This window comes from Parambassis ranga, chromosome 2 (assembly GCF_900634625.1).
Source record: "Parambassis ranga chromosome 2, fParRan2.1, whole genome shotgun sequence".
Taxonomy (NCBI): Eukaryota; Metazoa; Chordata; class Actinopteri; family Ambassidae; genus Parambassis; species Parambassis ranga.
This window is the reverse complement of record NC_041023.1, coordinates 14,522,131-14,583,078: the sequence shown is the minus strand read 5'-3', so window position 1 is coordinate 14,583,078 and position 60,948 is coordinate 14,522,131. Positions and strand designations below refer to the sequence as shown.

The following is a 60,948-nucleotide window of genomic DNA, read 5'->3' as shown; positions in this document are numbered from 1 at the left end:
GCAGCTAGTCTATTTACACACTGGGAATGCATTATGAGAGATAATCAAGTGTACATTGACAATATAAACAGTATACATGGGATAAAAAAATCCTATGTAAAAATCATGCATTTTTAAGACTTTTACAGGTAGTAGCCAGTTAGCACAGCTTAGCATAAAGATTTAAGTGTGGTGGTAAAAACACAAAAAGGTCTCTTTTCCGAAATAATGATGATATTACTCAAGAAAATCCAGATTCTTTTGCAAGCGTTTCATGTAGAAACTATTTTGAACCTGCCTACCAGACGGGTAGCAATTTAGTGGTTGTCCTGAACATACCAAAACAGTCCTTTGTATTCAGGAATAGTGTATATTTTAATTATATACAATGCTGGTAGATTACAGAGTACAATGATATGGCCACAGTGGATGGTTAAAACATCTGGTCTTCACTTTCAGAGAACACTGTTACACTGCTGCAGTGACAGAGTCATGCCTGTAACATGTTGTGAATGAGCCACTGGAGGATTTCACATAAATACAACAAGTACACTGATTTTTCATATTATTGACAAATTGTGGAGCAAATCTTCGGTCCAAGTTTAAAGAATTCACTACATCCACCTAAGCATTTATTTTTGTGTAGTTGATTGTCCTGCTCACATGTGACAGTCTGAATTAAGCCCTACTTCATCCATAAAAAAATAATTGCAAAACTATAAATTATAACTAAATACATACAAAATACTGATTATGGCGAAAACTATAGAAACTTAATTTTAAGTAAACATGGGACAACAAATGCTGAACTTAACTTAGTACTACTGTAGTAACATTATTATTATTGCTTTGGTGTGCAGCGGCCACAGCCCACGGAGAAGAACTGTTCATGTGAAGAAAGCATGGTAAAGAGGCCAGACCTTGCCTCCCTTTTTCCTTTGAGGACTTGTAACTGATGCTAATTCATTGGAAGACAGTGTATTCTTCCTCTAAATTGTTGCCTCTCCACACTGTGCAGTGGTGGTCAGAAGCCCAAAATGTCCTCCCCAGACAGGCTTAGCCCACTTGGAGTGTTTCCATTGGTGCAGTCCCAGTCGGGTTCAGTGAGCCAGTCTTGGGGCGTCACCCCAATGTCCAGGACCTGGGGGTTAGTACGCGACACTGCAAGTCTAAAGAGAAGAAGAACGAAATAAAGAGATGAGGATTTGTTGCGAATTCCTTCTTCTTCAAATTACAGATATAGAATTACTTCTGATAATGCATAACAGTAAAACAGCTCAGCTTTTTGTTGGTTTAGGAAAATTGCAATACACAATGTGTGTTCATGTGGGTTTCACCACAAGGACCAGGGTCTAAATCAAATTCCAAGGAAGTCCTTTTAGCTCCAAAATATCCCTGATAAGGGGGAAGTGCTTTTTAAAGAAGTGCACCTTGGTGGGTGCTAAACATTTTTTAATAGTTGAGGGTTTGTTTTTTGGGGGGTGTAAACACAGCAAGGAGAAAAACATACAGTGTAATTTCTGATGCTTAAGGGTCCATAATAAATGACCCCTTGGAGGAGAAGTAATGATGATAGCTTAGACAGAATAGAGTAAAAAATAATGAGGTCTAGCATTGGACTATACTACCATCAGATGTATTAGCAAGAAAAGTTGTTTTAATTTAACTTCTTTTAAATCAATGCCTCATTATAATGCTCCCCTCATTGCAGCCAAGCCTCTCAGACCTCCTTATATAAGGTGTCTGTTTTAGATTGGCTGTAAACCAATCTGTATTCTTTTTTCCAGGAACAACACTGTATACACAGTCTTGCAGTAGGTCAGCAGGATTACTTCAATACATTTAGATCATTTGTCTCATGGGACAAATAGCGTGATCCATCAAGTGACCCACTGCTCCACTTTTATGCCAGTCACTCAAACACAGGACCAGCTCAACAAAGCCTGCTGTGTGAGTAGAGTTACATAACTGCTTTAGTCTATTCATTGCATACTGCAGAGAGAGTAATAGAAACAAATTATTTTATTATATATTTATTATTATTATTTTCATTTTAGTATTTTTTGAACATGAATGAATCCCTCTGTGAGGCAGTACAGGACAAATGAGGCTACTTCACACTACTCACTGTACACTGTGTTATTGGGTTTGGCAGTAATTGAATGGAATGGTCTGATGTTAGTTCAGTAATAAGGACTACCACACTAAGTTGACAACTTTACCTTGAAATGAACCATAGCTATCCAGAGCACAGCTGGAGACACAAACACACAGCAGATAATGTTTAACTATCACACTGATTGTGCAGAATCTCTTAGATTTCCTCTAGTTCTTTATAATCACAGGGTTTGCAGTCTGCAGTACACAGAAATCACCACTAAGAGACACTGTAAGACTAAACAGCAAGAGAATGGACTACAGGCAGATTTTGGTGAAGAGGCATTTTACAGCTAAGGGCACACTAGAACATGAATTAGGACTTTTATATTGATCATAAATGTCTGACCTGGAAAAAGCTTCATCCAAACCGTCTTCTATTTCCTGGAAGAAAATATATTAATATTAATGAATGGACATAATGAACCCTAAAGGGTCTGTATCTTAAAATGAAAATGAGACTTCAGCTAAAAGAAAACCTGATAACTTGTAAATGAAAAGAAGAGTGTACCAAGGCAGGGTTGTTATTGGTCTCAGAGGGCCTGTGGTTATCCAGCTGATCCTCTTCTACATTCCCATTGGTCTCCACTGTCACATTCACACTGTCCTCAAAGTCCAATAGGTTGTCTGTGGTAACATCTAGTAAAGGAACAAATCATTATTGCAGTGGTAATGTATTATTGTAACACACAATGGCATACAAACGGTTTGTACACTCAACCTAATGAGGGTTCATAAAACTGCATGTAGACATTGGTGGGACTGAGTATACAAATGCTCCTACCCGTGCCTTTCAGACTTCCAATGCTGTTGGATCTCTCTGAATGGGAACTGCTGCTGCTCTCTCCAGCAGAACCAGACTTAACTCTCTTCTCTTTCTCTACATAAGAGATAAAAACATTAAAAGTACAACACCACCAGGTCACAACCTATTTCCTGCAACACATCAAAATCCTTGGTGATTCAAGGCCGATTCAGCAAAAACACAAGCAGCGTCAGATGCCGATAACAATGAACTCCTCCACAGTCAGTGCCTGTGTGTCATTTCCAGGAGTTGAAGGGAGAGAAGTGTGGAATTGCTTACCTTCTTTGGCCACTTGCCAGAGCTCAAAAGCTACTGTGAAGGCCTGGGCTACTGTCAAAGCCACGGCCTGAGCCTGGAGAGGACAAGAGAAATACATTTAGTAAAAGACTGTAGCTTTATAATCTATTGTCTTCTTCATTTTTAATCTCATAACTCTCATAGCCTAACTCTTATAAATATTAACAATTTCCCTCAGGGGTTGCTAAAGTCCTCTATCTATTAATTTTGTTGAACTAAAAATACATAAAATACAATACATACAAATATAGTTCCCTAACCCTAACCCTAAAAATAACTATATAACATAAAATCATATAAATGATCTAATTTTTTAATTCAAGGTTAAAAATGCAACTGAATGATACCCAGTAACCTGCATTTTTCCTGTGGACAAACAATAAGTAACATATTAAATATTTTCCTGTAAGTTAGGCTAGTCAAAACAACATACCTTCTACCTTTTAGAGCCCAATAATTAACAAACAGCACAGCAACCACTACACTAACTTATAACAGGAGCAGTCAGAAGAAAGAAGAAGACAACACACGGGAAGAGCTATGATGTCTGTAAATCATATTAGACCAATTACACTGAGCTAAACTTAAATACAAAAGCACACTCACCACTTTCCTCTTAGAGCAGAGATAGGCGTGGCACTCCAAGGTCCCATTCAGGGTGTTTTGAGCAATATAAGCAAACACTTTTTCATGCAGTTTGTCCACTGTGCAGTAGGATATTCTGCAGGTTACACAAAGACACATGAGAGATTTACAGTTTGCCAAGTAGAACACAGATAAAAGATGGCAACCATGATAATGTGTCTGCACACACCTGTATATGGAGACATTTTCCAGGAATTTATTGGTTGAGCTGTCGGACAGGACGATTCCCTGAGGAGAAACCTTTAGAGCAACTTTCTGAGGCTTCTTTCCGCTGGCTTTGGCCTGTCACAGTGTGAAGCGAAGATTTCAGTGTCCCACATTATATCATTTTAGAACATCAAATTAGATATGGAACATTTTTATAGAAACAATTAGATAGTTTAAGTAACAAACATCTGTGTCATTGTAACAGGAGGTCTGACCGTGGCAACAATCCTCTTCACAGCAGCTGCTGAAAGCTCCTCTCCCTTGGGCTGGTCCACTAGTGTCATGCCCAGGTGACGAAGGTTAAAGGTCATGCCCTCCAAAATGGTCTCACGCGTGTCAGTCCAATTCTCTGGCAGCTCTGCAGAGGAAAAACAGGGACAAGTGGGTCAGTACGTTGCTCAACAGTAATCGCATCCAATATTTATATACTTTTCCCACGCCTGCTTCATGTTCCAAAATAACATTAGCTGTGAGAGTATTCACCGAATGTAAGAAAAACACATATCAGAGCAAATGTAAACAGCCTATGGTGCACTTAATGCTGAGCCATTTCATCTGCTTTTTCCCAGAAGTGAAGCAAAACAGGGTATCTAGGTCAGAGGTTCTGTGGATGTAAAATAAATATTTCATTTTCAAAACAAGTTATAAGACCTGACAATAAAAAGGCACAGAGTTAGAAGCAAGTGTACATGGACCCTAACACAGTATGATAAGAGGAAAGTGTGGTCTTCTTTTCTGAGTGTAACATAACTAATTTTCCAAAAGTAGGCCACAGATGTCTTTCCAAAAGTGAATTACTGTGTCAATTTTTTGTTGTTTTGCTGCAGACAAAAATACAAAAACATGCTGATATGTTTACTAAAAAAAAAAAATTCTTATCAGGTTTGTGTGGTGTTGGCTTGCCCTGACCCTGTGGAGGTGATTACAGAGATTTCCGCAGAAAATAAAGGAGGGGTCAGGTAAAGCAAGAGCAGAACAACATCATCATTACCTAGAAATTTAACCTCCCAATGTTTACCTCCTCTGGGATGTAGTGCATACCACATGCTCATGTAGGCACATGTTCACACATGGTAAATGAAGGGGAGACTAGTGCAAAGATTTTTAAAGGCTGATAGATGCATGTGACTGGTATACAAATGGTTTTGAAGTGCATTTGCTGTTCGAGATGAGACAAGAAGTGTGGGGATAGTTAATTTTTTGCTTGTTTAATTAAGGCTTGTAGATGTGCAAAGTGCCTGCTTTTAGTAACAGGTGGATACCATCTGATAAGATTAGCTGCCTGCTTTGGTGACCAATCCATCCAGTAGCTGTTTTCAGTTGTTAATTACAGTCAGGATTGGTCAGCAGTGGTGGTACAACCTACAGGGGCAAAGTGTAAAAGTCAAAAATATTTATCGACAATTTTTCATTCTTGATAACTATTTTTCTGCTTTCTCTGTGTGAAAGATAGGTACACTGAAAATGCCCAAAAAGCATCAATCATTTGTGGTGGGACCTGTGAAAAGCAAAAAAACATCTGTGATAAGAGAGGTGGAATCAGATTGTTTGAAAACAATTTGCTCAAAAAACAATGTCTGCCAAGCGGCTTTTACGATAGCTGCAAGTGGTAATTTGGCAAAACACTTACTGTGAAAAGCAATTCTTGTAATTTCCTGTCAGCATTTTAAAATGCAGACAAAAACAGACACACACAACAAGATTTAAATAATAATACAGGTGTTTGGAAAAGGGAGCTAACATTGTGTGATCCTTGATAATAACTGCAGATGTTTTATCCATAAAAATTCTCCACTAAAACCCTAAAGCCCTGCAAGTCCAACAGGTTTCTCTGCAGGCTTTTCTCACTCTGCAGTCCGGACAGCACTGAACAGTCAATATCAAATTTTCAATAAAGCTCCGGCATCAGATTTCAATTTTGCCTCTCCTGAGAAAATAACAACAGTACAAGTACCAGGCACTGCTCAGCCTGAGAATGTGCAGGCCTCCTGGTTCAAAGGTCAGCAAACAACTGCACGTGAAAGGAAACGGCTGTGTGCACATGTGAGCCGAGACCAAGTAAAAACAGCTTCCCCCGACAGAACATACGAAGCAAACTCACCATCTGTTAGTGTTAAGAGATTAATTACTGGGTGTCAAACATCATGAGTTTTCTAATGGTAGGTTAAGTGGAAGGCAGAGAAAGGGGGAAGAGTTCTCATTTCATGCATCAAAGTGTAAAAAAGGTCACTGTGACAACACTAGCACTGATCCAAAAAACATCCAACCAACAGGCAGTCCGTCTACTTCAAACACAGGATCACTGGGGAAACCACCAACTGTGGTCCTACAACTTAGGACCTTCCAGCACACTGTGCCAAATTATCTTTGTTTTTACACACCCTAACCTCTACTGCTTTCATTTTACTCTTCTCTCACTGATCAACATCTACAAAGAGTAACAAATTCATTCAAGCTGACTAAAGGGATTCTACTGAGGCAGAAAAATATAAACACATTCCTGATAAATGCTGGTTTTAAGTGTCTTCAGAGGCATCTCGCCCTGAGTTCACTCATGAGCCTGTGGATGTGCCAGATAAACAGAGCTGAATTAAAGAAGCAGTGCAACACGCAGTGATCTTATACAGCAGTAAGTAGCATGCCCTTATGCTGGGCCTATCAGTCAGTAAAGAGAAATTGTGTATTTGTCTGTCACTGCTGCCACATAGTAAAACACAAGTGTAATCTAAATGCCACTCATATTACTGTGATCTATATGATCACGGGGCCATGTAGTAAAAGTGTTAGGTGGAATATTACATCAAATTCAAATCAATACATGACAGGAGTGCAGGTCATTACCCTAAGAAAATTCATAGTTAGAAGCAATACAGCTAAAATCATACCTACTTCTCAAACGGGTTGTGGGTAAAGTCTCTAGATCTCTAGATAAACAAACTAGTCCCCATTGCACTGAGTGCTCAGTTTCAGCAGGATGAGAAAGTACCATCCAACCCGCTAACTAAGCTATCAAATGTACCAAGGAAGTAAGTGACTGTGAGATAAGTCATCAAAGTGCAGTGTGGAGGGTGTCTTCACAACGGAGCGTGACAGTGGAAACAGAAAAAGAAAATGCCTCATCCATGAGCAGACTCTGGCTTCTGAGGAGCTCACTGAAGAGCACGTCCCATGAAATAACAACTTGATTATGGGGTAGACGTAGTGCCATCTTGGCACTGATTTTCCAGACCAAGCAGCATTGTGCATTGGCATAGACATGCACTTCCATTTGAGGAGGCCCCTAGAAAAAAAAAAAGCTCTCCGCCACAGACAAGCCCCCTCTGGCTGGTCCTTGACACTGGCAGCATGCCGGTGTGGGTCAACTGCGGCGACCAAAGCAGGGCAATAACGGCAGAGAAGTGGATGAGGACTTTGCCATTTAAAAACAGGTGTGAATAAATATCTTCTCAATAGAAACTCCCTCACAATGTGCACAATTGAAAAGGTAAAGGGCTAAGCCTATGAAACCTCATTAATTGGATCATGTGTGACATGGCACAGGTCTCCTTGGTGCTCAGTACACCAGCCCAGCTGGTTTTCTGTCCAGTCAGTTCGCTGTGTTCACCTGACATCTCCTGAATACATGGTCTTGTGGGGCCAGAGTCAGACCTGGAAGTCTGGTATGGGTAATATGGGTCAGTGCTGGTGAGGAATGTGTGCCCTGCAGCCAGGAGAAGACCTGGTAAGCTATACTATAATACACTAATTTGGTAACAAGTGGGTCAGTAGCTGCATTTACAGAACACGTCAATTCCAGTAATATTCAGAATGAAAGCTTATTCAAGGTCAAAATGCCCCAATAAAGGCTTTAACTTGTACAATACCGTGCTTTTACCGGCACTGCGGCATTAAAGAAGCTGGAGCTGCTATGTGTTATTAAAATAATTCCATTTATTTAGTTCTCATATGCTATAAATACCTTCTATCGAGCTCTCAGGTAGATGGATTACAATCAGAAGAAAAATGCCAGCACTGACAGCTGTGCAGTACATTAACATCTGAGCCTCATCCATTTACACAGTAGTGTGCCGGAGTGCTATATCAGAGTGTGTCTCAAATTCCTAAAGGCACTGCTTATTTCCAGGTGATCCACTAAGGTTATGTACAATAATGGAGTCCATGTGATCCCAGCTGTATTTTCTAATTCTCTCATACATCTGACAATAGCCTTTCTGGAATTTAAAATAGACTAAGTTTGAATTTGAGCCAAACGGGGCCGTGCACTGACTGACCCACAGCATTCCTGGCTTGTCCTCTTGGTTACAAGCAGTGGAGCTTTCAGGCTTTCTAAGCCACTCGGTCATTTCCCCCCCACAACTTTACAGCCAGGATCAAGTGAGATTTAGCTTACAAAGTGGCTCTTGAGTCCCACAATGGGCACCAGAGCTGTCTTAAAAGAGTTCCATGTTAATGTTGCTGTGTGGGCCAGCTCCTGCCCCTGATAAAAGTGCCCTTGAGCAAGAAACAAAGAAAAAATAGAAATCACAGTGAGTTCTCGTACTGACCCTGACCTCTGCTCTTCCTCTGGCAGTGTGGGTGGGAAGAGGGGAGGTGTTGTGAGGAAAGGGATTAACTACAAATCCAAAATACTGATGCTGTGAGTAAAATAACACTGCAATAAAGGAAGTTACTGTACTGACCGCACCATAAAGCCTTGTAAAAAAAAAACAGTCCCTTTATAATCTTGCAATGGTTTCCTTGAACAGCCAGCTAATTGAAAATGTTTCAAGATAACAGTCGAGATAGTAAAGTGTTATTTTAGTTCTTCCAAAATATCTTCCAATAGTATTTATTTCCGGGAAATTCCTGAAACAAGAAAATCCACATAGCACACAGTTGCTAACCCTCGACAGGAAGAAATAGTGACATATTATCCCCAAATAGGAAAAACGATTGGTATCGTAGCTTCGTAGTTCACTTTTGTCAAACGAAGCGTGACGCTTTGAGTTAAAAAACATGTAAAATTAGTCAAACTGTTCATCCTGCTGTTTTTGTTTTGGAATAAAACGCCAAACTTTAGTGAGGTTAGTTTACAAATGTCACACTTCAAATTTTAGCAACAACACACGCCGACAAAACAAAAGTCAACTTCAGCACGGAGGTGTTAGAAACCAGTAGCAAAACGTGAAATAAAACATCTTTATTTTAATTTCTACGTTTTTTTTCTCTCTCAACTATTGTTTCTTACTTCTGTGTCTGCCGGCTGTCCACGACTGTTTCGCCATACTTGGGCTCCGGATAATAGCTCTCCCAGCCGACTTCAGGGCATCCATGTCGGTGTGTTAAAGTGCAGAGAGTCGGTGAAGTTTACTGGTTCTTCCAGAACTGGTGTTGACCAGACTGCTGATGGAGAAGATGGACTTGTGGTGCCTTCCAGTGCGGTCCGACATCCCGCTATTTACGAGCCCAGCTAAGACGCAATGTTACGTTTAGGTCACATGGGACAATTGACGCTTTCAGACAGCACACACCAAAATATTAGGACATACTCATTTTCACTTAGTGCCTGACTTTTAACCACATATTCTCTTGTTATTGTTGATAAGTGCAGAGATGTAGCGCTTAGGTGAAACTAAATATTTGATTATTTTTTGTATTTATTTTGATAACAAATACCATTTCTAGGTTGTTCGTCATATTTCCAAGCAGCACATGAAGGCAACAACAAATCATAGGGCAAGCACATTTTTTTAGGATTTTATCTGGCAGAGACAAGGTTTAGGGAATGTAAACAAAATGGTTTAAAGGTCTTAAAGGGAAAAACATAAATCAAAATATGTGTGAAAGGTCTCAGAAGCTTTTTTTTAACGATTCTGAACGGCAGTTACAGGGTCACCTCTTGTGGTTTTTTTTAAGTTGGTGGTCTTGTCAGTTCCAAGAAAGACAAACAGACAGAAGGTTCGGATCTATAAGCTAAAGAAAATTAATTAATTTAGGTGATGTATGCATGCATTACCAACTGACACAGTTCATGACATGTACACACTCAACAGTATGCGTTCCCACCAGCAAGACTTTCTTTAATAGTGATGACCAAAGTGAAAAGTGACAAAAGAGTTGAAACAAAGTACTTTTTAAACCCTTTCCTTCTTCTACACAAACTTGTAAAAGCAACTTTAAGAACTGAATTCACAACGTCAGAGCGATCCACAAATAATACATTTTTTTTCCCAGGTATGCGACATGACATCACAACATGATCAAATGGTTCAGGGGTAACCTTTTCCCAACACAACACATTCACAGAATCCTTCCTGATAGAAAATAGAGAAAACCAACTGAATATGATGGGAAATATCAAAGAAGTGCCACTCAATAAAAAGTCTGTAACAAATAAATAAATGTGAGAATAACACAATCAGTCCAACTGACCATCTGCTGCTTTGCTGAGATCAGCCTGGAAACTTGTAAACACAACACCATTCAAATATGTTCTAATGACAGAAAAATAACAGCACTCTTTTGCAAATTTTAGGCTAGCTACATCGATCAAAGTATGGATGAAAACTGAACATCAACACTTGGCACTTAAGAACTGAAATGAAATAAACAAAGAAAACATTCCTCAGTAAGTTAATGTACATCGTTGTAAACAAAATGCCAACTCCAGGGCATGATAACAGACAATCAGTTTGGTTGGTGTTTGGCATTACCAAGACTGTGTCACTATGAAATTACCTGTACCACATTATTTTTTCCCTTTAAGTCTATGATCAATTAGCTGCAAAAAGACTGGATGTGTCTGATGCGACACTTAATTGTTTTAGCCTTTGAATACTGACTTGAGCATGTAGGAACTTGTACAAATGAAAACCAGGCAGCTAAAGAGAGAAACGGCGGCTTTGAAGTTTTAAGATCCCAGGATTGTAAAGTATGTGGTTTCTGCATCTTAAAAAAGAGAAACTTCAAGGCACTGTAAAATCTGCAAATAATGGTAACAACCAGTTACCTCGACATCATTAAATCCAGTGAACAATATGGCCTAACGGGTTCTAATTTGGTCCAGAAGGGAGAGGAGAGGAGTCTGCAGCAAACAAGTGAATGTAACATTTTGGCAGTGCCAGGTCCAATTTAGCAGTAGTATTAGAGGACAAAACTACACCAGCTTCATCCACTTACTGATAATCCTGGAGAATCCACTATTGCAGCATTAGGAGACTAAATTGTGTTGGAATATCTGAGGAACACACAGCAAACGTTTATCTGCTCAATATCACTATTTTAAACACTATTTTAGAAGAAATGTATATTGTCTTAACAGAACTCAAACATTACAAAACAAACAATCACTGATTGAAGTAATGCTGATATCAAAAACATGAACAGTATTACATTCCTGTATCTTTCACAGAGATTTTTACTTTACAGGAGAGCTTCTAATTCACATTTGAACTGAAAACATGCCTTCTGTCTGATACATCATGAAAAGCCAATTGTGTTGTTGTAATCAACAGTCTGGGTGTCAGTTTACTAAAGAAGAAAATATGGCTGTGAGGGGGATCACACTGTACACCAAAAGAAGACCGACATGAAGCGATGCACGATGGCTCTTTAGCAGACATTTGGCCAAGCAAAATTGTGTTCCTTTCTCCCCCTTCAAACTGATCACGCCGTCTGATGGCTAAATCCCAAAACTGTGGAAAAAAAAATCTGTTGGACACAACCCCCTCAAAATAATAGTTCTCATAATAGAACCAAAAAACCCCAAAAAGTCCAGACCTAAATGCACATATGTATGGAGGGGGTGTGTGTGCACTGTGGGTGTGTTTGTGTGTGAGTGCAAAAACTGTCAAGGGCTAGTAAACTCAAAAACAACCCCAACCAGAACTGAGAGCAAGATAAGGTAAGAGAAGAAGAGTTCTGTCTGACAGGACGGGTGGCTGTCAGAGTCACTTTTTGAGTGGCTGGTAGACTGAGGCGTTGGGGTCCAGGGAGGAGGGACTATTGTCCATGAACTTGGAGGAGTAGTGTGGAGTGACGGGGCTGAGATTGCTGCCGTCTGACGAGTAGGTCAGGCTGGGCATCACTGCCATCACCTCTGCTATCTTCTGCTTCAGCTCCGCAATCTCCTGCTCCCTCTGGTGGATCTGGCCTGGATGAGAAGAGGGGAAGAAAGATGTTGATGTACAGTGGCATCCATACATAGCACACACAGAACTGCATTGCAAAACTAACAAACTCCATCAAAATAAATGAGCATCGTTTCAGAAATATCTTCAGTCCATTCTATCCTACTGAAAATACATGTTAGTCAATGTAAGCCTGATTACGCCACTTACTCAAATTGCTGCTAGCAAAGACAACATTGTCCTTAACACCTACACTACACCTACATCCACACTAAATAAAGTGAGATACTTCATTACATCAGTACAAAAATCCTAAATTGTAACAAAGTTGTTCTGATTTTTGAAGTGAATCATTACTCACAGGCCTAATGTGGTATTAGCTGACTGTTCCACAAAGGCCAAAGTGCCCAATAGCAATAATTAATATCTATTCATTTCCCTTAACAAAGAGCTAATAGTATTTTTCTAATGTTTTCTGGATTATTGTAGAAAATAAGCCAAAATACTGCATGACTGCCACAGTTCAAAGATGAGTAAAAACAACAATCACCAGTGAGGTTTGTACTTCATTGATTACTGGTGTAATCAATAATATTAATAACATCCATACATACAGGAAGTTCTCACTGTGAGAATCTGGTTCCTCATTGCAAGACATTAGTTTCACCTGTGCTGTTCCTGCTACCACAACTGAAACTGTCTGCTGGTAACATTGCAAGTAACTGATAGTCAGAACTTATGAGGATCATTTAAACATGATGGGTAAAAGCCAGAAACAGAAATCACTTGACATGATGACTAAACAGCCAAAACAAACTGTTCTATAATGCACTAAACAAGCTCTGAAATGGTAAACAGTGGTGTAGTTGGAGCTCTGTGGCAGTGGTGTATTGATTCTACTTCCAGCCACGTCTCAGCACCAGCTACAAATTTTTTTTGTGTTCACACAGAGGGGATCTCAACTTTAGTATTATTGTGACCTGTAGACAGCCACTTATCATTCTAATACTTTGCTAATCTGTCAGTTAAAATTTCATCGGTAAATCACTGAATCCCTTCGGCTACCACCTACCTTGTGCGATCTCTAGCTGCCTCTTGGCGTCCCCTAGTGCAGAGAAGAGGTCCAGCTTGATCCTGGTCTCAGCGCTGAGGCTATTCTCCAGGTGTTGGGTCTTCTCCTGCATGGCTGACAGCGCTGACATCAACACCTCTGTGTCCTTCTCATTCTCTTTATACTTACGTAGCTCCTAGAAAACAAAATGGGATAAAGATGGTTACGCCACATAAAAATATACATTTTGTGAGCATTTTATTGCTCACAAGACACTCACCTGACACTTGCCCTCCAAATCCCTAATCTGTTCTTCTTTAAGTTTCATGTCCATGCTGAGCTTCTTACACTCCGTCTCCAGCTCTCGGATACGACCACGAAGAGAATCAGTTGACTCCACTCTGTTGGGAAAAAAAATATTTCTAAGGATGGTGGGAAAAAACAGCTGACATGACCAAAGATCAGCAGAGGGAACAGAGACTGTTACCTAGTTGCAGCAGCTAATGCTACAGCTCTGGCGGCAGTGGCCTCCTCAATCTTCTTCCTCTTTCTCTCCTCAGCCAGCTGTTTCTCAACCAGTGCCCGAGCTTCTTGTTCAGCCTTCAGCCTCTTCTCCAGCTGAGAGATGGTCTGTTTATCCTTTTGTTTGGCCTGGACAGCACTGTGGAGTCTAAAGTACAGAGAAGGGTAAGGTCAACCTGGTTGGACCTGGACTGGGAATAGGATAGCATTTAGAGTGTTTGGTTTAATCATTTCAGCAAATCAGGTTCTGTGCTCTTCCTGTTTTTTGGTGTCTGAAGTAAGATAATTGGAGTTCACATTCACCCACTTGTTTTGTAGCACCTCGTTGTCTTGGCGCAGTTGGCCCAGCTCAGAGCGAAGGCTGCGGTCCTGGCTGCTCATAGAGGAAAGCTGACTCCGCAGCTCCGACTCCAACTGCCTGTTGGCCTGAAGATCTGCCTTCAGACGCTTTACATCCTGCTCCAACCTTTGAGTGCATAAAAACAGCACAACAACACAATTATAATCTCAGATTTGAATACAGAAGGTGACATTGCACCCATTTTAGAATATGTGTGGCGCAAAATCTCACATAAAGGTCTGCTGCAGCACTGTGAAACTGAAGCTGGATGCTTGTGAAATGATAAGATATATAAAAAGGAATGGATGTTCTAACACTTTGACAGGTCTCTTACCGCACTAGGGCATCTGGCTTGCCCAGTTGGTTGTTGGGGATGCAGTTCTCCACCGGATCCTTCTGTCCCTTCCCTGCCCCCTTCTGCTTCTTCTCATTCTTATTGGAGGATCCTGGGGGGACGCTGCCGTTTGCTGAACTGTGATTCCGTGGGGATGAGTTGTTTCCCCCACCTCCGCTGGCATTTTTGTAGTTCTTCCCCGTCCCTCCCATTTCCTCTTTAGAAGTAGTGTGTGTGTTGGTGTCGGCATGTGTGTTTTCTCCTGCCAAATCGTTATTCAGTCTCTTTGTCCCAACGTAATTCTCAATATATTCTGTCTCCTGTAGTTTGGAGTCCAGTGTGTGTATAATACTGTTGTTATTAATTCCAATTGTTTTTTGATTTTTGCCCTCACGCTCTTTTGCAGTACTGTCCTTCCCTTTTTCCCGGTATTCCAGTTCTGGTAATGGGGCAGAAGTGCTTTTCTTTCCAGGAGGTGCTCCGTTTTGGGAAACTATTGTGGATTCTACCTCTGAGATCCCTTTAGCCAAAGCAGCTGGGTAAAAGGAAGCAGATGTAGCATTAGGACACATACAGAGAAATTCTAGGACAGATTATACAAAGCTGACAGGAAACATATCTGGCTATTTGGCCATAAACAAAGACTGAATGGTGACCTTGACTGAGTGACAAAAAAAGGGTCAACATTCATAAACAGTGTCACGACAGCAGTGGGCTACACGAACATGTTCTTGCTTACAAGCTATCCAAAGAACTCATAATAGAGTGCTTTTAAACCTAACTTGTTGGTAGGTCTTAATCTACTGGAATATTCAGTTCAAGTTTCAGGTTGTTTCAGCAGGTGTAAAAGAAATCGATCGAGCTTGCATGCAGACTAAAAATCTGGGCCAAGCAAGCCGGAAAAGTGAATCTAGGTTGAAATGTGGTTTGAAAGCAGCATAGGGCAACCCCTCTAGCTGTGATTGCAGAAACACAATGTTGATTAATTCAGCTGTGTAAGCAGCTGGTTACACTGCGCATGTATGCATGTTAGCTTGTGAATATGGCAATACTTTGTCTGGTTAGTTAGACCCTTTTTTAGCAAGAAGATTAGCAAGCATACTGGCAGTAGATAAGAAATATACCAAATTGGTTGACAGTAGATACTCCTCGTATACCTTATTCTACCATCATTATTTCAGAGCATTTGTTTAAAATTGTGTGTCTCACCCTCTTCTGCTTCCCGCTCTTGTCTCTGCAGCATCTGTTGCTCTGGCGGTAAGGCCTGCTGTAGAAGCTGCATATAGAACTCATTCTCCTTTTGCACCTCTTTCTGCTTCCTCAGTCGCATCTTGTAGCTGACGTAGCTCTTGAAGCCGAAGCCTAGAGTCACCACTGGGTAGCCAATGCTGAGGAGTGAAGGTAGGACAGAGTGAACATTCAATGTGCTGTATGTGTACACCTCTTTAACACAGAAGAATAAATATGAATTTTACACCAGTGTGCTTACATGTGCATCATGGATATGGTTCACTTTTTGAGTGTCTGGGCTATTTTTGCACATTAATATCTTTTTGTGATTTCACAAAACCGGGATATGCTACCTGGAAACCAGAATTCCATATCCAGGTTACTGAAAAATCAATGCACAACTGTAAACAGATGAATCAGAAACCTTGCTGCTGCTCTTATCTTGTCTACAGGAGGTTGTTACCTTTCCATGTTGGGCCCATATCCTGCATATGATTGATATCAGTGCTCTTTAAAAGCACTGGACAGAAAAAAATAATACACAACAGTAAATGATGTTTACCAGTGAGCAGCAAAGGGGCGACACAGGTCTACATGAAAGTTCTTTAGGTCTTTAAAACGTATGGCAGCTTCAATGTACACAAACAGGATCCAGAGCGATACAGTGGGTAGACAGACTCCTCTCTCTGCATGAAAGGAAGAGGCAAGAAAAAGGAAATCACACTCTTGGGTCTAACACGAAAGAAAGTTGGCAGCAATAATTTTCTTGTCCACCAAGTCTTTGAGGTGAAAGTGTTGGTTTGGCAGCCAGAGGAGAGAAAAAATAGAATAATACTCAGCCTAACCTGTGTGCCAGACGTACTGGACCCATACGTATGTGCTGGCAGCGAAAAACAGCCACTGGACAGGGATGAAGAGGAGGCATATGATGTCTGATGTAAACGCCACACATACGAAGAAGACGGAGAACGCCTAAGTGCAGAAGAGAATGGATGGAGAATAACTCATCTTGAAATCTACAGTGTCAGTTAATGCCAATTTAAAGCTCTTACCAGCCCCTGATACCTGAAGGAGTCATAGACGCTTCGAATGAAAAGCCAGAAAGGCCACAGGTACTCAAACCTGAACTCCAGCACAAAGTCGGCCAGCAGAACTAGCACCCACACTACCAGGAACTTCAAGTACAGGAACGTACTGCGGAGACAAGATTGAGATATGGCAAGGGTGATTAAGAAGAGCCACTAAACAAGGATTAGAGTGGATTTACATGTTTTAATGACAACAGACTAATGTGTTTATAAGAACACGGTCAGGGTGACTGATGATAATGTTACCTCTAGATTTGAATGCAGATGCAAATAGATATTCCCAACAAAGAAATGTTTTCAAAGAAACTTTTAGGTGTGAACTGGAATATTCTTTTTAATTTTATATATTATTGTTTCAAAATCCATCCAATAATCAGTCACGTGTATGTCAAAGCCAATCAAATAGTGTAATGGTTAAAGATAAAGAAGAATAACTAGTTTTTTCTTTAGGAGTAAAATAAAAAGTCCTGTTAAGATTTGTATAAACTGTCTACACACCTTGGTTAATTGTCAGTAGTGTAATTAATTAAGGGGTCACTATTGTGCTATGTGTGCATGCATCTATACCCTATTCTACCTTCTCCTCGGAGAGACATCATCATTAGGCTATGGGGAATACTGGAGCATAGGAGCAGTGTCATGTCTGGACATGTTAGCTTCTTAAAGCACAGCTGGCTGCCTTTTCGGCTTGCCAATATTCAGTCTATAGGAAGCCTTTTCCTTCATGCAAACGTCTCAGGCCAAATTAAATGAGGCTTTGCTAGCTCTTGTTTTTAGACGTGCCCGCTTTGGTGGCAATTGTTTCATCGACGCGGTTTAACGTAGCTCTCTGCCAGACAAAGCACAGGTGAGAAGCCCCTCGACAGCGTCAACCCGGACTTCAAAACAAGCGCCTCTGACATTGTTACCATCATCTCCAGCTCCAACATGATTTTCTTCTTAAGTTCACGCTATCATTTTTTTTTACCGAAAAGAAGTCCGCGCTGCGTAATTAACACTCAGTGGTCACTGACACCATTCATTTAAATTTGAACAGTTGCGAATCGCGTATGAGATGCAATACAAGTAACGTTAACATGGGCCTATTATTGTCACAATAACAGGACATCTTCATTCAACTCCGTTAGTAGCACACAACCTGAACATGCATAAATATGAATATAGCAAAGGGAAGCAGCCGTGTCTTGACATATGCAGAGAGGCGCCATTGTTATACAATAACGTCCCTCCAGCCCCTTTTTCGTACCTGCTATATATACCCTCGGTGATTCGGTTCCGTTTTAAAGGCCGTCGGAGTTTGCTGCAGTCCGCATTGCGCCGCTTCATCCTCCCCCTGTTGATTCACTTGTGATATCGGTCTGGTAACTGTAGCTAGAAATGTCATTCGCTCATCCTAATATTCACACTTCTTCAATTATCCACAATTGTTGTTGTTTCATGCACATGAAACAAAGAAATAAATAAAAACAGTCCGCGGAAGACCCTCCCCTTTTCACGACACGCTGCGTTGCCTGGCAGACGTCTGACGTCATGCCGTTGTCCGAGACGTTCAAAAGATGGCTGCTCCCTGCGAGTGAAGACTTTTCTGTGAATTTTAAAGCTTTTATATTCATTTCTACACAGTAAGTGCGGTATTATTGCGTTACATTAATGCCTTTCGAATTTATCGACGTATGTTGTTATGTAAATGTTAACGAGGCGTACAATAAGTCTGTTAAACCTCACTTTACTTAGTAAAACCTGTCCATGCTTACTTAACCACGTTTGTTTTGGCAGTCTTTTTAGGAAGGTAAACTGATATTTGTTCTTGGGAACACATTGATTTCATGTACTTATGATGTTAACAATACGATCGTAAATTTTGGTAAGATGCAGTAGGCAGTAACATACGAGTACATTTGAGAAAGTTTTAAACGTGTAAAATACAGTAAGACCTGACGTTTTAAGTGTTGTAAACTGATAAATCGTTAGAAAATTAATTGAATTCTTGTTTTTTGATACAAATTAAAAGAACATTGCTGATGGTTTGCTAATGTGTGTTATATTTTTTTCCTGTTTAACAAGTTCTGTAAATGGTTTAAACATTTTTCAACAGATGATGAATATGGACAAGATGGAGAAGATTGTGCCATCTGCTGAGGAAGAAGACCAGAAGGAGGAGTCAGTAGATGAAGAGAAGGAAGAAGAACAAGAAGAAGAAAAAGAAGAAAAACATGATGACAAAGATGATGACAAAGATGACGACGTAGATGACGACGTAGATGACGACGTAGATGACGACAAAGATGACGACATAGATGACGACAAAGATGATGAAGAGGAGAGTAGAAAAGTTAAAGAAAAGAAAGAAACAGTTCCAGAGTCTTCAGATAAAAAGATTCCATTACCTCTTGAAGCTAAGAAGAAAAAGCAGTCTGATGTCCTGAATCTGAACAATGAGGTGGTACGAATGAGAAAGGAGGTGAAGAGGGTACGGGCTTTGGTCATCAGGAAATTGACACGTCAGATGGCTGCCCTGAAGAACAAGAAGGGAAAAGAGACAGAAATTGAGAGGAATCAGAGAAGAGCGGCCAGGCTGCTGGAGGAGATTTATGCCATGAAGACTCTTAAACCTGACATTGTAAGTTTCATTTATACATACATTCAATTTTTAAACTCCAAAGCATCTGTTAAAATGCATGATATTTTCCATCTACAGGTGACCAAGACGGCTTTGCAGAAAAATCTTAACTTCGAACAAGTGTGCAAAAACCCTAAGTCAACTATTTCTGACCGTGCAATTGCACGTATTGCCACCCACCCTCAGTTCAACAAGAAGATTGAGAGCATCAAAGCTGCTGTGAAAGCCTTCAAAGTGGAGAGAATGAAGGGTGGAAAGCAGCGAGGGAAGGAAAAAGTGCAAAATCAAGCTGAAAGGGAAACTCCACAGTCACCAGACAAAAAAAACAGTGAGAAAAAAGAGAAAGACAAAAAAGAGGAGGTAAAGGAAATCACCCAGGAAGAAAACGGTGTTGTTAAAAACACTGGAGAAGAAACTGTCACTGTATCTGAAAGGGAAATGGAAAATGCAACTCACTCAGCTGCTGAAACGCAAATAAAATCTAAGTTGGAAAGTGTAACACCAGAGTCAATAAAAAGTAGTGATATTAAGGACATTGTAAGAAATAAACCTCAAAATAAAGCAGCAGAAAAGAAAGCCAATCTGAAGCCTGCTGTGGCAGTGCTTCCCAAAAGAGCAGAAGAAGATGAGGAGAGTGATTTAGAATTATCAGACGAAGAAGTGAAGGAGTACTTTGATGACAGTACAGAGGAACGTTTCCATAAGCAGTCCTCCCAGTCAGAGGAGAGTGATGATGATGACTTCTTTGTGGGAAAAGTGAGCAAATTCAAGAAAAAGAAAAAGAAGGACATCGAGGAGAAGAAGGACAAGAACCAAGATGTAAAAAAGGACTCAATAGACGCTTTGAAAAAATCAGACAAGATTCAGAGTGAACTTGATGAGCTAGAGTCGAGGTTGAAGTCCAAAGCGACCTCGCTTCAGTCTGTTTTCTGTTCTTCCTTGGCTGGGACTAAGACTGGTGGGAGTGGCGGTGTCAGCAGAGGGCGAGGAGGAGATAGATTTAGAGTTCGAGGGAAAGGTGGCAGTGGTGTTAACAGAGATTTTAGTGAAAAGTTCAAAAGGCAGGAGAAATCAACAGAAAGAAATTTAGGGTCCAAGTACAGCAAGCCCTGTCCAGAAGGCAGACCCCTTCAGTCGGAGGAGAAGGGCTTTGCAACTGGCGGGAGAGGAAGGGGGCGAGGCCGCGGCGATTTTCTGAGGCAAAAGGATCATAAAGGCGGAGGATCCTTTTCACATTATGCACCACAACCGGCTCTGCATCCATCCTGGGAGGCCAGTAAGAAAAGGAAGGAACAGCAAGGACAAATCCAAGCTTTCCAGGGAAAGAAGATTAAGTTCGATGATGATGACTAAAATATTTGGTTTACACTGAATACGTTTTGATTGAGTGTCTTGTGTGCTTTTCACTTGGTTAAAGATTTGGTATGAAAGATTTCTGAAACTTGCTGGTGAAATATTGTGATTCCTTAGATATAAAATGAGTCCTGACATATAACTTCCCCTGTTTTATATGATTATGTATGATTTATCTATATGAATATACAGTTCATGAGCTGGATTTTGATATTATCTTTCTTCAGGTTTGTTATAACCAATGCATCCTTAGGATTTCACCAATGCTCATTATGGGTTAGTTACTTTCTGCATAAGTGACATGTTTTTGTTTGTTGCCTGACACTGTTGAAAGCGTTTTATAATACTAAATTTAAACATGGAAGGTCATGTGGTTTCTATAATTGCATTACAGGAAATGTAATTTAAATAAATTAATACACAACAACGTCATTTACTGTGCACAATGTGGGTTTTTCACAGACCTATATGTAAATTGTTAAGATATGTTTTTATTACACACGCCAAGGGTTTTAAATACTGCAATAAACATAATAATCTGCTCTTGAATTGATACCTCACTGGTAGATCTCAACATAATCCCTAATCTGCTCTGTAATATTGATGTTTTCTTAGCAATGGCAATTTGAGAATCTGTTAGCAATTATCATTATTTTGTAAATAATCTAATCAACAAAATAATTATAAATGTAGACACTTTTTAACACGTGAATTGGTCGTGTGTGAAGCCACGCAAGTATTTTATCTGAGCATCTTCTATTAGGCCTAGCTATAACAGCGAATGTATTATTATTATTATTGTTGTTGTTGTAATAAAAGTAGTAAAGTTAAGAGTATTACGAAATGCAGTCATATGTAGCATTGGCGCGCAGTAAGGATAAAACGGAAGCGGTACATTTATTTTCAGAATAAAAGGATGATTTCGGAAAAAAAAATTCTGCTGTATTGTGTTTAATGTACAGGCGAAGTAACATTTATGTATAAAACAAATACACACTGGTAGTAGTTATATTTTATGTTAGTGAGTCTTTGCTTTTAAAAGCGTGCTTTTATTTTGAAGGTCAGATGTGCCTCTTTAACGACATTATTTCCGTTAACTTTACATGTGTTTTGCCCAGAGCAGAGGCATTACACCACGCCTTTTCGCAGCATACTTTGGAATATTCTGGTCCATGTGTAGTTGTGTTTGTCGGCCCACTTTTTCAGTCGAAGTTCTGTGAGGCTCCATCGGTAAGGAAGTGATTGTAAAGTGTTGACTTTTGCCAGAAGCAAACTATTGCTCAGTCCTTGGATTAGCATGGAAGGGGGATGGGGGAGCGTTGCTCCCACTAGCTAAACACACCGGTGAGGGAAGCTAGCTCTTTGGTACTGACAACCCTCAAAAATGACGCAAAAACTTTCCTCAGAGCGGAAAATAATTTTATAATTAATTGCAAAGGCAAGTGGTGTGCCTGTGAGTGCATGCAGAGTGAGAAACAAATAAATACAGCGCAAGGCTAATTAATACTGTATCATTGGCCAAAATGGCTTTTCAGGTGGTAAAACAAAAGTGTTGAGGTGCATGATATTGCAGCGCCGTGCATTTATTATTTGTTAATGTTTTCTCTTAGGCAAAGAGAAGGCTGGAACTGGAAGCCATTGATCCACAGGACCTTCAGGATGGTGACAAGACCACACAATTAAGGAACACAATGGCCTCTCTGACCCCCACAGGAGGAATTTGTAAGACTTTGCAGTGTAATACTTTTATATAAAAGTGATGTATGTGACTTTAGAAGAACTTTCCACGGTTTTAAACCTTTAAATCTGTGCAGTATGGAATTTTCCGAGATTAAAGCCATAGATGTGTGCTTGTAGTTTTCTTGTATATGTGCACTCTCCAGCCCCATGTTTTACAAAGCTTTCATTCCACTCAGCGCTACATCACCTGATATAAGAGATTTTTTTAACATCAGTTGCATAATATAATTTGTATTTAATTTTCAGCTCCTGGTAAAATGTACATAGGACGCACTGACACTGCACTGGGCACCTTGACAACGAAGTTTGCACAGATGCTGAGGAATTCAGATGACGGGGTGTTGGACCTAAATGTAGTCACCCAGGAGCTTAAGGCTCCAAAGAGGCGTGTGTATGATGTCACCAATGTCCTGGAAGGGATCCATCTCATCAGAAAGAAATCCAAAAACCACATCCAGTGGATGTAAGTACAAGAGGAAGTACTGTATTGCAAATAATCAGCAACATTTCACAGCAGTGTATATTCTCTTTCTAAGAACTGCTTGTTTGATTTTTGTTTTTCACATTAACTGAGCTTATATGTAATATGCAATTATTGTCTTTGCCTGCACAGGGGTGGGCAATTTCAGCCCGAGAGAGAGCTAAAGGTTCTTGTTGAGGAGGAGAGGAAGCTTGACGAGCTGATCCGCAGTTGCATGCAGCAGGTATATCAGCTGTGTGAAGACAGTGTCAGTCAGAGATATCCTTTTATTGTCTGAGGATTTGTTTTTCAGTCTTGGGTAAAATAAGTTTGAAAAAAAAAATGAAAAATGTGAGTTAGGATGGATTATGGTGTATTCTGAGCTACAAGAGACATTGTGGATTTTCTTCCTTGACCTTGTGGATCACATACGCCTATTTGACATATGAGGACATCCATAGCATTCCCGCTTTTAAAGGACAGACTGTGATTGTGATCAAAGCCCCTGCGGAGACAAGGTTGGAGGTGCCGCATCCAGAAGAGGTACGCAGAATGCTTAAAGGAGTGTTTCTTCTGCTATATTTTTTAATACATACCATGTGAACCCAGAGCTGTCTGTTCAGAGCCTCCAGGTTTATCTACGGAGCACCCTGGGGCCCATTGATGTGTTCGTCTGTTCTGATGACTCCAGCCCAAAGGAAGACACCAGCAATTCAGTGGCCAGTAGTGTCAATACCAGCTGCAATATCTTGACCACCAGGGGGAATGACTCCATCCTTTTGCCTGCCTCGTCCATCTCCAAGGTGTTTTCCAAAGGTGAGCCTTGTACTTAAGGATCCTGTGTCCAGGTTGCTCATGCAGAAGGGTTGCATAAATAAGACGGTTCCTATGCCTAAGACCAGACATTTCTGCCCATAGAGAAAATGTACAAAATGCCGTCTTTAGTTCTGCTTTGACATTGTTGGATTTATTTTGCTTCTGGTTTTAAACAATTTCTTCCCCTTATCTCCTTATCCACACCCCATTATCCTTACAGACAATGTGAGCAATAGTCATGGACTCGGTAGTTCCAAACCACCGCCCCAGCTGACACAACACTCATCATCGATTACTTTAACCCCTGTTTCCCCAAACCCCACTACCTTTCAGTCTGCCTCTGATGACCAGACTTTTGTCTCACTTTCTCCACCTCTGGCCTTCTCTCTTGATGGGGAGGACTACCTCCTGAGCCTGGCTGAGAATGAGGGCATCACTGACCTCTTTTCCTCTGTTGATTTGGAATCGTTTTCCCCGTAATGCCGACATTTTTTTTTGGAAATGCTACAAGTTTGGAGTAAAAGAACATTTTCACACCAGGGATACAATATATAAAAAAAAGCCGAATCGAATGTGTTTTGTTCTATATTTGTGGAATTTACTAACTCAAAGGAATATGGAGGACATATCCAAGAGGAATCAAATTGGAGTGGTTTTGGAATTGCCGTGTAATTCCATTCCGGTCCAAGGAAAAATTCATTGTTTTTTTTTTTTTTTAACTGTTGGGTTTAGGCTTGTGTGTGTGTGTGCATGTGTTTGCCTCGGATGTGTGATCTCAGTGCCCCTCTCAAAGGTATGAGCCTTATGGTTTCACCACCACAGGACATAGCATTGACCCAGCAGTGTTTGTCTGATGTTCTGGAGAGATACATTTATCTGTTTTTGTTCTTTGATCAAGAAGGAGACTAGGGGCTCTGTGCAACTGTGTCAGATGATTTCATCTTTAGCATTAAAGAGAGTTAGAAACTTGTGAGAACGTGGTGATGGTGTTTGTGCACTACTGCATAATGAATGATGTTGGGTTTTTTTTGGTTGTAGTGTCAATTCTGTTTAACTGTGTTTGTACTTCCACTGACTTGTGCATAAATGTGTTCACACAGACCAGCATGGCAACATACAGTGAGTGCACTGTGAACCCGGCATAAGCAGGTTACTGCTTTTACAATTGTTATGGTGAACACAACACGTTTGGTTAACTATAGCAGGTAAAGTTGGATAGAAGCTATCTGTATGTTTACTATAATTCAGCAGTCTGTAATGGGTCTGCACACAGTGTGCTAGCTAGCAATATCTTGTGATCATGTCAATGATGCTATTTTCTTTTTCACCGGCTGCATAGCTTGCCACAAACAACTATGCCGTGTACCACATTAGCATACTAACTGAATTATCACATAGCATTATTTTCAGATTTAGCCATTCAGCAAGCATGCTCTCACCAAATCCTAAATCTGTGCCTTCTGTGAGCCTTATCACTTCACACTAACACACACATAAGCTGTGTATGCAAATTTGATTTCTGATAGCAATTCTAATACCTCAAAACCAGGTGTTGCCTGAGATTGACATGATATTAAGGACTAAAATTGCTGATCTGCAGTGAGTGAACTTTAGAATGACATAAAGAATCCTACTGAATAGGTGTCAGATTCACTGCTTACAGCTCAGTCTCTGTTGTTGGCTTGATATCTTTCTCAGGGTTCTGACTGCAATACATCCTTTTAATCCCCTCTTTACCATAACACTATAGCAATACTGTTACCAGTGATCTATTACCTTGACCGTGTTTGAGATGCCAGCTTTTACCTTGTAAGCTCAAGGAATAGCCCAGCCTCTCATCCCACTTGTCTTGAATGCATCTCTCTCCCTTTTCCCTTATGGTACCAACAAGTACATTTTATCAAATCATTCAGATTATGCCAAACACAAGTTGCTAAACTGCCATGTTTCCGGCTAGCAGCACACAAGCCCATTCTAGTAAGAGACACTGAAGAACTAACAAAACAAAGATGTTGAGTGGAAAGCTTTCTCTGCGATACTCTTATCTTCTTTATTACACAAGTGAATGTAGAGATAGGGGACAAAACTACGCATAGCTCTCAAGATCTGTGTGTGGTTGGTTGGTTGCAGAAATAGAAAGTAATGTTGCTGTAAAACGGTTGCATGAAATCCTTCATAAAAAAGTGGCAACTAAATGAAAATTGGACTTCTGTGTTGTTTTAGACTGTCCTCATTTGTAGGTTGTTGTAAATAATGGACCTGGGTTTTTTGAACACATACACCGTATACATTATACATACATACATACATACATATGTCAAACTGCACTCACCTCCAGTTCCATGAATAGTTCTGCTATCTGTTCCAGGTTCTTAGAATTGTCAGAGCTTCAAGGTGCAATTGCATTATGCTAAATTTCCATTATTCTCACATTACATTATTAATGTAGTGTGTGTCCATGCATTGGCCTTGGGATTGAATTACTGTTTGAGCAGTTTGCCATGCATCCCTCTTCATCTCTGACTGATAAAAGGCTTCTGTAAAGCTGGTCTTGAGTCACAAGGTCGCTTTTTTCTGTGTGAGGGAGAAGTTTTATCTGGTATAGTTTTGGAACCTTACTTTCCAAAGTAAAACTGTTGAATGTCCATAAACAATTCAGAGGAACCCAAGACAAAATATCAACTCAAGCAACTACTAGTATATATAACTTTTAAAGGTAGCTGTGAAGACAAAAGTATCAGAAAGTAAATGCATAATTACTATTTTGTGGTACTTAATTGCCTTGTTTAAGTAACATTGATCCAAATGTATTCACAGTTAACACAAGAAGTGCTTTGGGAATTATTGACATGAATAAACTAGCATCACTGACAAATAAAAATGTGAAATTGTACACATAATAATTCTAATAAAACAGTAAAATTATAATGGGAAAAGGGTTGATGAAAAACCAGATGTAATGAGTTAATTTATTATTCAGTGGAGAGTAATGGCTGTGAGGGCCAAATGGTTTTGTTTGATCTGTGAAAACAGTGGAGAGTGGAATGAAGAATGCTGAATGCTGACTGCTTCATAAGCTTATATGATTTCATCAGTAATTTTCCCAATTTCTTTTCAACACCTTAAAATGTTGTGGCACTCATTTGTATCTTATGTTGTGCAGATGCAGTGTTTAGACACTAGGAGGCAGTGAGATCCCACACAATCTAGGATTGCCAGCTCGTGTTTTCAGTGTCAGAAAGTGTTGCTCACTTCTTTCTGAGAACGGCTTTTATGAATCCATTGAGGCTAAAGCGTGTTGGACGTGAAAGCGGAAGGAAGAAAGTTTCAATTATGTTTATGAAAAGTTGATCGGTGGGGTTTTGCTTCAGCTACAAATATGACCTTTTGAGCAGGCAGGGGTGCAGGATAGACCCTAGCTGACATGATGGTGTGGCATTTTATTCTCTTATTAAAGGAAATCACACCACAAGTGTCCCACTCTGAAATGGGAAATGTTTAAATCTCAGCTTTGACCATTATTATCATTAATTCTACTGACTGGCTTATCACTTTCTGAGGCCATTTAATGGTTATTAAAAAAGCAATTTGTGACTGTCAAGTTATATTACCTGTTTTCATACACATCGATTGAAACAGTGTATTCACAAAAAATCAATGTAACACAGCGGTTCATCAATCTCAGATCATTTTTGAAATCATTCAAATATGTGAAATATGATTCAAATGTGTAGGAAAAAAGACTTTAAAGCTGAGATTTTTCTGTTATGTGTCCACTCACTCTTTCCAAACTTTCTCTGTTGTCTTTTCTTCATTGAATCGCACCTTCTCTGCCTCTGCTTCTCTTTGTCTGAGCCGTAGCATCTTAGAAAAACACATCATCGCCCTCAACATGATGATGTAATCCGTTGGGCGCCTGCAGGCTCCAAACCTGACCATAGATGGCAGTGTTGTGCCTCAGAATTTCTTCATGAACCCTGTCAACCCAGTTCCCCACAAACAGTGGCAGAGTTCATGGCGAGTCACTGGATCATTGCTGTTATTGATGCATGTGTGTTTCGCTTGTGTTTTTGTCCTCTCTTGCCACTAAGATTTGCGCATACTAAAAAAAAAACCAAAGTGAATATTGAATTGGGTCATATTGAATTGGGCCTGACATCACCATGCTGTTGTCTCAAGAGGGCTCAGTTAAAGATCAGTCGATATAGCTGTCAATCAACTGATCAACTGGTCAATGAAGTTTCATTTTTAGAGTGCTTTTTCTCGTCACCTACAAGCAAATGACTTACAGTGAAAGGTTCAGAAACCCTGAACAAGATGCGCACATGGCTGGGCTTAACGGGTGAGATAGGACTAAGTCACCACTTAAGACTCGGTCCTCCAAGGGGTTTAAAAGTGACTCTGAGCAAGGGCAATCCACTCTGACAGTGCAGGTTTATAGGCTTGTCCAGCTGTCCCTTTCCCCCAAAATACAGCACTTGTTCCAGCACTGCGTTCTTCAGCTAGGCTGTTGTTTTGACTGCTGCAATGCACTGAGGGAGTAAGAGGGAGAGAGAGAGGAGAGAGAGAGCAAGAGAGAGAGACAGAGAACAAAAATGAGAGAGGGTTAAAAAGGGAGCATGAAAGCAGGAGAGAGAGAGGGAGCAAGCTTACTACTCATCTCTCATTGGGTACTAAGAGCATGGCGTCTTTTTACGTAGCGCCATCCCAGCCAATCAACTAGCTTTACAATATTTTGGGTTTATGAATGAAATCAGTAGTGAGAAAGCAGGACAGGAGTAGTTTGATTCATCACCAGCAGCTCAGGGTGCGCAGAGTATACCAAAGAGATAGGTGTGCTTGTTTGCAGCGCATGGGCCTCTGGACTTATGCGGAGAGGTTGGTATATGATGGGGACTGTACATGCAAAAAGCACCTGCAGGCAAACCTATGCCTGTATTTATTATCACAGACAGAAGTAATTGCAGTCTAACAGTGGTTATTTCAGTGCAGATGACCTCATGTAATGTAATGTAAAGAATCTATATTTTTTTGGTCTGCAATAAAAAATGTGATGAAGTTGCGGAGAAATCTTCGAGCTGTGAGGAGATTCACACATTCCAGTGGGGGTAACTGTGGGTGTGGGTGTTTGTTTTTGTTTTTGAATATGCAAATGGTTGCAGCGACCTGGTGCTAGAGGCTTGCAGTCACTTTTACACTAATGTTCCTCACGGCTTAATTCGGACAAACTCATGACACTGAGAGCCACGGCACGCACTCGATATCTGCCAGACACGTGAAATTGGAACTTGTTCTGCATGAATCCTGTCCTTGTGTTGCCTGTGGCCCTGAGTGCAGGGACAACTGCTCTTTCATTGAAGCCTCCGTCTGCTAAAAGAATGCACAGACCCTCAGAAGACCTCACCTTCTTTCTCAGACATTTCTTTGGTGTAATCTTGTACTCCAGAACAAGTCACTTGAATTTGCTGTTTACTTTTTATAGAAACTCTGAGTCAACTGTTATATTGCTGATGATTATGTGCCGGTGGTGGTTAGGACTGTCACCAAGGTTCCAGCTTCAATTCAATCGTTATTGTGGTGTTTGCACACAGACTATATTCTGGCTTCCTCCCACATTTCTAAAAATATGCTTCTTAAGTTAAATATCTTGCATCTTCTTTTAAAGCATATTATTGTATTAGCCTCATGGTAGAGATCATGTGATCACAGTCTGAAAGTTCACATGTCAACAAAGAATCTATCTTCAAGTACTACTTCAAGGGGTGGCCTTCAGGAAGCGACCTAACCTCGTCCCCAGAGGAGACGGTTTGCATTGAGTCATTGTACATTGCAGTGAATGTGCTCCTTGTGCATCACAGAAACAGTTGATCAGCTGACAGCAGGGATGCTGAAACTATACAAACTTGTTAAACCTTTGCTACAGTATTACTACAGGTGAAATGTGACTAACTGGAAACATAAGTATTCCAAAGTATACATCATTTTTCAGTTTATGCTGAACTTTGACACTAGACTGTCTTTGTGGTCAGGACTTGTACTACACAATTGTCACTGCGATAAGAAAATACTGTTGTATTATTGTTTGGTTGATCGTTTAGAGAAAGCTTTAAGCTGCATCTGATCCTTTCTGAGCAGGTGCATTGTGTACAGGCACTGCACTTTAAAAGAAAATCATGCTTTCAATGTAAAACGGTGCATAGCATAAGCTGCCCGTTGTTGCTGTTCTCTTCTGTGGATGTTTGATAGGAGGATGGAAAGGGATCAATTAACTGCTCCCATCTGCAGGAATCCATACTGTGGGCCTGTAGATGGAACATCAGAGAAAGTCATTTTCCTCTGTCACATGGTCTTTAGGGGCTTGTCTGCACAAAGGTTTGACCTCTTCCCAGGAGGCTTTGGCTTTAGATATGCTCTCTGTCAAGTCTTAATACGACCCTGGCCTGGTTACCATATTTATATGTGGGCTTTATACTGTAGGTCTCAATCTCAGGAGTGAATATATGAGGTTGGGCTTCAGATGATGTAGGAGTTGGCTGGGTCACACACAGCTGGGCCCTGGCTGTGGTAAATGTGGAGTGGTTTGGAATGTAATGTCTGGTTCCCTCTTGTTCACTGGTTTGAGGTTTGTATTTTTCCTCTACTGTGCCGGGCCATGCAGTGTGGGTGTATAATGCTTCAGCTGTTGTGATGACAGCCTCATGACCTGTTGTGAACCTCGTCCACCACTCCACCCCTGACTTACTCGCTCTCCAGTGGGTATTTACTTTCTTTAGTTCCACTTGGATACATTAAATATTTGCATAGACAAAACCAGACGTGAACCTGAACCCGAAGGCTCCTACCCTTAAGCCAATCCATACAAAGACAGTCAGTTGTCATTTGCATGTAATTTGCATTGGATCCCCCTGTGACTGTTTGCAATGTCAGGAGGCCAAATTAACCAGTGTTCTGTTTTAGCCTGATTTACATCTCATTTGCATTAGAGTTGCTTAACTAGGGTTACTCAGATGATTGACCTTTGTGGAAACTCCTTGCCTCATGCTCAGAGGAGGCAGATAGTGCGACCGGCTAATTTCATTAAGGGAAACAGCCGTTTGAGTGAGAGAGTGCCTTTGGATGTAATCATTAAAAGGGACGAGGGCTTGCAAGCTGTTTGTAATCAGGCTGTTTTTGCGTGCATATGGACATTGTGTCATATTTACTGTAAGGATGAAAGATTAGGCATGGAGGGGATAGCAGGCAGCATCAATCTCACTCAGCATCTTAGAGCAGGCGCATTAATCATCCCATCTACGGAAAATCATCCTCATCAGACTCGGGGCCACAGTGTGCACACATGGCGATGATCATTGGATGCAAGAATGGACAGAAGGAGAGTTAGTGGCTGACTGAGCAGAAGCGCTGCAGCCAATACTTCTTCATTGATCCCAGGAACTTGGACTGGGTGTTAGATGGTGTTTTGTCTTGCTAATGTGTTCATATGGCGGCACCTGGCTGCGGAGAAGTCCCAAAACGCTGAATGGGCCAAATCGTTTAAGTCTTGCATCCTCCCAGGTTGATCAGAGCCTCCTTCTACCATCTCTTCAGCTTTCCCCATCCATCTGCTATTATTTATAGAGGGCAAGAAAGCTTCATGGGCAGATGAATTCCCTCAGATATGTGGTGGATTTCAATAAGGACAATCAATTCTGGCTTTGTTTGTGGAATCAACCCCACACTACACACTAATACACAGATATCAACCAGGGCAATATATCAACTGCAGAAATTTCATCATGATGTTTGTTTGCTTTAAAAAGAAAAGGCAAGAAATGGAAGTGAGAAATCAGGCTCATGTTCCATGAGGAGTTGAAGCGCAGCTGCTCAGTGATGTTTTTCTATAAGTATTACCTGAGAAAGTATGTTACATCCAGAAAAATGTGATTAAATCTTTTTTTTTCTTTTGCGCACGGATTTATCAAAAGCTTTCATATGTATTGTATATAGTGTTTGGTGCTCCGGCAGCATTTCCTCTCCTGTTGAGTGGTTTTATTAGGAAAATGTGACTCCTGTTTTCTGTATGTGTGCTAATCCCATCTATACAGGAGAATGAAAATGCCCTTGTTGGCTAAATCTGCAATTATTCCCTCTGTAAGCGGACTAGCCAGCACTCACACTCTCATTACCAGTGTTTAAGTGTTTAGTGTAGTGTGAGGTGCTTAGCTGTGTATACGTGCTAGACAGTGTACACACACACACACACACACACACACACACACACTTGTGAGGTTGTGGTAGGTCTAATGAGGGAGAAGGCCTTGAATGGTTCCTATGCTGTGATGCATTAAACCTTAATAACCTGTCCTTTCAGCTCGCTCTTAAGAACATGCTCCAGAGCTGATAATTGGAAAGATATTTGCCTCTTTCTCTTGCTCTCTCTTGTCTCTTTTGTCTAATGGGTTCTTTCAGTTCAGCTGGGTCCATTATTTGCCCTTGAAAGAATATTTCTCCTTTTATCAAGTCCTGTTTTGGCTTTTTATTCCATACTTAGTTTATGAATTACTGCGGGTCAACGTGGGATGTTTAGTTCTGCTGTGGTTGCCACTCAATCATCTGCCACATGTAGCCCCATGATGTTGGCAAATGAATAGACTTTTTCAGTAGTAGTCAAAAGGCAGTTTCTGTCTTTTAAAAAATGTTTGTTAATCACATTAAATTAGCAGTTTCACTGCTCATCCAAGCAGCTTCATCAGTTCTAACTGTTTGGTGGGGAAACATGGTTTATATGTGGTTACAGACCTATGTGGGTGGGTCTGGGTAAAACTTATAGCAAAAAACAATAGCACTAAATGTTAACATACTTACCTGTGATGTTCTGGCTGACTGAGCCAGGTGTGTCTAACGACTGGCTACCGACTATAAAACTGCCGGAGGGGGGACTGGTTGACAGCCCTTTGTTCTTGCTGTGAGTATGTGCAAACTTCCTGGGAATAGATGGAATCACTGCATTGTATGTGGTAGAAAGATGATGTCTGAGGCCACCACCTCAGTTAAGGGAAGGTTTTTCCAGATTAACATAGATGGCTTCCTTAACTCCTCTTTCAAACCACCTTTCCTCCCTGTCTAAAATGTGAACATTGTTGTCCTCAAAGGAGTGTCCTTTGTCTCTGAGGTGGAGGTGAACAGCTGAGTCTTGTCCTGAGGAGGTGGCTCTCCTGTGCTGAGCCATTCTTCTGTGGAGTGGTTGTTTAGTTTCTCCATGGGAAACAGATACACTCCGGCCTCACTGTTTTCTCCTGGGAACCACTCTCAGTCCAGCTGTGAGATGTAATCCTTCCAGCAGGTGCTAAGGTAGCCCTGTGGTCTCCACTCAGCTGGCCGTGTATAGCAGACCAAAGAAGAAGTGAACGTGGGGCTTCCTGTTCATGTGCTTCCACTTGCTCCTCTTAATAAACATCCCAGATTTCCAAACATATTTTTGGGAGTTAACCCCTGCCTCTCTATAATTGTTTTTGTCATTATCTAAAAAATTGTGACATAGACTGGTAAATTGAGAGCCTTGCTTCATGGCTCAGCTCTGCCTTCACCACTAAGGCACTGTACAGCCCTGATTGTGCCAAAAAAATGTTGTGTCGTGACTATCTGATCTGATCCATCAACGTCCAGCATTTTATTCTTTCCTGCGTGACTGTCAGTCACAGAACATCACTAAGTTTTACCACTGGAGACTTGAAGTTTAACAAGCTTCTCAGACTGGTACCAGGCTAAACAACCATGAAAATGTGACATGAAAATGTAAGCTCAGTTGACAACTCAGTGACATACAAATCATTCTCATCTCATATATATTCCATACCATGTCCTGTATGTGCATTACCTTCAAGTGTTTATGCCTTCAGCAGTGTTCCTGGGACCGTTACTGTTGAGCGTTAAGGTTAGCATTCGTGCCAGTCAGCACATACACACACACACCCCACTGCTGCTAGCTGCCGGCCTCTTGGATTGCAGATCTGTGTGTGCCTCTGTATGCTATGGATTAGAATAAAGGGCAACTTTATATGTTGACGCCCTGAGCAGTATCTGTATGGCTTGCAGTAAGTGCCTAATGTGCGGTCACAGTTGGTGGAAGCCTGTCCACATTGCTGCGTCGCCACGGGGCCAAGGACGACGGCTCAACGCGGCTGCTTGTTTAATGCGCTCTGACCCAGAAACTAGCAGTCTGACCTCTTTAGCTTCTGCTTATAGAAAATCTCCCTCCCTCTCTTGCTTGTCTCTTGTCCTTTCCATCCTCTCCACACCTCTTCCTCTCTCTGCCTCTGTTGGCCTTCTGTCCTCTGCACCCTCTGCTGTAAACTGTCACTCTGAATCAGTCTTTAGCTTCCAGATTCATTGTCTGCTCTGTGCATCCTTCTCAGACTTTTTTCAGCAGCACAACAGCAGTATTTTTTCAGGAAAATAAATGCAAGTCCAGGATTGAAGACATTTATTTAATTTAGTGTATGCCCTTTAGTGTATGCCCTCATGCAGCTTAGATGAGTGATGACAAAGCACATTTTTTCCTGGTTGATGGATCATAATAGTAAGACAGAAACTTACTTGAGTTTTGTACACATTTTGTCCAAATTGCAGCTGGCAAAAAGAATAAATTATAGTACAAAATCCAAAAATTCACACAATCAAACCTTTATTAACAAATAAAGGTTTGATTGTGTGAATTTTTGGATTTTGTACATGCAAACCCATATACTAATTCAAAACAAACCCATTTTATGACAGACTACCTTACAAAGAGTATAAAAATGCCAAATGTAAAGATCAGTTGTAGGTGATATCCAAACAGCTTAGAAGGAGGGTCTTGGATCACAAATGCAAAGATGTACAGTTTGTCTCTAGCATCATGAGCATTTGAAACAAATAAACAAGTAGAATAATGGTGTCAGTGTGCAAGGCTTCTGTGAATCACACACACTGGTTGGTAGCTAAGATGCTACTTTTGATTTTGCAACATACAAGATGATGTGATTCTCAGTTATGGAAAAAGCTTCAGGGGAAAATTTACAGCTTTCTTGGATTATTGAGAAGGTTGTCGAGAAGCTAACACAAAATCAGCTGTTAAGTCTCTCTACATGCACATTTCACACACCCACGCTTCTCTCGCTCTCTCTCTCTCTCTCTCTGTCCCCCCCACTCCTGTTATTGTGACTTATATAAGCTGTGCTACTGTTTTTGTTTGACCTCTCACTGTGGTGACAGTTAGTGCTGTGAGAACACCGCCCAGTCCCGTTCAATCAGGCTCAACAGATGTGTATGCCTGTTCATGTGGATAAGTGGATGGCCTTCTGAAATATTCAGTTCTAATAGAGCAAATATTACTTTGGCAAACTATAAGTTGACCAGAAGTGTGAGGGCTCCTGTCGGAAATTATAGAGGTCCCTTGAGTAAAAAAACAAATGCTTAAAAAAATCAAGGCAAACACAGAAGTTTTTAAATGCTCCAACTTCATCAAGACAAATAGGAGAGGGTTTTTTGAAAAAAAATCCAAGTTCTTTATTCAAGTGTTAAAGTATGGAGGCTTAAATTGAAACTACTATAATTATAAAAGTGGAAGTTCTCCCATATATTGCTAACTTTATTAAAAAAAGTGAACGCTTCTATTGGGTGTGTGCTAAGGCATGTGTATGCATGTCAACATGTGTTTGTTGCCGCTCTGGACCCCCCTGTCTGGTCAATCCTAAATGTCATCCCCCCATTTGTGCAGCGCGAGAGATGTTATGCAACTTTATCCCGACGACGGCAGCTCTTTTAGCATCTACAAAGCTTGCCGGCTGCATGTCTGTCCACGACAGGCTGTTGTTTTTGTCTCTGATTACTGACTACATTAGCAAGTTAATTATATGACCTGACATGTACCGCTCGGTGAGAATCGCATCAGGAACGCTGGCACTCGATAGCCAGAGAGCCCATCTTGCACAGCTATGATAAACAAGCAGAAAAGAAGCAGGTTAAATGGTAGATGTCTGTTTGTTTGTGTCTGTCTAGTGTGATAAAAACTTGTGTGTGATTTGTCCTCATTCTAATTGAGCTCTCACATGCCTAAGCCGGGGATTGCACTGTGTGATGCCTTTCAAGGCCCAGTTCTCTTAGTTCTCTCTCTCCCTCTCTGTTTATAGCTATGTAACCAATGGCCTGGTTGTTGGGTTCTTGTGCACTGAGTTCACCTCTCTCTCTCCCTGGATGACTCATCGCAGGATAATCAGGCCCAGAGCTTTACGAGGATAACTCAGCCCGACAGAATAGACACGCTCTGACCGCCATCACCACCCCGTTAACCTCCCTTAAAAAAGATCAGAAATGCAACCAGAGATCGATTAGGAACACACATGTGGCGAATGAGTTTATTTTGTTTGTGCACACAAGATGTCTTTACTTCTCTACCCAGTTTGTGTATGCATGCACAGCTTTGCATAAATAAGCCTGTGCATGCGTATACAGAGTATGTATGACAGTGTGTTCTTCCCCTGCTGGTTGTGATAGGTCATTGGGTGCAGTGAGTTGGCACATCAGGGTTTTCCCCAGGTTAGTGCCAAGGCCAGTGCCCAGGATAATTATGGTATTATTGTGTGTGTGTGTGTGTGTTTATTTTACCAGAACATTCTCCTCTTTCCTTCATTCCACTCACATTCCCGCTCTGCACTGTGTCTGAAGCCAGTGGTGCCATCTGTCATTTCTGTGTGTTTCAGAAGGAGAGTATATTATGCAAATTACAGAGAGAACAAGGAAAGAAAGCAGAGGGTGGCAGTAAGCGGATGGGCGGAGAAGGAGGGAGAAATGGAATGGAAATGATTCTGTGTGTGTGTGTGTGTGTGTGTGTGTGTGTGTGTGTGTGTGTGTGTGTGTGTGTGTGTGTGTGTGTGTGTGTGTGTGTGTGCGTGCGTGTGCGCGCGTGCGCGTGCGTGTGCGTGCGTGCGTGCGTGTGCGTGAGTGTGTGCGTGAGTGTGTGTGTTCGTGTGTCTGAGCGTTTGCCCAAGAGCTGCAAAGTCAGCCATTAATTTGACCCCTTCCTGGCAACGCGAGTGTGTTGTGGTTTGACACTGAGTGCGTGTGTGTATGTGTGAACTGGAAAGCGGCTGGTACCACCAGTTCCTTTACTGGAAGCATGCTGTGAAGCTGGAGCTGTCCAAGTGTTATTTGCTTTGCAGGGGTGGGAAGAGAAGCAGCAGTACTTCAAACTGTCCCACTTCTATAGAGGTGACACTCTGGTGAAGGATTATTAGTATGCCACAGGAAGATGTATGGTTATGAAAAGTATCCCTCATTGAGGTGTTTTTAACTTTTAATCATCGTACTAATATATATATATTTGTACAATCATATTTGTGGTATGATTATAAATAGTTTGTAGAGTTACTGCTTTTTTTCTTCACTGTGCACACCCACTGATGTTTGTTTTTCTCCAATTTTCAAGTATTTACCTCAACTAAATTGACTTGTGACTTCATAATGAAGATGACATGTGTCACATGTCTCATTGAGCCTCTAAATAGACTTAGATGCATAAAAGCTACAAAATAAACCTTTGCATTATAGATTTAATAAGTATGTCACACTGAAGTGCTTACAAATGGCAACCTGAGGCTGTCCATCTCCATATTCCTGGTGTAGAGTCTCCTTTTTGGAATAACCATCCATCCATTTTTATATACAGCCTATGGGGACACCACACCACTCCCAATAACACACTTAAAATCATGTTTTTGATCTCAAAATGTGGCAACTTAGTATTGTGAAATTCCAGTACCATTAAAAACAACAAGGACAAGACAAGCAACAAAATGAAACAAGTAAACAACCAACTATGGAACTGTCAAGTAATAATGATTGCAGCTGTCCAGTTGATGAAGTGGATGAAGAACCTGCAAGCAATTTTGCTGCAGAAGAAACACTTGTATTGGTGTATAACAGATGAGGAGACTAACTGAAATTTATTGCTTCCACCCGTGGGTCGGGCTCAGGCTACATCACCGCAGCTCAAGCCCTATTTGTTGCTCCCAGTGGCACAGTGTGGTTTCAGCTTTGGTCATGTCAGACTCCAAACATCTTACAGTAAGCACTACTCAGAGTTTGCCACATCCGCCCTGTGTTGTTGTGAGTGAACTAGTAGGACAACGTTGCTCCATGTTCTGCTTTTAGTCCTGAGGGGTAATTACATGAGATGAAAAATGTAAAGTCACACATCTCTTTCTCGCACACAGCTGTTCTGGATGTCTCATCTGAGGGCTGTATCCCAGGTGTTTATTTCACAATTGAACAAAAAAACTATAATTTATTGGAAGAACCTGAATAAATATCATTCCATTCATACTAAAGCCCCTAGGAGATGATTGATATTATACAGTACTCCCTTCAACAATCATTGAGATGATAAATTAATATATTTTAGAATAATCTGGATTTTTTTTCATTGTTTCTTTAATTTGTCATTAATATAATCCTTTTTTGTTTCAATGAGGAGGATAACATTCAAGTATAAAAAACATTTTTACTCCAGTCACATAACTTCCACCACCACTAAGCACAAATAAGCATGACGTTTGATATCCACAACAATCTATATAGCCTTTTATATCCACTTGTTAGCAACTGCTTTTTTAAGACATAAAAGCACAACAAATCACTAGTGGATTAAGGCATCTCAGCACTCTTTGTAGTTATGTTGTTCAGGAAAGTGTGAGGTATGCTGTAATAAAATATATTACAGTCACAAAAAATGCATATGTGTACATGTGCAAGCAGTTTCATTTGATTATGTTGCATATTTGTTAACTGGCTTTTTAAAGGCAAGAGACTTTGACTTTAGAAATCTGCTTGTAGATTAATGATAAAAGTAAGGAAAGAGCTGGGAACGCAAGGTCAGAGATAATTAAAAAAGTTAATTACATGAAAGCTACTGTATGAAAATAGATTTCAGGTGCTAATCCTCTGATATTCATATAGAGCGATCTAAAGTTGCTGACCTTGATTTCAATCTGGACTGACTATGTGAAGGAAATGAAAGACTGAGCTGCAGACAACACTGAGGAGCCTTTGTGTTCCTTTGGAATGTGAAGTCATACTTTATGTCCACAGCTGAAATGAAAAATAATCATCATCACTGTGAAGCAGATGTGAGAAACAAAGATTCTGTTATAAGGATCTAATGGCATGAAACATGGACTGTGTCACAGAAAATAACAAAAGTGGGGGAAACGGAGCGCTGTTATGACAGTGAGCTTGGCATAAGGGCTGACAGCCCACAGGGACATCATTAGATGAGATTAGGAGCAGCAGAGAGGTTATTTTGTTTGGCCTGTGGTTCAAAGATGTCATCTGGCTGACCTTTGGCCCTGGCAGTCTCCTGTGGCACAGCCTATTAGTTGGATCTTGCATGTCTATGTCTGCAATATTCCTGTGTTTTTCAGAAGCAGTAAAAAGGTTGATTACGTATGCTTGGCCATCCCTCAGCATGCAATGCATGTGTAGGAGTCAGACTTACTAGACTGTCCTCTACAGGAGAAGAAATCTGCTGAGGTGTGACATCATTTTAGTCTATCAATCAAGATAATGTCACTTTATTCTGGGGGAGTGGGCAATTTTTCCTGAAAGCTAAGTATTAGTATTTCAGGCTCTATAGCAAAAATTTTACATGGACGCTAACAGCTCTTCAAGATGACACCAGACAAAGTGACTTTTAGCTCCCTGCAGTACACAGACGCAGATTAGGATCACTTTAACCACAGAGACACTGAAGATGTGACAGCAGCAGCAGTGCTAAACTGGAGTAAAATGTGTGTGTATGTCCATAACTCCCATCCCTGACTGGGCAGGCTGTATTCTCATCATCCCACAGGAGTGTCTGTCTCTTCCATTTTTACCCTCTGCAGGAGGTGAACCAGCAAACAGGCCCGTAATTGCGGTAAACGCGGAAATGCAATATTCACACTAGGACTGCTCCGCTCGCTTAATGGACGACTTCTGTCATCTGTCTCACACTCTCCCTCTTCTTTTTTTCCCTTCTTATTTTTGTCTGAGCTTTCAACACTTTCATCACCCCAGGGTGCTGCATGGGGGAAGTCATCAGCAACACAAAAATCAGAATGTCTTTCCACAGAAAACATCAACAAGATCCTTTTGAAGATGCATGTAAATATCAGTGTATTATTGAGATATTTTTGCTGAATTGCGGTACACAAAAAGACCATGGTTTTTCATTTGTTGTCTCCACTTACAAAACATTTTAACACAAAATATTTTTCTGGCGTTTCACAAATTCTTTTCGTTTTTTTTGTGAAATGCTAAATAGTTTCACCTCTACAGGTCTCCCTGCTTCACATCATCCCATTACATGGCTTGTTATCAGTTATAATAACATGTAGTGTATTGGGGCAGTAGGCACACTTTTCTATTAATTTTCACCTAGTACTCTAGGGTCATGCACCAGCATTGTGATGCAGCATTGTTTTATAGTTGCTGTTAACCTTAGTTACTGATTGGTAACTAAAATACCTAGTTGGCTTTAGGGAAATGGTGCAATAAATTTTTTCATCATTCAACAGTTTAGTAGTAATGTAAGTTCTGTCGTCCTAGTAAATGAAATAGGGCATACTAGCATACATACATGCATAAGCCTGGGACTTTTTGCCAAGGAATGGGTCGCCTATGTTTACCTTACACTGTGGATTTTTCTGTGAGATGATATGACATGAATCCACCTTAACAGGCTTCAAGCTGCATGTTCAGCATCTTTAAAGGAGCAGCTGTGAGTAGGTTTTGATGGGGGTCTATATGATCTGATTGGTTGAAATTATCCCTTGTATTCACATGGGGAGTTGTGCTTCTTTTTAGCAAGTAAACATTTTTTTCGTCATGTCCCTTTAAATAACTAATCTGGGAAAGGAAAACTGCCCTTTAGTTGAACTGCTTTAAGAATGAAGCCTGCAAACCAACAGCAAATTTTTAGGAACAGTACAGTCCAACAATTGTCTGAGCCAATGCTGATTCATTGATGATAAATGAGATCGTTTGGAATTAAATGAGAACATTTAATGGGTCCTTGTACACAGTCCGCACAGATCATTGTTTACTTTGCAGACATCATAGTCAAATCTAAACTGTATGTCTATTCATTTTTGTAATTGGACTCTGCTCTGTTTGAGCAGTATGTGGTTGTACTCAGTTCATAATCTGTGCAGTAACAAAAAAGTTATTTACATAAAACATTGAGAGGTTGTACATCCCCCTGTATGTGCCATATTTAAATCTTTATTCAAGTCCACAGGGATAGTACTGTGCATAAAAATGGATCATGCCTCTTAGCACCTTAAGTGCACAGTGCAGACAGATTTCAGATTTCATACTGTAAAACTTTAAAGTTCTCTGTTTTCTCACCCCAAGGCCTTACACCGTCTTTCGCTCTTTCTTTTGAGCAATTAACAGAGTTAGCCTTGCAAGAAGGCTGTTGAGTGGCAGTTCGTTTGTGCGCCTTGCCAGACAATAGCTGCTCTCACTCGGCTCAGACAAAAAGGGGGGAAAGACAAAGTGGGAGAAAGCACTGGAAGTTTGTATCAACAGAGAGAGATGTGACCGTAACACACTCATCATCATATCTGATGCAGACAGAATCATTCTCAAACTGCGAGCAGAATAAAGTGTGTGTTTATGTATGTGTGTGTGTATGTGTATGTGTGCGTCTGCCCTCCTAATAACTGATTCCGATCACCGCCACACCATTGTCTTGTAGTTGCCTCTCGAGAAATGAAGCAGGAGAGATAAAAAATGATGGCAGAGAGAGGAATCCTAATTAATTGTGATGAATATGCAGATTGGGTTGAATCCTCAGGATAGCTGGTTCTTTTCACCACGATCTGCTTCAATATTTAGTCAGAGCTTAGGGACAAAGACAAGTCTACACTGAGAATGCAATCAGCCTCAATTTAACTTCACTGCTAGTCCTCAGACTTCTGTGTGTGTGTCCATCTGTCTCTTCTGCTTGCTTATTCACAGCAAAAATTTACATCTTATAAAATCACAGAGCCTCTAGTTCAGTGTTGCCTGCATTTTAAAGCAGTGCAACACCTCTGTGAGATTTTAGTTTCTTTTTTTTTATTACATGGCATCCCACTGGTGTATTTTAAGAAAACGACTGAAGATGTTTTAGAGCTGCAAGCACACAGCAGGGAATGGATCATTTGAATGAAGATGAATTTGTCCGTCAAAATTAGAGTTGTGATACGTTTACTGATGTCCTTAGTAATAAGTTCAGCTTGGATGTGTCTTGAATTGGCTTCTTCTCTGTACATCAACACGTCTTTGAGCAAAATGCTCACATTCTCCACTAAAGGCCCCGTTCACACTGGAGAAAGTCAATCCAGAGTAGGATTGAATCCAGATGGACTTTGCTGGATACTTTCAGACCTATTTTCAAACGTGTGCCTGTGCTCAATCCGGCTTGTTTTTTGTCCTCCAAAGCGCTAGGTGGCGCCTCGTAAAGCTGCGGTAGGACCACACCGTATATTTCGGTTCACAACGCAGTTTATTCCTTTGTAACCCTGTCTAAAATGAACTCGGGGCAAAGCTGTCCTAGTTTGATGGTTGTTTACATACGGCTTTTGTACACTACCCGGACACTGTCCCCATGAATCGGAATCATCACCTCACCTCACCATTTGTGTTCAGACCTGAACCACATTTGAGCCAATTGGGCTAGATCCACCTCTGAGAGGTTCTCTGCTGTGTTTGCATGCTAATTGGTGCAAAATTAGTGCTATCAGTAGAAGCTGCTGGATCAAGGCACCATTATTACCACTCATCTTGGATTTGAACATAAATGTCATTTTCAGCTAAGGTTATTATTTAGGATCAACATTCTGGATCTGTTATTATTTTTCTGAATGATGGTCAACAAAGTATCAGATTTAATTCTGATGTAAGCTTTCTATACTTTTACTGTTGATTTATATCTACATATGCTAAAGCACCTTACTCACTGTCATTACACACAGAAAACAGCAGACTTCCAGTTTAATGATGTGTGAAATAGAAACTCACATTTTCACTGTAAATCTGTGTCATACTGCTACAATATTTTACTTTTTATTTTGCAAGTTGACTTTTTAAGGTTTACAGGCAGAGAAATGAGAAGAGCAAGTTTCAGGTTCACTGCATGTTCAATCATTTTTTAAAACTTCTTTTTGCCGAAGGAAATGACCCTACCTTTACCTCACATTCAATTTAGTTATATCTCTGATTTCAATCCTAGTCTAACCTACAGGCAAACTGCAGGCATAAAACTTCCAGCAGCTGTGACTCATAAAAGGGAATTAAAATAACCTTAATGAAAATGTCTTAATTTGCCTTCAATTTATAGTATATTCTACAATTAACAGTCATTAAGTGAAAGTAGCACATACACTGTGAATGAAAAGGATTTAAAGCTGTGTTAATGAATGAATGCTGGAAAGGTTCACCACTGACCATTTCAAGGGAATAAAAAGATGAGAAACCGAGGACCCAGACTCGACCTTTACTCTTCTCTTCATTTACTTCCCATTTTTTGTCCCTTTTATTTCTTTTTTTTTCCTTTCTCTTTCTGTCTCCAGCCAGCACAGACTGACTTCATCCTGGTAGTGGTGAGGTGTGTGTGTGCTTGCACACGCACGTGACTGCAGTAATGGGTGAGTCATTTTAATGTCTGGAGCCGTGTTGTGATCTCTGGCTGGCCAACAAGAGGCAGCCAAACAGTTGGTCATCTGGTGTGGGCTGAGATATTGCAGCCTGGGTGTAAAACTTTGTGTGTGTGTGTGCCCGTGTGAGTGAGAGACATGCAGAGCTATAAGTGAGATTCGATCAGCCACCTGTGTACAGAAAGCACAGGAATTGAGTTATAGATCTCATTCTAATGTTGATGCTCAGATAGAAAATGAGACCCAATCTAAATGTCTTCAGTTGTGGTCTAAAGAAAAAGACGCACACTGACAGAATGCAGCGGTGTGTATGGCAGATCTGAAAGGATGTGTGTGCAGTCAAAGATGTGATGTGGTTCCCAGGTCTATTAGATTTCACTGTTATTAATTACCCTCAGTGTACACAGAGTTTCTTGGATATGTCGCCAGCTAATGACAGCATTCAATTTAATTTTTCCTTCTTTTTATCCAAATCAGTCTCTAATGGAGTTAATTTAAGATTATCAGTAATGACTGGTGGGCCACTAGTAGAATATGTCGACATTGCACCCGAAATATTCACTAACTTCTTTTTCTATACTTTACCTCCCCACCATCAAACAAAAAGCAAAGTTAGCAACTAGCTAGTGAAGCCAGTGAGGCAGTCTTAGACCCAAACCCATAGGGAAGTCCTAAGATTTACATATCCTGCCTCTTTTCCTTTGTGAGATACATCCACTTTGAAAAGGACTAAAGAGCAATACAAAGTGGATGAAAGCCAAAAATACTAATAAACAAATACTAACAATGTCATATTTCTAAGTTACAAAAACAAAAACATACATTTTGCATCTGATTATTGAATTTTTAATGTAATCAGTAAGTGGAGCAGGTGACATTTTAGATGTATGCTGTGTCTAATAAAAAAGGTGTCCACAAACACAGAAAAACACTCTGCGACTGCATAAATAATTTGCTGGCGAGGATTCCTATCAAAAATGCAGCTTTAAAGGGTGTTGCGACAAACAGTGGAGGACTGAACACTTCTGTTGTTCGTTGGGTATGTGTTTGGAGGCCTTTGATGTAATTATGTCTTTTCCCTTATGCCTCCCAATCTGTTTTTCATCATCATTACGCTTTTCAGTAATGAGCGCTCTCTTTCTTTTGAATAAAGGAAAACATGCAATTCCACACAATAGAATATTTAGTAGTGTTATGTGTCCTTGGATGGGTTTGCTCTCCTTTGCTGGAAAGCATCAATACAGTTCATTGTGTGTGTTTGTGTGTGTGTGAATGTGAGGGATGAAGCACGGCAGGAGGTTAAGACCTGAGATGGGGCGAATCTTGTTGTCCTCCCTGAATTATTAAGTACATGGGGGAGTTTGTGAGTGAACGCTAACCCCAGTTATCACGGGAGACCGCAGTGCAGAGTGCACTGTTGACGTGAGTGTGGCCTCTTCCTGTTTTCATATGGCATAGAAATGCATGTGGTTCAGCAGCTTTGCGTTTATGTGTCACCATTTATGGAAAAAAAGGATGTACAAAAGTCTCTACAGATCATCAAAAAGAAGTGGGCTCAGTGAGGCTGACCAAAGGCTGTTTTAGCTTCACTTAATCCTGTCGTCAGCTTCTTTGACAGAAGGAACAAACAAGTAAATAGGGAAAAAAAGGACGAATGGGGGCAGAGGAGAGTACATGAAAGTGTGATCTTTTCTGGTAAAGCCTCTTAGGGTGCTGTGGATTTACACTCCTGTCAAGTGATTTAAGGTTTTGTCTGTGTTTTTATTTTCTTTAAATGTCCTCACATTGATTCAGGAATGAGAAAATCCTTTAATGTGGGAATTGTTATACTAAAATGATTTTTTAAGGGTTATAGCTTGGATTTACAGTTAAAGACATGTTTTACTGTATGCCTGGCCCACAGGATCAGGAATGAATGTAAAGCTCTTTCACTGGACATAAAACAAACTAATCTAGCTTCTCCCTTTGGTGGGAAAGGTACAATAGGCTGTAGTCACAGGTGTTACGGGCTCCAGCTCAAGATTGGAAGTGATGTAACCTTGTGATATTTTACGTGTTTTCTGGTACACCTTGGAAATAATCATGAAAACAGTAAGGCAGACACATCTTCTGCTAGTGTGAAATGTGTCAGTTGCCTTTATTTTAGTTGGTTTACCTAACCTGACATGCCAGATGGATTGTTGCACAAAAACCATCTGTGTAGTCAGAACCTGTTTGTTGCTACTTTCAAAAAGCAGGTAACTAGATGAATCTATCATAGGCTCCAACCAATCACCTCGCTTCTCAATGTCAACACTAGCCGTTACACAAGGTAATGTTTTACCCACGTTTACAAAAATCAACACGCACTCAGTGTCAGAAAGGTAGAAGTCATAGGAATGTCCATGCTGCTTCAGGCATACAAACGTGTGTTTCCACATTTATTCCACTGTGCTGGAAGTCCCTGAACTTGTGAACTCTTATTCTCACCTCAGACCCTGAGGCGCAAAACCTACACATGAACACATTCACTCTCAGTACCCCGAAGGGTCCCTGAAGGTATCCTATGGAGCAGGGGATGTGTACGTTTACTATATTTATGCACCTTTACACTCATTATACCAACATGACCTGCAGTCTAGCTACGTTTTCACCTTCATCATGTGGTCAGATTTGAAATGTTTTTTTAATGTGATTTCCTGTCTTCTCTCTCCCACTCTCTCTCTCTCTCTCACTGCCCGGCTACTAAGCCACCCACCCTGTAAACATGTTGGCATACAAACACCATTTTTAGAAAGCAAAACAACCCGGGGAATATGACTGGAATATGGAAACACTTAATCTCTCTGGGTGGATGAGTATCAAATCCCCCAACGAATGATCGACGTAGAGAGAGAGTGAGAGAGAGACTGTAGAGGAACACTGTGTTCATTTTGCCAAGGCCAGATGGTGAGGGCAGCTTTGGTGCTGCAAGACCTCTCTCTGCCTGTCAGGCCATGACACAAACACACACACACACACACACACACACACACACACAAACAGACACGATTACCTCAGCCTGTTTGTACAGCAGCGGTCTTCTGTGTGTGGTGGCCTGAGAGAGTCAGACTTATTAGATTAATCTTTTATTTGTCTCTGTGCTGTTATCACTGTTTTCCATCTCAATGTGTTGCTGGGATTAAGAGACAGTTTCTGGTTGGCTCTCTCCTTGTTTGGATAGCTGGTAATCTGCTTCTGTGTTTGTATTATTCATGGCTGGAGAGCACTACAAACATATCCTGAAGCACGGCTTTATTAAAACAGACACATTAGATAGCTACTTTGAGAATTTGAGTAAAATTAAAGCATCTATTGATATGCAGTCAGAGATAGCAAGTGACAACAAGATCTGATGTATTATATTCCTGTTCATTCCCCTTCAATTTTTAGCAGGGACCAGGACAGGGTGCATCTACACATTTAAAAAAAAAAACAAAAAAAACTGTGTTTAAAGGCATGCAAACCATCAGCCAATGTAGCACATTACACACTGCTCTAGAGTAACTTCAGTGGAGTTGGAGGGACTACATGGCAAGTCCACATGCCTTGCTTCAACCTTCTGAATAGCTGAGATGGTACAGAACATTGCAGAGGAAATAAAATATAAAAAAAATTGATTGATTGTCATGAGCTTCATATGTATTAACCTGAAATTCACCAAATACTAATTCAGTTAACACTACTTTCTTTGTATTTCGATAAGGTTCATTTGGTCTTCACCTATTTATGAACTATGATAGAATTCTTTTTAATCAGACCTGTGTCTTGTGTTTTTACCTTGACATGTTTCGACTACTTCCTGCAGTCTTCCTCAGAAGTCACATGATGTTACGTGACGTGTCTGCCAGCTGATCTTATGCAGGTTGTGGCGCCATTCTCCCACTACTCCAGGTAGTGGGGGAACAGTGTAAGGTAAAAACACAAGACACAGGTCTGATTAAAAAGAATTCTATCATAGTTCATAAATAGGTGAAGACCAAATGAACCTTATCGAAATATTACGAACAAGTTTTGGACAACAATGTGTCAAAGATTTCCGACGCCTGGAGCAGCTGGAACAAAAAAGGGCACGCTATCGCAACCACCTTAAATTCAACCTGAGATGCCGAGACGAGGGAGTAACACCACCAAGCTTGGAAGTAAAAAACCCCATCCCAACCCAAAATGCAAATAGGATAATAGAGAAAACCCGCACAGCGCTCCTTAAAGAAAGGATACGCTGCACGACAAGCAAAATAACCAACATCAACACAGAGATAAAAACACAAACGGAAGCTTTCAGACTGAAATACCCCACGGAAGAAAACACACAGAAACTCGTAAAAGAACACCTGAGGCAGACGCACGAAATATTTTTTGAACGGACAAAGGTAAGACACATCAAAAAACTGGACAGACTAATAACACGAAAACAACATAGAAATAAGGACACAGACGAAGCGTAAAAGGAAAAATGGGTCAAAAACATCTCACAACGCCGCCTAACAAAGATAGAAATAGACGTCCTGTCTCGCGGACTTAACTATGCTGTCACACCAAACAAAATACCACACGAAGAGTTCATCCTAGCCACCGAGTTAGCGTGTCAATCCATACCGGACCAGGGGGAAAAAGCAGAGCTAAGGAACGAGATAGCAGGTATTCTAAAATCCGCAAAAATACCACCAGCTAACATAACAAAAGAAGAAGCCAAAGCAATTAAAACATTGGCACAGGACAAGAGCATCACAATCATACCCGCGGATAAAGGTAGGACAACAGTCATTATGGACACTAAGCACTACGAGCAACAGATGAAAAACATGTTAAAAGACACTGAAACATATGAACCGCTCAGAAAGGACCCCACAGAAGAAAAGAAAAGGACACTCAAAACACTACTCAAACCATTACTACAGGAAGGTAAAATAGATAAGAGCACATACAACCACCTCATGCCCACAGCCAGTATCACACCACGAATATATGGCACACCCAAAATCCACAAACAAAACACACCACTACGCCCAATAGTGGACAGCATTGGATCAGTAACATACAACCTATCAAAAGCACTAGTTGACCTCATAAAACCACTACTAGGCCTCACCGAACAACACTGTAAAAACTCAAAACAGTTAGCGCAGGAACTCAGGGACACCACAGTACACCCGGACGAAATATTCATATCACATGACGTAATATCCCTCTTCACCAAAACACCAGTAAACGTAACACTGCAGATAGTAGAGAACCGCCTCAGGACAGACAAGACACTACACAAACGGACCAATCTAGCAGTTAACGACATAACCCGGCTGCTACATTTCGTATCCACATCCACATATTTCCAATTCAGGGGTATTTTATACAGACAGAGGGAGGGCTTTGCAATGGGGGACCCACTCTCAGCCATCATGAGTGGTTTTTTTATGGAGGACCTAGAAGAGAAGGCCATCTGCACGGCACCTGCACAATGCGGTCTCAAAATGTGGAGGAGATACGTGGATGACATCCTGGAAAAAATAAAAACTGGCCACACACAGGAGTTAACAGACCACCTCAACAAAATAGACAGCACAGGAAAAATCAAATTCACACACGAGGAGGAAAAAGACAGTACGATAACTTTTTTGGACATAAACATCACACATCTACAGGACGGCAGCATAAAAATCAAAATTCACAGGAAACCCACACACACCGACCAATACCTGTTATGGACGTCTGAACACCCCACCGCACACAAACTCTCCGCCGTACGAACACTATTCGACAGAGCCACCATGATCACAGACCCACAAGACAGACAGGAGGAAGAAAAACACATCATAAAAGCCTTACAAAAATGCCAGTACCCCATGTGGGCAATCAAAAAAGGAAAACAACAAATCGACAACAGAAAAAACAAAGAAAAAAAGAGAAACACAAACCAAAAACAAAATAAAACAATGGTGACACTCCCCTACATCCGTGGAATAACGGAAAAAATACAAAGAGCAATGAGTAAACACAACATCAATACACCCGTCAAACCACATCGGAAACTCAGACAACTACTGGTGCACCCCAAAGACAAGATCGAACCGGACAAAAAATGCAACGTCATATACGAAATACCCTGCCTGTCCTGCAATAAAACATACATCGGTGAAACAGGAAGATCATTCAGCACACGGAAAAAAGAACATAAAACAGAATGTGAAAAGGAATCAGCTGGGATGAGCACAAGGGCAACAAAACAGAAAGCACAACAAGAAAACCTGAAATCAGCAATCTCGGATCATTGCAAAAGAGAAAGGCACATTATGGACTGGGATGGGGCAAAAGTGATCGGAAACGAGGACAACAAATTCAAACGGTGGATTAAGGAAGCCATCGAAATAAGGAAGCGGGCCAATAGGACAATGAACCGGGACGAGGGAACTTTTACACTGTCCCACACCTGGAACACTGTCCTGAGGAGACCAGACTGCTGTCCCACACCTGGGACACAGCGATGAGGAAGCCGGACTACAGGTGGCGCTGTTCCCCCACTACCTGGAGTAGTGGGAGAATGGCGCCACAACCTGCATAAGATCAGCTGGCAGACACGTCACGTAACATCATGTGACTTCTGAGGAAGACTGCAGGAAGTAGTCGAAACATGTCAAGGTAAAAACACAAGACACAGGTCTGATTAAAAAGAATTCTATCATACTACTTTCTTTGGAGTTAATTAACTTTTCTCGGCCGTGTGTGATGAGACACTTGAAACCCAGTGTAATCAGCATTAAGTTTTACTTTAACCCGCATTAATCAAGGAAAAACTGATGATTGTACGTTTAAGAGGGAATCTGTCTTAATAGCTTGTGTTCTGATAATGACACCAATCACATGTGGCCTCTCTTCTCTAGGCAGCATCTCTCCCTAACACTAGATAACAGGCATGAAAGGGATCATGTCGTCACGCACTGACCATGTTTGCTGTGGCTCCTTAAAGGTAGGGTAGGAGATTTTGAAAAAGTGAGAGTCAGCCAGATTTTGAAAGTAAACACACACCCTTTTCTCTCGGAGCTCACCCGAAGCCACGCCTCCCAACCAGTCTGTGACTTTGGCCATCATGCACGTACCTCTCTGGTGCGCACAGAGCATGAAGAGAGTGACAACCAGCCAACTAAACGCGCAGGGGCACCTCGCAGGATTGGCTGATGTTTTTAGCATTTGATAGCTTCCACAGATGATTCATATTCTTCGTTTTAAAGGGAAACTGCCAAACTAATTGGTTGCTATCGGATTGTAAAGAGAAGTTACACTAATTTAACAAAAAGTGCATCAGAATGAAATCTCCTACCCTACCTTTAAGTCCATGATCTACATGTGTAAATTTCTCACCAGTAATCCTACACACTTACAGAGCTGTGATTATGAGCTTGTTGCTTGGCCTACTAACAGATGAACATTAGATGTTGGACTGATAAACAGGGAAGCATACATTTAAATGTTAGTCTTGTGCAAGCTCACTTTGCTTTATCAACAGAGACAGTTTACACTTTGTCTTAAAATGTGGTTTGGTCCATTGGACCTTAAGTGGACACCTCAAATTTGTTTGTAGTGTAAATGCAAATGCATTGTCATGACTGATGGTTTGTAAATTAAGCAGCAAGGCTGACTACTGAAAGGTTATGTGAAGGAGCCAAAAGCAGCAGTTCCTTATATTAACAAGGAGTTATCAGGCTGCCACACTGAGCTGCCAAACTGTTTTCTCGTTTTTTTAACAGTTTGCTTAACATTATTGATATGCTTCATTTCTACTTGGTCTAAATACTGAAACTAGCCACTTAAAGTAAAAAAAATGCACTCTCTTGAAAACCATGCCTGCACTGTTTGAATATGTGGCATCTCTCATTTTGCTCCTGTGCACTTACAAATCCAACCCAAAGCACATTTATATGCCTCAAATCTCTTTTTCTGTATTTTGCACGCATAACTGTATTAGGCTCTGATGGCTTTCAAAATGTGGGTGACCTAGCACTCTGTGCATGACTGCTTTCAGTGAAGTAAACAGCTCACTATGCGTCCTTTTCTTACACAATTATTTAACCTCAATTCTCTGATGCTGTGCTGCCTCCCAAGCAGAGCTGCAGCAGCATTATGATAAAAAAATTCCCCCTGTTTCATCCTGATTGCTTTTTTACAGCTTCTAATTGATGAGCTACAGGCTCAAACCATAAGTAAATAAACCGAACTATGCTATTATCCCCATTCCACATGGGGCACACAGTGAAACCTGACCCTGGGTGACTTGTGTGGAATGCGCCACCATTTTTAGGAATGCAGCTCAGGGCGTCAGCGCTGACGCTCTCACATGGTATATGTTAAGAGCCTATGGACAAGAGGCAAAGAGTATTTGTCAAAACAACAGAGGCAGGCATTGTTGATGCTGTCCTAGAAGAGGACGCACATGTTAGAAGTTCATTTCAAGCATTTCTTGAAAAACACTAAAAAAGCTGCCCTCAGTCAGCTTTCAGCTGCTGACATTACTTATTGTATGCACTCCCTGCCATGTTGTGGTATATTCTTGACTTGTCTATTGATGTTTTTTTCTTCTTTAATACTGCTGTATGATAAGGAACTACTGTCCTTGAAGTTGGTGGTGAATGCTCAGTCTTGCCTGTTGTCTGTTCCTTTACTGAATTCTGGTTCAACTTTCCTGGCTTGACAAAGGCTCTCTGCGGCCCTGAGAGTTAAAGAGATATAATTTGTAATTCCTTGGCATGAAAATGCTGTTAGTGCTGTAGAGGTAGATATTGTCTACTTTGCTCATGTCCTTGTGTGAAATATTGTGGATGTGTGTGTGTTGTTGTATTTGGAAGGCTCTTATCTGTTCTGTCTCTTATTCCCACTGTATTTCTGGCGTGTTTAATCAACACTTGGCCCTGCTTGCACTGGAGCAGCCACAGTAAAAACACACTCCTTCCTCACTCACTAATGCAGTTTTTAAAGCTCAGACTTCCTCACCCCTTTTTACAGTAGATAAAGGCGCTTTTATGCCATCTGAGGTATCAGGCTCTTTTAGTGCAGAATAATGTCCGGGGCTGTATGAATAAGATCAGGGGTCTATAGGTCTGCCTGCAAATGCAGAGCAAAGCTCTAAAATAGCTGGGCTCATTGCCATTCCAGACAGAGAGGAGTAGGCCCAGGGCAGTGTTGAGCTGGAGAGATAGAAACAGCATGGGGACAGAGCCAAGGTCAGCTCAGGATACACACTCATCAAGAGGTCCATGATCCAACCCTGGTGACCTCGCATTGACCTCAAGAGTTTTATAGCCTGCAGGGGAAAGTGTGTGTGTGTTGTACAGTATAAATTGTACTGGCTGTGTTTGTGTATGTGTGTGCTTTGCTGTTTTCTCTGGGAGAATAAACTTGGCCTCACACACGGTTGGATATAAACTAATGTGCTATTGTAAGTCTTAAGCCTAGTTCTTGAGGTTGTAGTGTCACTGATATATACTTTGACTGCATGCAGCACTAAGTTAAACCTGCAGACATGGAAAGGTGACTAACATTGTACACCATTAAGGCCCAGTGTTAGAATGAATGGAGGAGACTCAGATCTGCCATGTGTTAGTGAGTTAAATTGAAATCTTTATCTAACTATAGAATCTGTTTGTTTGTTAAAACAAACAGTAAGAAATGCTGTCTACACTGAATGCCATGAAAGATTAAAGTATATTTATAAGTGAAAATGAGATCAAATTTGCACTCTCTGTTTAGCCACTGCTGTGAGCTAAATGTCAACTGTCAGCTCCCACAATTAATGTTAATTAACAACGACTGACAAAATTTGTTAACAATGTAGCTTTATTAAAACTCACCTACTAAATATATTAAGACGTGTGTGTGTGTGTGTGCGTGTGTGCGTGCGTATGTCTAAAATGTTCATTGTTTAAATAAGAGACATCAAGTTTTGTTGTGGCACAATTTAATTAAATTCTATATTATTCTATTGCTCACCTTGCCGCAAGGACAGCACAGATTCTTCTAGCTGTTCAGTTCAATTATTAGTAAATATGAATTAGAACCCTTATCTAGAACTTTTTTAAGTTATTTGGATAAAATAACACTTCACAAGGTTTAGCTGAATGTATCTATCAAGACCTCCAACCATGTACTTGTCATTTTTCAATTCTGATCTGTTACAAAATCAAATGATGACAGTGCACCCATCAGTTAAAAGATAAGCTGTGACCTGCCTTAATTACACTCTGGTAACACCTAGGGGCTCCATGTTAATAATTCACTTTGGTGCACAGTAGGCTGCATACTGATCAGAAGGTAAAAACATGTTACTGACTAACCAAAATATCACATTGTGTGGCTTTGTTTCAAAATCCTTGGATGGGGGACGGTTTGACTGAATATGTAACCACAATGCCACAAATATATTAAATCATATTGATTGATATTAAATGAGTGCCCTAGAGAAATATGTCAAAATCTGATTTTCCAGCTTTTCACAACAGTCTTTATTGATGAGAAAATTGGGTATGGGTTCCAAGACACTCTTTTAAAAATAAGCTGAGGATTTTAGTATGATTTTGGTTGAATTAAAACTTAAAATCAAAACAAGGCATTCGTTTTCACTCGTTTCTGCACTCAAGCCTGCTTCAGCTTCGGAATATGTTCACTACAAAGTCAATGCCACATCAGGATGCTAATTACAAATGTACACGAGTTGACATCTTGCAGCATTTCCAGATAAGAGACCCCCTCGGTAATTTACCTGGCAATATTACCAGCAGTACTGTATATGCAGAGTGATCCTTTGATTTAATCTGCAGCCAGCTTGATTGAACATAGCCTCAGGTCTGAGCCTGGCCTCTGCATAAACAGATCCAGTCTGTGTTATGTTTAATTCAGAGTCCTTCTATTGGAATGTTACCAAACTGATCAGAACTTGTTTACTCTGGCCCCAGCAAGCCCTGGCCTACTTTTAACAACTTCAGTGCACTTTAAACGGAGTTAAGTGTATGTTTGCATGTGTGTGTTTTGGTATGACTGTATCTGTGTGTACTGCAAATTAGCTTTGCATGTATAATGTAGGACTCATCAGCTGTAAATCCATATATCGTCAGGCTTAGGGGGAGTGGGATATCTTTAGCTGCATGCTCCTGGAGACCTGGCTGTGCTGCCTGTTTGTACGTCAAGAGTGAGAGAATGGTTACTTTTGCTCATCTGTGGAGGATACTGTATGTAGGCATGCTGCATGCTATATGTAGGCATGCTCTTAGCTCTGAGATCACTCTGAAAGACAAAGAACTTAGGGCAGATAAGAGGCAGCGATGCACTAAGTGACTTATAAAATAGGCTGAAAACAAGTCTGTACTCATCTGAGAGCTTTTTGCTTTAACAGAATGAGACTTCTTCTCCTTTATGAAATAGAAAAAAGTACAATTATATAACTATAAACACACATATATGCTGAAGTAAAATCAGTGGCCCATCTGTCTCAGAACATGTCCCTCTATCAGTCAAGCAGTGACTGACAGACACGCATAGCCATTTACCCACAGATTTTATGTGTAGTCTTCTGGACAAAATCTCTGGAGGTGTGTTACTGTGTGTTAGTGTGTCTCTGGCAGCTCTCTGTACCAACAGCCCCTGTAGCAGAGCAGATACCAGCCAAAGATTAGGATGTAATTACACGCCACTTTCTGCTCCATCTCTCTGCCCGAGAGAGGAAGAGAAGGAATGAAGAGAAAGCAATGGAAGGAAGAGGAGGGGAGCTAAGGTAGAGATAAGGCTGGGCTGTGTGTGTATCAGACTGTGTGTGTGGGGTGCTCCCTTTCCCGCCCCAATCTTGCTCACATCACCAATGAACTCACGATCCAAACCCCCCCCACTTTACCTTGCTCAGCACACGCCAAATGTTTTGACTCAAGATTTACCCCGCTGTGCTTCTTTGTCCGTCTGTCACCATGGCAACGAAATAAACGCCACTGTCCCGTTTCACACATGTGGGAGGGTGTGCATGAGCCACACTTGCGCCCTGAGCGCAGACATTAGGATAATCCCCTCTCTCATTTAAATGTAAAGTCAGCAAAAGAAAAAAAGTGGCTCTGGCAAAAAGTGTTATATATGTATGAGTCTGTGAGGAGGGAGGAGGGGGTGCAAGAAAGTGCAAAAGAGGAAAATATTTGAATACATGTGTCCCATGTGTGCACAAAGAAGACATTTTGCAGTTTTTTTTTTTTAAACACGTTCCTTCCTTAATATTTACCTCCTTTGTTTTTGTTTTCCTGTAGTGACATTTTTAGGTCATCCCTCACTCACTTTCATCATCTTTACCATGATGATGGCATGTTGGTATGCACATCTGCAGAGCGGATCTGTGCGAGGTGAAGCCGGTGGGATACAGGAGTGGGATGCAGGATGAATCCCTCAGGGGATCATCAGGGAAATGATGATCTCCTGGCATTCCCACACACTCCAGCTAGTTCCCTTTTGAAGACGGGAATGCCGGTGTTAGACAAGACAGCTGTCACAAACGCACTATGGCACCTATAGTACAGAGCGGCACCTATACATACACACGTCCTTATCTTAACCATGCTGGTCCCACTGATTTAGGATCTGTCAAAGTTTTTTTTCCCAATCAGGAGCTACATGGATGTTAGTGAGTTTTAATCCTACTTCTGAGAAAAGGAGACTGTGTGTGTTTGTGTGTGTAAAAGAAAATGGGGAGTTCCACATTTCTGCAGGATCAAAAGCTTTCAGGGGATTTCGGGGCTGGTAGTGTGTTTGTGGGTGTGCTTGTACGAAGAGGGCGGGGGGAGGATCCAGGGAGCTTTGACACAGATGTGAATATACAAAAACAAAAACAACACACACCACATACACACATGCTTCACATAATCTTGCACAAACAAGCATCCCCTTCTGTCAGCACCCTTCCAACATACTGTACACATTGCCATCACACACACACACAACCACTCAGAGCTGTATTAGCTTTAATTAGCATTTAATCTCACCAATGAAACCAACTTGATTATAGCCACACACATATGATTAATTAATAAAAGGAACCCCCAAATTCTGTCCCTCGACATTTTCATAGCTTCTTTACCTCACACATTTTTTTAGTTATTAGAGTAAAAGATACAAAAGATGCTCAGATGTAACCATTTTTAAGCAGAAACTAAACTAATTAAAGAAGCATGATAAAATTAAAAATAAATATGAAAGGATCTTTTTATTTCTGTCCTGCATCCAAAAATGATCAGCATGCGTTTCAGCAGTTGCTTTGTTTTACTCACACTTAGTTCACAGTTGGTTTGTCTGTGCAGTGTGATTGTCCTTTGATTGCTCAAACATGTTCATCGCTTTTGGCTTCATATAAAAGTGTGTATTCTTCACAGATTGTGCCTAAAGGGTTCAGATAGGCCATATGTACACATAGAACCTATAAAGGTGCCAACATACATACTACATGTGCAGTTCTGAGAGTAAATCTTTTACACACATGTTCAGATATCAGTATATACATAAACATGCAGCCCAGACCATGCTGACAGCATGTTAAAATCATGAGTGGATTACCAAAGAGTTTCTAAATCATACTGAAATCATGGCTGGATTAATTCCATGTGACATCAGCTCGTCTGCGGCTCCTAAGCCACATTTAGTTGACGATCAAAAAGCTTAACCTGGGCAGTTAATCCCATCCTAATATTCCACTAATCTGTCCCCAATCCAAACTATAACAGAATCAGCATTGGCCGTTTGTTGTTTGTCTTTGGCTTTTTTCTTCTTTTTTTTGTCTGTATGTGCAGAAAGTTTTGAATGGAGACACCTGTTTGTGTTTCTGTTTCTGTTTCTTTCCTTTAAATATTCATTATGTTCAATGACTCAAATTTTGGCACTGTATCACACACACATACACAAAACCCACTCTTATGACTGCAACCTGATTGAAGCCACATACCTAAACAGGGGATTAGAGACTTATCATCAAGTCCCTGGAGTTTTGATGTTGGTGAGGTTATGTTTCCTGGTAAGGTTCTTATGCTTTACATTAAGCAGACGATGTCCAAATGTTATTCATTCTGCTTTTGAAGAGCACTTTACTTGATGAAAAAAAAAAGTGTGTACAACCTCCTGCTGTACTTGTTTGTTTGGGACAGATCAAATGCCATAATCAGATCAACATTTTCCACTAAAGATAGAAACTGGAATGAGGGAGGGGGGGGGGTCTGTGATGAGGATGAGGATGATGACGGAGATGATGATAAGGGTTTAGCTATGAGGGGCACTGGTGAGGAGAGGGAAAAGGATTTGAAGAGAGAGTGATGGAGTGGTGGGCGGAGGCGATGGAAGGGGGCAGCAGAGCTTTAGAATTGGGTGGGAATGATTGGTGAATGGGTGGGGGAGAGGCAGGGTGGGTGGAAGTCCTTCTTGGACCAACGTACCAGTCTGCCTGTGTGTTGGTCTTTTATTAAAAATCATTTATCAGCGTGTCAGTGTCTCTGATATGATGGATGTGGTGCAGTTTGATAGATCACATATTTATTGGGAAATTGATCAGTGCCACTGCTTTTTTTTTGTCTGTGTGAAGAACTTAGACTGAATCTTAATGACACATTTTCACACGTGTTCCCTGAGACCACAATGACAATTCACACAGCTAAGTGGAAAATTATGCATCCCTAATACACAAAAGTGAGAACATAGGTACTTGTTTGCACAAATGTCTGTAAAAAAAAATTCATCTGGCTGCTTCCCCATACAATATGTATGTATGATGTTAAAGGTGTAAAAAGCAAAACAGCTGTAAACACAACAGAGTTGATCCAATATTAGTGCTTTTTTTCTTTATAATTATTTTACATATATTTTCTGCCTTCACAGCATGGATGGTCTTAGATGAAGCATGTAATACTACTACTACCTTAACCCATCCCACCCAAGTGGATTACTTTCCTGCTTGCTGTATTATTTTAAGCAATTTCCCCCTGGAGATCAATAAAGTATTTCTGATTCTAAAGTGATCATAATCACCATATGATTGAGTAGGTCTACTTTGTGTTAAAATACCGTTTGATGATTTTCATCTCTAGAGATATCCTAACTTAACCTCCAGATGCTTCCTGAAAAGCTGCCCAGGCCTGTGTTTGACATAAAACATGTCAGTTCTTTGCACAGAAAGGTTTCCTCACTCAAACTGACAATGCAGTCGGCCGCACAGACTCTTTTTGGTGACACAAATCTGTTCAAGTTTGGGAGTGTTGTCATCGAACACGAAGCAACTAGAGCTTTAGAAACCCATTCTGGTCGAACCCTGGCAGATGGTACCATAGAGAGAGTGGGGGAAGGGTGTTTGACTAAAATGACCAAGAGCTGTCTGTAATGTGGCTACTAAGAGCTGAAAAACAAGGTGAAGAGCTTATGTCTGTCTGTCTGTGCTCACAGGTCCGGATTCAGGTACATTTAAGTGAAAATCGCTACTTGTTGTTTTCTGTATTGTGTTGCCTACACAATGGACTTGTTACTCGTTTCAAATAATACATTACCGGAGGGGGGTCACAGCAGGATTTTCAGCATCCACAAGATGATTTATTGAACGTGGAAAAACGTATTCCCAATGTGCTAAACTGCTCTGTTTTTAATCAAGGTAATAAGAGTTTTAGCTGTCAAGTAATGAATATTTGCTTCCTCTAGGCTCCAGACTGTAATTAAAAAAAGTAAAATTGGCTGTCATGGGAAAATAAAACTTGTCATTTGGTATCAAAGTTTACAGTTTTGTATATAAACACCTGCAACAGTGAACATTAGGAGCCAAAGTAGGCGTTGATTTATTTTGGAGGCACACTGAACTAAAATCTTGAGAGCCGCTGTTACAAAGAAGTGAGGGTTAGTCAGAAGGAATCTAGAAATTGGTACAGGCATCAATGGAACACACAATGCACCTACGAAGGTCAGTGTGTGATGATGCGTGCATTTTTGATCCTGCCATTAAAAACTGTTCATCCATTTGATAAAAAAAATTAAGTTTCTGCCTTTTTTCTGTGTGATGAAATGGTCAGCCCATCCGATCAATATCTCATGAAGCTCTCCATTAAGGTTTTATTTTAGGACGCAGTGTGATTTCAGCATCAAAGGGGGGAAGAGGTGTGGGGATGTGGGGGGTGTGAGCCCCAGGACAGGGTGTTCACAGAGGGGTGGGGGGTGTGTATAGGGCTTGGTCAGACGAGGGATAGAAGAACCCCATCTGCACCATCTGTGACAGATCCCATGACCCCATTCACTATCCACCGTCCAATGAGAACGAGTCAGTGGGCCGTGTCCCACTTCATAACATGTCATAATCATAAGTCACCAAGGAAATGATTGGGATGCTCATTTCAAGTTAATGAAATGGTGCGATTTTGTTTACTCTCTGGAGGATTGCTTCACAAAAAAACCTGCCATAATCAAAGTGAAAATGTGTAATTTAACTGCTCACTGCCCTCATAAATCACTGTTGTTATATTTTTATTGTGAAAGTCATCCCCTTCTACCTACACTCACTTTTAAATCCTTTGCATTTTCCAAATCCCTCCTCCTATATTTGCAAATTGCAGGCATATACTGATGTTTTAGATTGAGATGTTTAGGATTGACTCATATAAGACAGAGGATTTTCTCAATCCCTGTTTTTTTTTAATATAGAACAGTACATAGCTGTTATGTAGGCTTACGCTTATGAAACATGGTGGGTAATGCTGATCGCTACAGGCTGAACTGAGTCCCAGGGGTTAGAGGACGTATGGAGAGCACAAGTCTCATCAGCGGTAATGTGATGACCTGGCTGGGATCAGAATAATAGGTTTGACTGCATCATATGGTCAAAAGCAGTTGGCTCGATTTTTTATATATATATATATATATACACATACATATTGTGTGTGTGTGTGTGTGTGTGCATATGTTTGCTCCTTAGTGATTCAGGAGCATATGTTTAAGGGTTCAATCAATGTCATTTTTATTGTCCTCATTCTCTCCTGTGCACGAGCCACTCACACTCTCTTAGTCAATACCACTGCGTATGACTCAGGGAAATTGTGTGGGAGTGATTTATTTAGGTGTGACAGATGTGTCTACAATATAGTGATAGGATTAGTCACATTGGACACCTCTGTTAATTCTCTGTGTGTGTTATTTGAGTAGAGGCAGCATGTGCCGGTCAAGTAGTGTTGATGTGTGTGTGTGTGTTTGTTGGCAGCGAGATAATCCCGGTGAGCAGCTGTGCTTCAGCCTATAGAGCATCTGGTCAGGTCGGCAGTGTGCTTATATAACATGCTGGTGACCTTAAATTAGTGACAGTCAATAATGATGATTAGGTCTGATATAATGATCGTTGGATTGATGGGAGTGCTTTATGTTCGGCTGTGATTGTATCATTTTGCATTTCCCAGCTTTTGGTCCATGGTGCATCATTGCAACAATGAGCTCTTTAAAAGAAGCTAAATGACCTGT

At 40.8% G+C, this 60,948-nt stretch overlaps 4 protein-coding genes across 6 annotated transcripts; 2 read left to right on the top strand and 2 right to left on the bottom strand.

The window, feature by feature from the left end:
• Positions 1-329: 329 nt before the first annotated feature.
• Positions 330-9,557, bottom strand: ldlrap1a (low density lipoprotein receptor adaptor protein 1a). The gene is made up of 9 exons (XM_028395929.1): positions 9,318-9,557; positions 4,306-4,448; positions 4,053-4,165; positions 3,845-3,959; positions 3,221-3,293; positions 2,921-3,016; positions 2,648-2,775; positions 2,486-2,520; positions 330-1,148 (listed from the first exon to the last, which is right to left on the bottom strand). The coding sequence occupies exons 1-9, from the start codon at positions 9,400-9,402 to the stop codon at positions 1,004-1,006; spliced, it is 933 nt and encodes a 310-aa protein (XP_028251730.1). The 5' UTR covers positions 9,403-9,557; the 3' UTR covers positions 330-1,003.
• Positions 9,558-10,205: 648 nt separating this feature from the next.
• maco1a (macoilin 1a) lies at positions 10,206-18,089 on the bottom strand. Of its 2 annotated transcripts, XM_028400763.1 has the most exons (11): positions 18,010-18,089; positions 16,728-16,869; positions 16,521-16,647; positions 16,238-16,361; positions 15,655-15,833; positions 14,446-14,980; positions 14,079-14,237; positions 13,737-13,919; positions 13,530-13,650; positions 13,271-13,445; positions 10,206-12,221 (listed from the first exon to the last, which is right to left on the bottom strand). In XM_028400763.1, exons 1-11 carry the CDS (start codon positions 18,087-18,089, stop codon positions 12,019-12,021), a joined length of 2,028 nt encoding a protein of 675 aa, XP_028256564.1. In that variant the 3' UTR covers positions 10,206-12,018. The 2 variants fall into 2 exon arrangements, with proteins under 2 accessions (XP_028256564.1, XP_028256565.1); XM_028400764.1 differs by lacking the exons at positions 16,238-16,361; positions 18,010-18,089 and having other exon boundaries at positions 12,019-12,221; positions 16,741-16,814.
• Positions 18,090-18,289: 200 nt separating this feature from the next.
• Positions 18,290-21,168, top strand: srfbp1 (serum response factor binding protein 1). 2 transcript variants are annotated; one of them, XM_028398621.1, is made up of 4 exons: positions 18,290-18,385; positions 18,859-18,988; positions 19,025-19,383; positions 19,462-21,168. In XM_028398621.1, the coding sequence occupies exons 2-4, from the start codon at positions 18,859-18,861 to the stop codon at positions 20,734-20,736; spliced, it is 1,764 nt and encodes a 587-aa protein (XP_028254422.1). In that variant the 5' UTR covers positions 18,290-18,385; the 3' UTR covers positions 20,737-21,168. The 2 variants fall into 2 exon arrangements, with proteins under 2 accessions (XP_028254422.1, XP_028254420.1); XM_028398619.1 differs by having other exon boundaries at positions 18,859-19,383.
• A 672-nt stretch (positions 21,169-21,840) lies between these two features.
• e2f3 (E2F transcription factor 3) lies at positions 21,841-26,655 on the top strand. The gene is made up of 7 exons (XM_028398052.1): positions 21,841-21,966; positions 22,347-22,458; positions 22,723-22,939; positions 23,090-23,215; positions 23,365-23,479; positions 23,560-23,752; positions 23,973-26,655. The coding sequence occupies exons 2-7, from the start codon at positions 22,428-22,430 to the stop codon at positions 24,230-24,232; spliced, it is 942 nt and encodes a 313-aa protein (XP_028253853.1). The 5' UTR covers positions 21,841-21,966; positions 22,347-22,427; the 3' UTR covers positions 24,233-26,655.
• Positions 26,656-60,948: the final 34,293 nt, after the last annotated feature.

Excerpts from the sequence above, each read along its gene's own strand:
- maco1a (XM_028400763.1), bottom strand. The coding sequence starts at position 18,089 with ATGAAGCGGCGCAATGCGGACTGCAGCAAACTCCGACGGCCTTTAAAA. Across the intron at positions 16,362-16,520 it reads CCAGTACGTCTGGCACACAG|AGAGAGGAGTCTGTCTACCC; the intron begins GTTAGGCTGAGT and ends CCTTTCATGCAG. Across the intron at positions 13,651-13,736 it reads GCATTAGCTGCTGCAACTAG|AGTGGAGTCAACTGATTCTC; the intron begins GTAACAGTCTCT and ends TTTTCCCAACAG.
- e2f3 (XM_028398052.1), top strand. The coding sequence starts at position 22,428 with ATGGCCTCTCTGACCCCCACAGGAGGAATTT. Across the intron at positions 23,216-23,364 it reads GAAGACAGTGTCAGTCAGAG|ATACGCCTATTTGACATATG; the intron begins ATATCCTTTTAT and ends CTTGTGGATCAC. Across the intron at positions 23,753-23,972 it reads CTCCAAGGTGTTTTCCAAAG|ACAATGTGAGCAATAGTCAT; the intron begins GTGAGCCTTGTA and ends TTATCCTTACAG.
- ldlrap1a (XM_028395929.1), bottom strand. The coding sequence starts at position 9,402 with ATGGATGCCCTGAAGTCGGCTGGGAGAGCTATTATCCGGAGCCCAAGT. Across the intron at positions 4,449-9,317 it reads GACAGCCGGCAGACACAGAA|AGCTGCCAGAGAATTGGACT; the intron begins GTAAGAAACAAT and ends TTTCCTCTGCAG. Across the intron at positions 4,166-4,305 it reads TGAAGAGGATTGTTGCCACG|GCCAAAGCCAGCGGAAAGAA; the intron begins GTCAGACCTCCT and ends ACACTGTGACAG.
- srfbp1 (XM_028398619.1), top strand. The coding sequence starts at position 18,859 with ATGATGAATATGGACAAGATGGAGAAGATTGTGCCATCTGCTGAGGAA. Across the intron at positions 19,384-19,461 it reads AGACTCTTAAACCTGACATT|GTGACCAAGACGGCTTTGCA; the intron begins GTAAGTTTCATT and ends TTCCATCTACAG.